Source organism: Lutjanus erythropterus, chromosome 16, assembly GCF_056507025.1.
Source record: "Lutjanus erythropterus isolate fLutEry1 chromosome 16, fLutEry1.hap2, whole genome shotgun sequence".
In the NCBI taxonomy this organism is placed as follows: domain Eukaryota; kingdom Metazoa; phylum Chordata; class Actinopteri; order Lutjaniformes; family Lutjanidae; genus Lutjanus; species Lutjanus erythropterus.
In genome coordinates this window covers 37015449-37081111 of record NC_139332.1, presented here as the reverse complement: position 1 = coordinate 37081111, position 65663 = coordinate 37015449, and the positions used below count along the sequence as shown (strand labels likewise).

General features: G+C 35.9%; 4 protein-coding genes across 8 annotated transcripts; 1 reads left to right on the top strand and 3 right to left on the bottom strand.

Annotated features, from left to right (window-relative positions):
• The first annotated feature begins 21238 nt into the window (after window positions 1-21238).
• LOC146313595 (uncharacterized) lies at window positions 21239-28313 on the top strand. Its single transcript, XM_084739601.1, has 2 exons — window positions 21239-21757; window positions 26239-28313. Exons 1-2 carry the CDS (start codon window positions 21586-21588, stop codon window positions 27714-27716), a joined length of 1650 nt encoding a protein of 549 aa, XP_084595727.1. The 5' UTR covers window positions 21239-21585; the 3' UTR covers window positions 27717-28313.
• A 2734-nt stretch (window positions 28314-31047) lies between these two features.
• On the bottom strand, window positions 31048-38174 carry LOC146313594 (uncharacterized). Of its 3 annotated transcripts, none has more exons than XM_084739627.1 (3): window positions 37490-38174; window positions 34256-34624; window positions 31048-31937 (listed from the first exon to the last, which is right to left on the bottom strand). In XM_084739627.1, the coding sequence occupies exons 1-3, from the start codon at window positions 37626-37628 to the stop codon at window positions 31840-31842; spliced, it is 606 nt and encodes a 201-aa protein (XP_084595753.1). In that variant the 5' UTR covers window positions 37629-38174; the 3' UTR covers window positions 31048-31839. The 3 variants fall into 3 exon arrangements, with proteins under 3 accessions (XP_084595753.1, XP_084595754.1, XP_084595752.1); XM_084739628.1 differs by having other exon boundaries at window positions 31049-31863; XM_084739626.1 differs by lacking the exon at window positions 31048-31937 and having other exon boundaries at window positions 33291-34624.
• A 2357-nt stretch (window positions 38175-40531) lies between these two features.
• On the bottom strand, window positions 40532-56861 carry LOC146313593 (uncharacterized). Of its 3 annotated transcripts, XM_084739574.1 has the most exons (4): window positions 56284-56861; window positions 54540-55025; window positions 47568-47699; window positions 45850-47445 (listed from the first exon to the last, which is right to left on the bottom strand). In XM_084739574.1, the coding sequence occupies exons 1-4, from the start codon at window positions 56363-56365 to the stop codon at window positions 45986-45988; spliced, it is 2160 nt and encodes a 719-aa protein (XP_084595700.1). In that variant the 5' UTR covers window positions 56366-56861; the 3' UTR covers window positions 45850-45985. The 3 variants fall into 3 exon arrangements, with proteins under 3 accessions (XP_084595699.1, XP_084595700.1, XP_084595701.1); XM_084739573.1 differs by lacking the exons at window positions 45850-47445; window positions 47568-47699 and adding an exon at window positions 40532-42725; XM_084739575.1 differs by lacking the exons at window positions 45850-47445; window positions 47568-47699 and adding an exon at window positions 50664-50894.
• Window positions 56862-59392: 2531 nt separating this feature from the next.
• LOC146313592 (uncharacterized) lies at window positions 59393-65080 on the bottom strand. The gene is made up of 3 exons (XM_084739674.1): window positions 64511-65080; window positions 62999-63460; window positions 59393-61973 (listed from the first exon to the last, which is right to left on the bottom strand). Exons 1-3 carry the CDS (start codon window positions 64590-64592, stop codon window positions 60334-60336), a joined length of 2184 nt encoding a protein of 727 aa, XP_084595800.1. The 5' UTR covers window positions 64593-65080; the 3' UTR covers window positions 59393-60333.
• Between the last annotated feature and the right edge of the window lie 583 nt (window positions 65081-65663).

The window sequence follows — 65663 nt, the reverse complement described above, 5'->3', positions numbered from 1 at the left end:
TTTGTGTCATTACATAATTAATATATTCTTGGATTATTATTGTACATATGCAGCCATTTGATCAGGGCAGGATTAACCCTCTTGGGGCTTTACTGGCAAAAATAAGGCATGCTTTGACCTCTCTGTTTCTCCTGCTCTGTCTACTGTGTATGTGATAGTTCGCAATTATGTTGTGATAAATTGAATAAATTTGGGTAAATTTTGTTGAAACCCTCCTAAAACCTGCCACAGGGCCTGTTCTCAACTCAGCAAAATATCTGTATAGTAAACCTGCTTTTTTGAATAGGCTCTTGTTATTCAGAGGAGGCTGTCTGTGGCAGCAGTTTCTGTAGCATCTACTTAGACACCACTTGGAAGTGTACAGTTTTTGCCACCAAGAGAATAGAACACTTTTCACCTGGACAGAAATATGACCTATTTGTGAAAGAAAGTGCCGCATAGCAGCGACACGAGTAACCTCTTCAAAAATTTAAAAATAACAGACCCTGAAAGTTGTAAGGAGACTTAACAAAAACAAGGTAATTACTTATTTTATTAGTACACTTAGTACATTTTATTATTGTAGTTCTGTAAAAATACACTATTTTTACACTTCTTAGAACAAACATTTTTTATGTAATTGTACCATGTTGACTTTTGTAATATTTTCTTTTTATTAGGTGTGTGTTGTGCCATTTTTCAATTTTCTTTCCCTTAAAAAATCACAATTATCCCTCTATGGTACACATGATGCCAGTGAGGGAAAAAATGTTTGCAGTGTGTTTATGTCTCAAAATAGACTAAATAAACATAATCTGAAGAAATTTTATTTTTATTTTTATTTTTGGAAGTTTTTGGGGTTCGTTGCCTGTAGGCAACATTGTACCATAATGATGCATAAGTGAAAAAGAATGTTCCTTTTCCAATTTGAACATATGCAAAAATATTCAATAACATCAAGAAGTCACAATTCATTTTAAATTTTGAATTAAAAAGAATTATGAAAAGAATTTAAATATATATGTATGTATGTATGTATGGTCATATGTATGTATGTATGTATGTATGGTCATATGTATGTATGTATGTATATATGCTCATACGTATGTATGCTCATATGTATGTATGTATGTATGTATGTATGTATGGTCACATGTATGTATATATGCATGGTCATGTGTATGTATGCATGTATGCTCATATGTATGTATGTATGTATGCATGGTCATGTGTATGACCATATGTATGTATGTATGGTTATATGAATGTATGCATGGTCATATGTATGTATGGTCATATGTATGTATTTATGTATGTATGTATGTATGTATATATTTATGGTCATATGTATGTATGCATGGACATATGTATGTATGGTCATATGTATGTATGTATGTATGTATGGTCATATGTATGTATATTTGTATGCATGGTCATATGTTTGGCCATATGTATGTATGCTCATATGTATGTACATATGTATGTATGTATGCTCATATGTATGTATGCATGGTCATATGTATGTATGTATGTATGTATGTATGTATGTATGCATGTATGCTCATATGTATGTATGTATGTATGTATGTATGTATGTATGTATGTATGTATGCATGGTCATATGTATGACCATATGTATGTATGTATGTGTGTATGTATGTATGGTTATATGAATGTATGCATGGTCATATGTATGTATGGTCATATGTATGTATGTATGTATGGTCATAAGTATGTATGTATGTATGTATGTATGTATGTATGTATATATGTATGGTCATATGTATGTATGTATGCATGGTCATATGTATGTATGGTCATATGTATGTATGTATGTATGTATGGTCATATGTATGTATGTTTGTATGCATGGTCATATGTTTGGCCATATGTATGAATGTATGCTCATATGTATGTATGCTCATATGTATGTATGTATGCTCATATGTATGTATGTATGCTCATATGTATGTATGCATGGTCATATGTATGTATGTATTCTCATATGTATGTATGTATGTATGTATGTATGTATGTATGTATGTATGGTCATATGTATGTATGTATATATGCTCATATGTATGTATGCTCAAAAAGAATGTTCCTTTTCCAATTTGAACATTGTTTATTTCATAAACATATGCAAAAATATTCAATAACATCAAGAAGTCACAATTCATTTTAAATTTTGAATTAAAAAGAATTATGAAAAGAATTTAAATATATATGTATGTATGTATGTATGTATGTATGTATGTATGCTCATATGTATGTATGTATGTATGTATGTATGGTCATATGTATGTATGTATGTATATATGCTCATACGTATGTATGCTCATATGTATGTATGTATGTATGTATGTATGTATGTATGTATGGTCACATGTATGTATATATGCATGTTCATATGTATGTATGCATGTATGCTCATATGTATGTATGTATGTATGTATGCATGGTCATATGTATGACCATATGTATGTATGTATGTGTGTATGTATGTATGGTTATATGAATGTATGCATGGTCATATGTATGTATGGTCATATGTATGTATTTATGTATGTATGTATGTATGTATATATTTATGGTCATATGTATGTATGTATGCATGATCATATTTATGTATGGTCATATGTATGTATGTATGTATGCATGGTCATATGTATGTATGTATGTATGTATGTATGTATGGTCATATGTATGTATGTATATATGCTCATATGTATGTATGAATGTATGTATGGTCACATGTATGTATGTATGTATGCATGTATGCTCATATGTATGTATGTATGTATGTATGTATGTATGTATGCATGGTCATATGTATGACCATATGTATGTATGTATGTGTGTATGTATGTATGGTTATATGAATGTATGCATGGTCATATGTATGTATGGTCATATGTATGTATGTATGTATGTATGTATGGTCATAAGTATGTATGTATGTATGTATGTATGTATATGTGTATGGTCATATGTATGTATGTATGCATGGTCATATGTATGTATGGTCATATGTATGTATGTATGTATGTATGGTCATATGTATGTATGTTTGTATGCATGGTCATATGTTTGGCCATATGTATGAATGTATGCTCATATGTATGTATGCTCATATGTATGTACATATGTATGTATGTATGCTCATATGTATGTATGTATGCTCATATGTATGTATGCATGGTCATATGTATGTATCTATTCTCATATGTATGTATGTATGTATGTATGTATGTATGTATGGTCATATGTATGTATGTATATATGCTCATATGTACGTATGCTCATATGTATGTATGTATGTATGTATGGTCACATGTATGTATGTATGCATGGTAATATGTATACATGTATGTATATATGCTCATACGTAAGTATGCTCATATGTATGTATGTATGTATGGTCATATGTATGTATGCATGTATGCTCATATGTATGTATGTATGTATGTATGCATGGTCATATGTATGACCATATGTATGTATGTATGTATGTATTTATGTATGTATATATTTATGGTAATATGTATGTATGTATGTATGCATGGTCATATGTATGTATGGTCATATGTATGTATGTCTGTATGTATGGTCATATGTATGTATATTTGTATGCATGGTCATATGTTTGGCCATATGTATGAATGTATGCTCATATGTATGTATGCTCATATGTATGTACGTATGTATGTATGTATGCTCATATGTATGTATGTATGCTCATATGTATGTATGCATGGTCATATGTATGTATGTATTCTCATATGTATGTATGTATGTATGTATGTATGGTCATATGTATGTATGTATATATGCTCATATGTATGTATGCTCAAAAAGAATGTTCCTTTTCCAATTTGAACATTGTTTATTTCATAAACATATGCAAAAATATTCAATAACATCAAGAAGTCACAATTCATTTTAAATTTTGAATTAAAAAGAATTATGAAAAGAATTTAAATATATATGTATGTATGTATGTATGTATGCTCATATGTATGTATGTATGTATGTATGTATGTATGTATGTATGCATGGTCATATGTATGTATGTATATATGCTCATATGTATGTATGTATGTATGTATGGTCACATGTATGTATGTATGTATGCATGTATGGTCATATGTATGACCATATGTATGTATGTATGTGTGTATGTATGTATGGTTATATGAATGTATGCATGGTCATATGTATGTATGGTCATATGTATGTATGTATGTATGTATGTATGTATGTATGGTCATAAGTATGTATGTATGTATGTATGTATGTATATATGTATGGTCATATGTATGTATGTATGCATGGTCATATGTATGTATGGTCATATGTATGTATGTATGTATGTATGGTCATATGTATGTATATTTGTATGCATGGTCATATGTTTGGCCATGTGTATGAATGTATGCTCATATGTATGTATGCTCATATGTATGTACGTATGTATGTATGTATGCTCATATGTATGTATGCATTCTCATATGTATGTATGTATGTATGTATGTATGTATGGTCATATGTATGTATGTATATATGCTCATATGTATGTATGCTCATATGTATGTATGTATGTATGTATGGTCACATGTATGTATGTATGCATGGTCATATGTATGTATGTATGTATGTATATATGCTCATACGTATGTATGCTCATATGTATGTATGTATGTATGTATGTATGTATGTATGTATGGTTACATGTATGTATATGTGCATGGTCATATGTATGTATGCATGTATGCTCACATGTATGTATGTATGTATGTATGCATGGTCATATGTATGACCATATGTATGTATGTATGTGTGTATGTATGTATGGTTATATGAATGTATGCATGGTCATATGTATGTATGGTCATATGTAGGTATGTATGCATGGTCATATGTATGTATGGTCATATGTATGTATGTATGTATGTATGGTCATATGTATGTATATTTGTATGCATGGTCATATGTTTGGCCATATGTATGAATGTATGCTCATATGTATGTATGCTCATATGTATGTACGTATGTATGTATGTATGCTCATATGTATGTATGTATGCTCATATGTATGTATGCATGGTCATATGTATGTATGTATGTATGTATGTATGTATGTATGCTCATATGTATGTATGTATATATGCTCATATGTATGTATGTATGTATGTATGTATGGTCACATGTATGTATGTATGCATGGTCATATGTATGTATGTATGTATGCATGTATGCTCATATGTATGTATGTATGTATGTATGTATGTATGTATGCATGGTCATATGTATGACCATATGTATGTATGTATGTGTGTATGTATGTATGGTTATATGAATGTATGCATGGTCATATGTATGTATGGTCATATGTATGTATGTATGTATGTATGTATGGTCATAAGTATGTATGTATGTATGTATGTATGTATGTATGTATGTATGTATGTATATATGTATGGTCATATGTACGTATGTATGCATGGTCATATGTATGTATGGTCATATGTATGTATGTATGTATGTATGGTCATATGTATGTATGTTTGTATGCATGGTCATATGTTTGGCCATATGTATGAATGTATGCTCATATGTATGTATGCTCATATGTATGTACGTATTTATGTATGTATGCTCATATGTATGTATGTATGCTCATATGTATGTATGCATGGTCATATGTATGTATGTATTCTCATATGTATGTATGTATGTATGTATGTATGTATGTATGTATGTATGTATGGTCATATGTATGTATGTATATATGCTCATATGTATGTATGCTCATATGTATGTATGTATGTATGTATGTATGTATGTATGGTCACATGTATGTATGTATGCATGGTCATATGTATGACCATATGTATGTATGTATGTGTGTATGTATGTATAGTCATATGAATGTATGCATGGTCATATGTATGTATGGTCATATGTATGTATGTATGTATGTATGTATGCATGCATGGTCATATGTATGACCATATGTATGTATGTATGTGTGTATGTATGTATAGTCATATGAATGTATGCATGGTCATATGTATGTATGGTCATATGTATGTATGTATGTATGTATGTATGTATGTATGGTCATATGTATGCATGTATGGTCATAAGTATGTATGTATGTATGTATGTATGCTCATATGTATGTATGTATGTATGTATATATGTATGTATGTATGCTCATATGTATGCATGTATGGTCATAAGTATGTATGTATGTATGTATGTATGCTCATATGTATGTATGTATGTATGTATATATGTATGTATGTATGCTCATATGTATGTATGTATGTATGTATGCTCATATGTATGTATGTATGCATGCATGGTCACATATATGTATTTATGTATGCATGTATGGTCATATGTATGTATTTATGTATGGTCATATGTATGTATGTATGCATGGTCATAAGTATATATGGTCATATGTATGTATGTATGTATGCTCATATGTATGTATGCTCATATGTATGTACGTATGTATGTATGTATGCTCATATGTATGTATGCATTCTCATATGTATGTATGTATGTATGGTCATATGTATGTATGTATATATGCTCATATGTATGTATGCTCATATGTATGTATGTATGTATGTATGTATGGTCACATGTATGTATGTATGCATGGTCATATGTATGTATGTATGTATGTATATATGCTCATACGTATGTATGCTCATATGTATGTATGTATGTATGTATGTATGTATGTATGTTTACTTGTATGTATATGTGCATGGTCATATGTATGTATGCATGTATGCTCACATGTATGTATGTATGTATGTATGCATGGTCATATGTATGACCATATGTATGTATGTATGTGTGTATGTATGTATGGTTATATGAATGTATGCATGGTCATATGTATGTATGGTCATATGTAGGTATGTATGCATGGTCATATGTATGTATGGTCATATGTATGTATGTATATATGTATCGTCATATGTATGTATATTTGTATGCATGGTCATATGTTTGGCCATATGTATGAATGTATGCTCATATGTATGTATGCTCATATGTATGTACGTATGTATGTATGTATGCTCATATGTATGTATGTATGCTCATATGTATGTATGCATGGTCATATGTATGTATGTATGTATGTATGTATGCTCATATGTATGTATGTATATATGCTCATATGTATGTATGTATGTATGTATGTATGTATGTATGTATGGTCACATGTATGTATGTATGCATGGTCATATGTATGTATGTATGTATGCATGTATGCTCATATGTATGTATGTATGTATGTATGGTCACATGTATGTATGTATGCATGGTCATATGTATGTATGTATGTATGCATGTATGCTCATATGTATGTATGTATGTATGTATGTATGTATGTATGCATGCATGGTCATATGTATGACCATATGTATGTATGTATGTGTGTATGTATGTATAGTCATATGAATGTATGCATGGTCATATGTATGTATGGTCATATGTATGTATGTATGTATGTATGTATGTATGTATGGTCATATGTATGCATGTATGGTCATAAGTATGTATGTATGTATGTATGTATGCTCATATGTATGTATTTATGTATGTATATATGTATGTATGTATGCTCATATGTATGTATGTATGTATGTATGCTCATATGTATGTATGTATGCATGCATGGTCACATGTATGTATTTATGTATGCATGTATGGTCATATGTATGTATGTATGTATGGTCATATGTATGTATGTATGCATGGTCATAAGTATATATGGTCATATGTATGTATGTATGTATGCTCATATGTATGTATGCTCATATGTATGTACGTATGTATGTATGTATGTATGCTCATATGTATGTATGTATGTATGTATGTATGCGCATATGTATGTATGTATGTATTTATGCTCATTTGTATGTATGTATGTATGCTCGTATGTATGTATGTATGTATGTATGCATGCATGGTCATATGTATGTATGTATGTATGTATGTATATATGTATGGTCATATGTATGTATATACGGTCATATGTATGTATGTATGTATGTATGTATGCTCATATGTATGTATGTATGTATGTATGTATGCATGTATGGTCATATGTATGTATGTATGGATGCTCATATGTATGTATGTATGTATGTGTATGTATGTATGTACAGTCATATGTATGTATGTATGTATGTATGTATGGTCATATCCCTCTATGGTACACATTATGATGCCAGTGAGGGAAATGTGTTTTTATGTCTCAAAATAGACTAAATAAACATAATCTGAAGAAATTTTATTTTTATTTTTATTTTTGGAAGTTTTTGGGGTTCCTTGCTTGTAGGCAACATTGTACCATAATGGTGCATAAGTGAAAAAGAACCTCCTTTTCCAATTTGAACATTGTTTATTTCATAAACATATGCAAAAATATTGAATAACATCAAGAAGTCACAATTCATTTTAAATTTTAAATTAAAAAGAATTATAAAAAGAATTTATATATATATGTATGTATGTATCTATGTATGGTCATATATATGTATGTATGTATGTATGTATGGTCATATGTATGTATGTATGCTCATATGTTTGTATGCATGGTCATATGTATGTATGTATGCTCATATGTATGTATGTATGTACGTATGGTCATATGTATGTATGTATATATGCTCATATGTATGTATGGTCATATGTATGTATGTATGTATGTATGTATGTATGGTCACATGTATGTATGTATGCATGGTCATATGTATGTATGTATGTATGTATGCATGTATGCTCATATGTATGTATGTATGTATGTATGCATGGTCATATATATGACTATATGTATGTATGTATGTATGTGTATATGTATGTATGGTCATATGAATGTATGCATGGTCATATGTATGTATGGTCATATGTATGTATGTATGTATGCATGGTCATATGTATATATGGTCATGTATGTATGTATGTATGTATGCTCATATGTATGTATGTATGTATGTATGTATGCTCATATGTATGTATGCATGGACATATGTATGTATGTATGCTCATATGTATGTATGTATTCTCATATGTATGTATGTATGTATGTATGTATGTATGTATGCTCATATGTATGTATGTATATATGCTCATATGTATGTATGTATGTATGGTCACATGTATGTATGTATGCATGGTCATATGTATGTATGTATGTATGCATGTATGCTCATATGTATGTATGTTTGTATGCATGGTCATATGTTTGGCCATATGTATGAATGTATGCTCATATGTATGTATGCTCATTTCAATCAGGAGAGACTAAGAGTAAAAGAGAAATGGTTTATTGGCACATGCATGATATATGAAACATGAACAGTCTTTGGCGGTTAGACCCCAATGAGGTGACACAATATGTATATATAAATGGGGCTGATGAAGCTGTAGTGAAGAGAACCCCCCCGGGGTCTAGACACTGGTGGTGGTGGTGATGATGAGGTGCAAAGCAGAGACTGGTGAGGTGAAGTGGCTCTGGACTCCTGCTGCCTGGACCTGAAGGCTGGAGGAGAGGGCGTCAGGGAGGATCGAGGTGAACATCTTCTGCTACCTGGGTCCAGTGACTGGAGGAGAGAGGGGTGGAGGAGGGTCGCGCGATTGACTGAATGACAACTGATGGAGCAAAGACAGAGGCGATTTAAAGATTTGGCAGCAGCAAACTGACTGGCTATCGCGACCGTGGCAAAATCTGAATGGATGGTAAAGACGAAGGTGAACGCCCACAAACAGCTGATTAGAGGGAATAGGAGGAGAGAGGCGGAATAAAGGAAAGTTGTGAATGAAGGCAGCGTAATATAAGGTATTCCTGATTGAACTTACGCTGAGCTACATATGTATGTACGTATGTATGTATGTATGTATGCTCATATGTATGTATGCTCATATGTATGTATGTATGTATGTATTTATGTATATATGTATGCATGTATGGTCATATCTATGTATGTATGTATGCTCATATGTATGTATGTATGTCTGTATGTATGTATGTATGTATGTATGTATGTATGGTCATATCCCTCTATGGTACACATTATGATGCCAGTGAGGGAAATGTGTTTTTATGTCTTAAAATAGACTAAATAAACATAATCTGAAGAAATTTTATTTTTATTTTTATTTTTGGAAGTTTTTGGGGTTCGTTGCCTGTAGGCAACATTGTACCATAGTGGTGCATAAGTGAAAAAGAACGTTCCTTTTCCAATTTGAACATTGTTTATTTCATAAACATGTGCAAAAATATTCAATAACATCAAGAAGTCACAATTCATTTTAAATTTTAAATTAAAAAGAATTATGAAAAGAATTTATATATATATATATATGTATGTATGTATGTATGTATGTATGTATGTATGATCATATGTATGTATGGATGTATGTATGGATGTATGTATGGATGTATGTATGCTCATATGTATGTATGCATGGTCATATGTATGTATGTATGCTCATATGTATGTATGTATTCTCATATGTATGTATGTATGTATGTATGTATGGACATATGTATGTATGTATATATGCTCATATGTATGTATGCTCATATGTATGTATGTATGTATAGTCACATGTATGTATGTATGCATGGTCATATGTATGTATGTATGTATGCATGTATGCTCATATGTATGTATGTATGTATGTATGTATGGTCATATGTATGACCATATGTATGTATGTATGTATGTGTATGTATGTATGTACGGTCATATGTATGTATGTATGTATGTATGGTCATATCCCTCTATGGTACACATTATGATACCAGTGAGGGAAATGTGTTTTTATGTCTCAAAATAGACTAAATAAACATAATCTGAAGAAATTTTATTTTTATTTTTATTTTTGGAATTTTTTGGGGTTCGTTGCCTGTAGGCAACATTGTACCATAATGGTGCATAAGTGAAAAAGAACGTTCCTTTTCCAATTTGAACATTGTTTATTTCATAAACATATGCAAAAATATTCAATAACATCAAGAAGTCACAATTCATTTTAAATTTTAAATTAAAAAGAATTATGAAAAGAATTTATATATATATATATGTATGTATGTATGTATGTATGTATGTATGTATGTATGCTCATATGTATGTATGGATGTATGTATGGATGTATGTATGCTCATATGTATGTATGTATTCTCATATGTATGTATGTATGTATGTATGTATGGACATATGTATGTATGTATATATGCTCATATGTATGTATGCTCATATGTATGTATGTATGTATGGTCACATGTATGTATGTATGCATGGTCATATGTATGTATGTATGTATGCATGTATGCTCATATGTATGTATGTATGTATGTATGGTCATATGTATGACCATATGTATGTATGTATGTGTGTATGTACGTATGGTCATATGAATGTATGCATGGTCATATGTATGTATGTATGTATGTATGTATGTATGTATGTATGTATGTATGTATGCTCATATGTATGTATGTATGCATGGTCATATATATGTATGGTCATATGTATGTATGTATGTATGTATGTATGGTCATATGTATGTATGTATGTATGTATGTATGTATATATGTATGTGTGTATGCATGGTCACATGTATGTATGTATGTATGTATGTATGTATGTATGCATGTGTGGTCATATGTATGTATGTATGTATGTATGTATGTATGTATGGTCATATCCCTCTATGGTACACATTATGATGCCAGTGAGGGAAATGTGTTTTTATGTCTCAAAATAGACTAAATAAACATAATCTGAAGAAATGTTATTTTTATTTTTATTTTTGGAAGTTTTTGGGGTTCGTTGCCTGTAGGCAACATTGTACCATAATGGTGCATAAGTGAAAAAGAACGTTCTTTTTCAATTTGAACATTGTTTATTTCATAAACATGTGCAAAAATATTCAATAACATCAACAAGTCACAATTCATTTTAAATTTTAAATCAAAAAGAATTATAAAAAAGAATTCATATATATATGTATGTATTTATGTATGTATGTATGTATGGTCATATGTATGTATGCATGGTCAAATGTATGTATGTATGGTCATATGTATGTATGCATGGTCATATGTATGTATGTATTCTCATATGTATGTATGTATGTATGTATGTATGTATGGTCATATGTATGTATGTATATATGCTCATATGTATGTATGGTCATATGTATGCATGTATGTATGTATGTATGGTCACATGTATGTATGTATGCATGGTCATATGTATGTATGTATGTATGTATGTATGTATGTATGTATGTATGTATGCATGTATGCTCATATGTATGTATGTATGTATGTATGTATGTATGTATGCATGGTCATATGTATGCATGTATGGTCATAAGTATGTATATATGTATGTATGTATGTATGCTCATATGTATGTATGTATGTATGTATGTATGTATGCATGGTCATATGTATGACCATATGTATGTATGTATGTATGTGTATGTATGTATGTACGGTCATATGTATGTATGTATGTATGTATGGTCATATCCCTCTATGGTACACATTATGATGCCAGTGAGGGAAATGTGTTTTTATGTCTCAAAATAGACTAAATAAACATAATCTGTAGAAATTTTATTTTTATTTTTATTTTTATTTTTGGAGGTTTTTGGGGTTCGTTGCCTGTAGGCAACATTGTACCATAATGGTGCATAACTGAAAAAGAACGTTCCTTTTCCAATTTGAACATTGTTTATTTCATAAACATATGCAAAAATATTCAATAACATCAAGAAGTCACAAATCATTTTAAATTTTAAATTAAAAAGAATTATAAAAAGAATTTATATATATATGTATATATGTATGTATGTATGTATGGTCATATATATGTATGTATGTATGTATGTATGTATGTATGGTCACATATATGTATGTATGCATGGTCATATGTATGTATGTATGTATGTATGCATGTATGCTCATATGTATGTATGTATGTATGTATGTATGCATGGTCATATGTATGACCATATGTATGGATGTATGTGTGTGTATGTATGTATGGTCATATGAATGTATACATGGTCATATGTATGTATGGTCATATGTATGTATGTATGTATGTATGTATGTATGGTCATATGTATGCATGTATGGTCATAAGTATGTATCTATGTATGTATGTATGGTCATATGTATGCATGTATGGTCATAAGTATGTATGTATGTATGTATGTATGTATGTATGTATGTATGTATGGTCATATATATGTTTGTATGCATGGTCATATGTTTGGCCATATGTATGAATGTATGCTCATATGTATGTATGCTCATATGTATGTATGCTCATATGTATGTATGTATGTATGCTCATATGTATGTATGTATGTATTTATGCTCATATGTATGTATGTATGTATGCTCATATGTATGTATGTATGTATGTATGCTCATATGTATGTATGTATGTATGTATGTATGTATGCATTTATGGTCATACGTATGTATGTATGTATGCTTATATGTATGTATGTGTATGTATGTATGTACGGTCATATGTATGTATGTATGTATGTATGTCTGTATGTATGGTCATATCCCTCTATGGTACACATTATGATACCAGTGAGGGAAATGTGTTTTTATGTCTCAAAATAGACTAAATAAACATAATCTGAAGAAATTTTATTTTTATTTTTATTTTTGGAATTTTTTGGGGTTCGTTGCCTGTAGGCAACATTGTACCATAATGGTGCATAAGTGAAAAAGAACGTTCCTTTTCCAATTTGAACATTGTTTATTTCATAAACATATGCAAAAATATTCAATAACATCAAGAAGTCACAATTCATTTTAAATTTTAAATTAAAAAGAATTTTAAAAAGAATTTAAAAAGTTTCTTGGCTGTACCATTTAGGAACAACCCATTGAAATAAATGTGTAAAGTATAAAACTTTAAACTACTTAAATCAACAAAGATAACCATTACCATAACCATTTGAAAAACAAAAACAACAAATTCCAGTGTTTGATCATCACTGCTTCATTTCAGTGCATGTTTTGTGTCAGTCCCCTGTGTCTTTCCTGACATGTGTTGCCATCACTTGTGGTGTTGCTGCTCAGTGCTTATGGAACTCCATGAAGCAGTTTTTTTCAGGAGTGAAGCACAGGCAGGTGACACATTTTGTGAACTGTGATTTCACTATACTCTTACATCCAGGGTATCTGCATCTGCCCTTTTTCTCCACCCAAATAGGCCAGTGGTCAGTGTTGTGTTTGCTATAGTGATTCCATAATTGTTCACTGTTGCAGGCAACATTGCAACTTTCCATGATGGCACGTTGTTGCCTCAGGGCAACAGCTGCATTTTAACACGTATCCACTATTAAATTAGTAAATAAGTTGCATGAAACTATCAAAACTTAAAGTTTACTCACCGATTAGTGTGAAGACATTTTTTTCCAGGTGGAAAAGGGACAAAAAATAACTTTTTGAGAGTCTTTTTTTGCAGCAAGATAGCAGAGCTGTCTCCTTAGAAAAAGCCCGCCAAGAAGGGTTTCAAAATCGCTTCCTGGAGGTCATGTGACAACTTAAAGCATTGTTAATGGTTCCCTATGGTTTTACCTCTTTTTTAAAGTATCGCATCATTTAAAGGGATGCATTGTGGAGATGTGACAGGGCAAAAATGGGTTTGTTGCCTGAGGGCAACATGGTACCATAGAGGGTTATGTTGAAAAATTACATGCCCATTTAAAAACCTATCAGTATCAGTAAAATTGTGACAAAAAAGTATCAATATCATATTGAATTTGAAAAGTTTGCTATCACCCATCTCTGCCAGCAAGGAATAGTTCTGTTCACCCTCCGTAAACTATCCCCTGCTATTCCTCCACTCCTACATTTTACTAATGTATTAGTTAAGTAAAAGTCTAGAAATGGCAGTAATGTTTGGCAGAGCCATTTGCTTACTGAGGAAACTTAAAATGACTAGGAAAAAAGGGAGGAAAAAAAAAAAAAAGAAAATGGGAGGAAAATTTTTTTTCTATCTTATGTATTACACATCTATACTTTCACTTATAACTGGGTAAATATTTTAACAGTACTTGTACTTGAGTGCAGTTTTTCAGAACTCTTTCCACCAGTGCCTGAAACACACCTTCACATCTAAATGCACTGAACAATGTCATACAGTAACACAATCAGATAATTTGGACTTTGTTTTCAAACAAATAATCAATCAGTTAATCCTGTCACAATCTTGTCATTTGAGAAAAGTTTAAAAAGTCTTTAATGATTATTTTCATTATTGATTGATTGATTGATTTTTTCCCATTAATCAATTAGTTTTTTAATCAGTGTTTCTCAAAGACCAAGATTTTATCCTTTCATCACACTGCTTATTGATCCAGTACTTTTGTCAGCACTTTTTCATTACTAAAAAAATCTTTTTTTTTTACTCCATTACTAATATACATATACATATACATACATATATATATATATATACATATATATATATATATATACATATATATATATATATGTATATATATATATATATATATATATATATATATATATATATACATATATATATATATAGAAGAGAGACACAGCAGCTTTTCTAAAAAATTGCGATGTGTGTTGCAAAGTTTTCAGGTGTTTTTTTTTTTTTTTTTTTTTGCATAGAAATTGCGAGAACAAGCAAAAATTGGGAAAAAAACTTAAGATTTTTGTAAGCTCATACACCATTCACAGGGATTGGCTGAATTTTCATTAATTATTGCGACTGCAAAATCACAGCTTCCTGGAGGAACTAATATATGATCACTAATGCACATATAATACACAGAAAAATCTATATTTGTTTATACTACTAGAAATGTATTTTTTCTCTGCACTGTGAGAAACATAAGTACTGTACACAATAAGTACTGTAGGAGTACCTCCATTATGACTGGCCTGATGTTTTCCCTGATGTCCACCGGATGGCAGCAGTGTCTCATTGAACTGCATTCAGAAATCCAACTTTTCCACCAGCATTTTTGTGTTGTGTATTGTGTGTGCTTTCTCTGTTAATATGGTAACTCTGAGGAAATTATTGTTTCAGTTGCCTACATTTACCATCAACACTGAGTAGACATCTACATTGAAAGTGATTATTTTTCCCCATAAGGTTTCATTACTTTTATTTTGAAAAGTTGTACCGGAAGTGGTTGAAATAAAAATAGACGGAGCTCGGTCTCACAGCACTGATTGGGCAGCTTCCGTACAGACTAAACTGTATTTTTCTCAGATAGAGCTGTCTGGGTAAACTCTGTGCTGTTCTATTTATTTGAAATTATTTAACATCGGATTTATCTGCTGGTGTCCTACGGAGCTAATGAAGCTAACTTGGCTTGCTGCAGGAAATAGACGGACCTTAATGGGATGTGATGTATGAACACAATCCACGTAAGACAAACTAGACTGTTTTTAACAGAGTTTGTCTGGAGGAAGAGTCAAAATGTCTCAGCAAAGAATGAAGGGGAACAACACAAACGACACAGAGCAGGTTTGTACAGTTTCATTATTGTCACTTGAAACTGCTGAGAAATCAGCTGCCATTGAGAGTTGAAGTTCTTTTTAATGTATAACTACTTACAATCAAGCAGTTAATGACAATGAAATTCGTGGTAAAATGAGAATCTAAGACATAGCCTATGGAATATATAATACTGTGGTATGCTGGTGTACAGTGGTGATAAAATGAATAAACTGCAATGTAGACAGGCTGTGCAGCAGAGGTGGAACCAATTCATTGTTTTGCAAATTACAGCAGAGCTCAAAAACAGGGATTGCTCGGTTGCCCGGGGAAAGAACAGTGCCATCTTGGGCCAGTAAATTTGGTAACTCTCTTACCCCACTGGACAACTGACTTGCATGCACAAGTGAAAAAGAATTAAACAATTGAACTATTTAGATTATTGATAAATCTTGAATTTTTCATTTATAAATTGGTTTTGTGGGTTTTGCATACTGTATTCATGTCTTGTTGACCACCTTCTATTTTTTGTGCATGAATAAAATTATCTTTGGCAGCATTTTTACCAGCTGAAGCTCAGAAACAAAATCTTTCTTCTTCATGATTTTCTCCTGCAACTTGACTGGATGCTGTTGGATCTGTTCAAAGAAATTTGTTATGAAGTTGTTATAAACACTGCTTTGTTGATAGATTTTTAACATTTTTGATCCATATCTCAGAACTGTCGTGTGGTGCAACTATCTCAAGCAGCTTTTGTAAATTAAAATGAAAAGCTGCTTCTAAAAATGCCAGTTACAATTTATCTGATTTACAAGTATCTCGTCTAGTAAATGGCAATCATTTTCTTCATTCACATATTTATAAAAAATATAGGAACTAGATTATTTTTCAAAAAACATGCCTTCCAGTGTGACACCATATCCTGATTGTCAATCTGGTAACTTCACAGACAGCCTTAAATAGTTGATAGACTCCATTCAATATCATGATACTGAATCCCCATGCGAAACCCATGAACTGTGCACTTGGTAAATATTTGATTGTTTGAAACCTCTATAACTTTTGTTGTCTTTTGGTGGGACACCCCTAAATTATGTCCAGTGGTGGTGTCACACCAAAGAACAAAGATATCACACAAGGTCTCTTAAATAAAAATTCTAAATAATTAAAGAAGATTTATTTAACTTTTTTTTTTGTTCTTTTTGTGTTTTTAAATGCAATAATTACATAAGTTTAAATATTGTCTGCAGTTTTTGCTGAAAAATTGTACTGTTATAAAGTGTCATAAAATTAAGTAGGCCTATAACGTGACAGAACGAAGTGAGGAAGAGAAATAAGTGGGACAGAGAGGACACAGAAATACAAAGAGAAAATTAATAGGGACCTATATGGAAATGTGGCCTCTTCACATTACTAAGCAGCAAAACATCTTTTTAGATTTTCAGCTGAGAGATTTATTTGAACTCAGAACTAGTGGGTTTACATGTGCACATAACATGAACATGGAATCACAGCTGCCTAAATCACAGTCATTTAATGACAAAATGCAAAGGGCATGATACACTTATAGTTTGTTCTAATTGAAATGTTATATAAAATGTGCAACATTTCCTTACACATTTAAAAAAGTAAAGGTATCAGTGATCTAAATGTTAACAGGAAATTACACTTTTCTAAAACACATGTATTTCATTATTCTCCACAGACCTTCAGCAGCTGTTGGTGAGTAAAGAAGAGGTTCTCTCTGAGCAGCAGGAGTGGAGCCCCAGTCTGGAACAGGAGGAACCACCAGAGCTGCCACACATTAAAGAGGAACAGGAGAAACTCTGGACCATTCAGGAGGGAGAGCAGCTTCCAAGGCCGGAGGAGGCTGATATCACCAAGTTCACATTCATTCCTGTCCCTGTGAAGAGTGAAGAAGATGATAAAGAGAAACCTCTGTTCTCACAGTGTCATCAAAGACAAACTGAAGAAAACAGGGACACAGGTGTTTTTTTTAAAATCGATTAGCAAAAATAAATGAAGCTGCTGAGAAGCTTGTTGAGCTAATTTCTTCCAGTGGGATTTAAGTACTGAGTGCAAGACTTGGCTCAGCACCTATGAGTTCAAAACTGTACATCACATCATGCTTCGACTCATCTTTTCAGCTACAATGAAGCCACAAGATTTATTTAGCTTTATTTGTGTCTACATTATTTCATAATTTTAAGATCTGTGCTTTTTTGTATTACCTGTAGCAGGTAGGACTTTCTGTTTGTGCTGTTGCTCAAGTATAGAGTTGTGATTTATTAATTTTTGTGCCTCTGAATTCTAACACTAGAGCAATGCTCTCCATAGATCTTGCCAGCATGGAGGTTTAACAGTTCATTTTCTTACAACTCATTTTTTCATTTTTTCATTAATTTTAGCTCTTTTTATATTAAGCACTTGAAGTTGCATTTGCTAATGCCCCATGTGAATAAAGCTTAATTGAGTTTACCTGTGTATACCTGTCCCTTATTTATTTGGCCTGGATACTTGAGAGCACTGGTAACCAAAATTAAATTGTACATGAAGTTAATCACTTATTTACTGAATATATGTTTATTTTACACGTTTATGCTTGCTCAAGATTAGGTAAGCAATTCTGTAAAAAAGAAAGTTAAGTGCTCCATTTGTATTTTTGTCACATACCACTGTGTTTTGGCCAACAGAATAATAGCTATGGGTAGTAATAAATGGCAATGTGGGCATGGGTGTTACAAGGTCACACGGAATGCATCCTGGTACACGTAGGCACTGCAAAACATCTTAATTGGTCAATAAAGCAGCACTGAGGAATTTATTACTTCAACTGACAACATTAACCATCAACATTGACTGGACATCAATGACAACAATTTTCCCTGTAACCTAACAATAACTGAAGTAGTGTAGTAAGTCTATAATGTTAGTATATTCATATAATTTCATATAATAGTATACTGTTTACTCCTAGCATAATATTAATTCCAGTTGGACAAGACAGCATCTTGAATTCTGTAGATTTGATTCTTTCATTAAATCCTCGTGCAAGAAAAATGGTCTATAGTAGTTGTTATTCTCTATTTGGGGCTGCACCTTTTTTGGATGATCTTGCACAAACATTCTTATTCTTACTTTACTTTTTACTTTTCTTTTCAAGCACAAAGGTAAAAGTAAAGATAGTAATGTCTGCAGAAACTACAAAGAGAAGATGGAACTGTGGTGGCAATTTCTGTTGAATAAAGCACGGAGTCAGAAACTTGTCTTTCTGTAAGGTTTCCTCAGGCATCTGCAGATGGACTCACAGCACAGTCAAAGAATGAGCTGGGTGGAATGAGCCCCGAACAGACAATGTGTCAATGTTTTATACGCAGATAAATGCAAGGTCAGGAAAGGGTGAGTTGTTCTATCTCATGTTGTCTTGTGCATCATACAAGTATATCAGGCCTTCCTCTCTGTCCTGTATTTAGATACTTACAATATGCAGATACAGGATTACATGACAAATGGGAATTTCTATCACAGAACTGACTCTTTTAACTGAAACAGTCACCTGAATGCTTTGTTAACATGTTAAATTCACAACATTTTTCTTCTGGAGCAGGATGCTCCCAGACCCCCAGAGGACAGAGGACTGGTTTACCAACATGCCACCTTTTTCTCCTCTTATGAGTTTGCAGGTCTGTGTTTAGTAATTAAAAAATAATAATAATAAGAATACCATTAAAGTACAACAAAAGCAATAAAAAATGTTGACTTTTCATAAAAGGAAAAATAACATGCAAGATTTTTAAGTAAAAACACTAATACCACAATGTAAAAATACGTAAGTAAAGAATGTGAGTATTTTTTCCATCACAGCAGGTCAGTGATCAGTGTTTCAGTCACTCTCTGTGGATCAGTGAATAGTGTTTTATTTATGGCGGCCAGCCACATTAAAAACATCGGCACCACGACATGATTGTCTTTTTTTGAGTTGCGAACCTTTTTCGGTCATGTCTAGAAGGTAACTCTTTATTTGTAAACCTCTTGTACAAAATAATCAAACTCGCGCGATCTTTCGCGGGTCTAGGGTTCCCTTCTAGACAGGACCCTCTCTGCCTCTCTGTCAAACTACAGACAGCAGACTGTCTGTAAACAGCACGATGTTACACTCTGCAGTGTTTCACACAAAGACTATTTGTGTGGACACACAGGTTTGGTTTGTCACCAATTTTGGCATTTTTATTTTTTAATCAGTCCGAGAGGACGACGGTATCAGTGATTGATTAGTGATCAGTCTGCTGTGAGAAGGTCTGTAAGTTTCTCACAGAGAAACACAGACTCTCCTGTTTTACGTATAGGCCTCCTTATACAGTTGTTTAATTTTATAAGTGCATCTGGTTGGTGTCGATGTCATTAACCATCACGTTAGTTTCTGTTGTAATAAACTCCGTCATTAACAACAGTCTCCTCCACACGCAGCTTCTCTGCAGTTGGTCTGTGTGTTTCCTGATCAGATAAACCAGCGCCGGAAAGACTAGAAAAGTTGCGTCAGTTAAAACAGTAACGCCCCGTCAAAATTTAAAATCTATTAATAATTTATTGGTTATAGGTCTGGGTCCGGACTCGCCTGTTGGAGACCTCTGATTTAAGGCAATAATTAAGATTTCGCTTTTATTTTGAAAATCAGCACATAATCGGAAGTAACTCACAAACAGGTGGTTACTCACTATGGGCTAATATTTCCTGTTATGTATGATGGTCGTAACCATCAGATCAAATGGAGTGAAGCAGCACAGCTTGTACGTGTGGATAAACATGCTGAAGTGGATTTTGTGTACAGTTTCAGCTCAGCTCTCCCGTTAGCCAAGAATGCTAAAGGAAGTTAGCTTAGCTGGCTGCAGGAAATAGACGGAGACGGAACTCGGCCTCACAGCGCCGATCAGAGCAGCTTCATTGAAGACCAAACTATTTTTCACAGACAGAGCTGTGTGAATAGACTCTCTAGACCGTTTTAAAGAGGTGTGTCTGGTGGAAAAGTTAGAGCAACTTTGTCAAAATGTCTAAAGTCCAAACTCTGAGAGCTTTTGTCAACCAACGACTGACTGCGGCTGCTGATGAGATATTTGAGCTCTTTGAGAGAACGGTAGCAGAGTACGAGGAGACACTTTGTCGACAGAACAAACTACTGGACGCTATATTCAACCCTGAAGTCCGGTTACACAGAGCAGGTTTGTACAGTTCAATGGCCAATACGTCAGTAAAATATTCAGTGGAATAAAAAAGAGGATGTTTCATGCGTTTGGACCATGGTAACTGTTGTACTGGAATGAAATAATGTGCAGGTGGAAAATAAATCTGTGTACTAAGTTCATCATATCAGAAAATCACAGTCAACCAAGCCACAGTTCTCTCCTTCCTCTCCAATCTTTAATAATAAATAGTACATTATAAATTTTACAGTGTTTCCTCTAGGATTTTTTTCAGCAGCGGGGGCAGGCGTTCCGATTCTCTTCTTAGATAAATATTTCAATAAACTCATCAGAAAAATCAGTCAGTTGTTACATAATGGTGTGTAGATATTAACGTTAGCCTAATACTATCAATTAGTTTACTCACGTTAGCGACACTGAGTTGGCACCGGGCCAAATTAACTTAAACTACCGATAAGTTACGTAACGTTAGCTGGTCATCAACATATTGTGAACGTCTGTTTAACTTGTAAAATCTATGTCGAGTTATCTCAAGCTAATAACTTACGTCTACCTCTTCTCCGGCCGGTAATTCGCTGCTTTATTGTTTATTTGTAATTTGGGAATTCGCTCCTCTGACGCTGCCCTGTCGCCTAGGTGCTTGACGACCGCGCCCCAAACAACGCTAGCATCATGCAAATGAGCACGCGCAAGTATATTTCCATACTGAGCAAGATAGTTATCTGCAGTTTACCTTAGTGCTCGCAAGTACCCGACAGGAGTCTGTTTTGAAAGTGAAGAGATGCGGCGGAGGTGTATTTGCGTCAACAAAAAAAAAAAAAAAAAGAAATTTGAAGGAGTGGCGGCTGGGATTTAGGAGTGGCGGCTGGGATTTAGGAGTGGCACTCCTAAATGAATGTAGAGGAAATACTGATTTTATAATCTTTATTTTTTTATTTATTGTTTCACACATAAAATAGAAGAATACCAACATGTGAAGGAATACAAAAGTACATGTGAGCTGTGGCTAGAGACCTATAAAGGCTTATATTAAAACCACACCCGAGATATGCTAATATGGGGTGCCGTTTGTAAAGTTGCTCATGCTGAAAATAACAGCAACATTTTGTCACATTTAGCTTCAAATCATGTGTAAAAAGTGGTGTGAATTTTTGAAAGTCACTTTTTAGCACATTTAACACAATATTTGTTAACTTTGAAAATTTATTAAATAATTAAATCTAAATCTAAATGTTAAATCTAAATGTTAAATCTAAATCTAAATCTAAATGTTAAATCTAAATCTAAAAGTTAAATCTAAATCTAAATGTTAAATCTAAATGTTAAATCTAAATCTAAAAGTTAAATCTAAATCTAAATGTTAAATCTAAATCTAAACGTTAAATCTAAATCTAAATGTTAAATCTAAATGGTAAATCTAAATGTTAAATCTAAATCTAAAAGTTAAATCTAAATCTAAATGTTAAATCTAAGTCTAAAAGTTAAATCTAAATGTTACGCCTAAATGTTAAATCTAAATGTTAAATCTAAATCTAAATGTTAAATCTAAATGTTAAATCTAAAAGTTAAATCTAAATCTAAATGTTAAATCTAAATCTAAAAGTTAAATCTAAATGTTACGCCTAAATGTTAAATCTAAATGTTGTGGGTGAAACTAAATATTTAGCTAATATGCAAATTTAAGATGCCGGCAACCGGAAGTACCAAATAAAAGCTCGAGGAATGTCAAAGTCTGTTTATAGTGTCAAATAACGAATAAACAACGATCTTTTCTGGAGAAATTGACTCTTGGACATAGATTACAGTGATAATAAGTACCCAAAATAACAAACCCGTTTGGAGAAACTATGTTTTACGAGTACCTTGAGTTTTTAGTGTCACTTTTTTGTGGGACTTATAATCTGTAGCCACTACAGTCAGTCACAAGGGGGCGCACTTTGACTGATCTATCCCCGCCTGCCTCCACCCGGTGCAGTCAGCTGTTGGTCATCCATACCCTGCTAGCATGGAGAAAACATCGGGAGAGCCGTTTTGGTGGCCATTCGCACATTTTCGGCAACCACCACAGGGCCGGTGCCACCACAGGCCGCCTCGGTAAGTGTGTTTTCCAAATCGTACTCGTTTTATTTACACTGCTGGCCCAGCAGCATAAATGGGCATAAACCTCACACCGTGTTGGCCAAGTGGTGCGAGTTAATGAGCTGAAAAACAAGATGTGTAAATGTGAGTTCAAGATTACGTGAAGAAATTCTGAGGAGCAAAGCAGATCATATAGAGCATTAGTTACAGCTAACGGAGGCTACTGTCTCCACTCAGGGCACCAAATTACACTGTAAATTGTTGGCCAGATGGAAATCTGACTCTGTCCCCCATCAGACATGTCACCTCGGCTTACCTGCTCTAACTGTTAGGCTATCGAGAGAGATATAGGAGAGAGAGTAATGCTGATGGTGGTGTGAGGTTTATGCCCATTTATGCTGCTGGGCCAGCAGTGTAAATAAAACAAGTACGCTAACGTTACACATGAAGCGCATTGGTGCACTTCTTACTAATAGAAAATCTGTAAAGTTAGCCTGGATAAGTAATGTTACCCGATGCTACGTGATTTGGAAAACACACTTACCGAGGCGGCCTGTGGTGGCACCGGCCCTGTGGTGGTTGCCGAAAATGTGCGAATGGCCACCAAAACGGCTCTCCCGATGTTTTCTCCATGCTAGCAGGGTATGGATGACCAACAGCTGACTGCACCGGGTGGAGGCAGGCGGGGATAGATCAGTCAAAGTGCGCCCCCTTGTGACTGACTGTAGTGGCTACAGATTATAAGTCCCGCAAAAAAGTGACACTAAAAACTCAAGGTACTCGTAAAATATAGTTTCTCCAAACGGGTTTGTTATTTTGGGTACTTATTATCACTGTAATCTATGTCCAAGAGTCAGTTTCTCCAGAAAAGATCGTTGTTTATTCGTTATTTGACACTATAAACAGACTTTGACATTCCTCGAGCTTTTATTTTGGTACTTCCGGTTGCCGGCATCTTAAATTTGCATATTAGCTAAATATTTAGTTTCACCCACAACATTTAGATTTAACATTTAGGCGTAACATTTAGATTTAACTTTTAGATTTAGATTTAACATTTAGATTTAGATTTAACTTTTAGATTTAACATTTAGATTTAACATTTAGGTGTAACATTTAGATTTAACTTTTAGATTTAGATTTAACATTTAGATTTAGATTTAACATTTAGATTTAACATTTAGATTTAACATTTAGATTTAGATTTAACGTTTAGATTTAGATTTAACATTTAGATTTAGATTTAACTTTTAGATTTAGATTTAACATTTAGATTTAACATTTAGATTTAGATTTAACTTTTAGATTTAGATTTAACATTTAGATTTAGATTTAACTTTTAGATTTAGATTTAACGTTTAGATTTAGATTTAACTTTTAGATTTAGATTTAACATTTAGATTTAACATTTAGATTTAGATTTAACTTTTAGATTTAGATTTAACATTTAGATTTAGATTTAACTTTTAGATTTAGCTTTAACATTTAGATTTACCATTTAGATTTAACATTTAGATTTAGATTTAATTATTTAATAAATTTTCAAAGTTAACAAATATTGTGTTAAATGTGCTAAAAAGTGACTTCCAAAAATTCACACCACTTTTTAATACATGATTTGAAGCTAAATGTGACAAAATGTTGCTGTTATTTTCAGCATGAGCAACTTTACAAACGGCACCCCATATGCTAATGTTAATATACAAACATTACAAAATCACTAATACACATTTAATGTGGAAGTTAAAAATTGCCTGCATAAAATAAATAGAATCACAGTTTGAAAATAGAATTGAGTAGTTATAAATACAAAGAAGCTGGAGTATTTACCATGTTTAAAGTACAGTTTCTAAGAGTGGTGTATGTTCTGTACAGTGGGAGTATTAAGCATGACTGTATTACCTGCCACTGCTGAAATGTACCTGCATTTCACCAGTGGCCTGTAGAGCCAGTGCTTAAAAATATTAGTTATCCCTGTAAAAGAAGGATCTAACTATAAAGAAGGGCATCTTTTCACATATCTCAAGAACTGCTCACCTGATCTTTTTCACACTTGCTGTATTGCTGAGGACCTGAGGGAGTGCCCTGTCGAGTGTGGAGTTGATTGGATGAGCAGTCCTTGAGAATGCTGCAGGCAGCACTTCTGAGGGCCAAACACATTAAAGTCTGATCTGATATGAATAGGGTTTACATGTGTACATAACATGAGCATTGAATCACAGCTGCCTTGATTGCAGTCTTTTCTTTTTTTTGCATTTCTGCTCTGACAAAATTCAAAGTCAACGATATGCTTGTACTATGAATCAGTTTGACTTTTATACATCGTGCAGCATTTATCTACATATTTAAGAATGTAGTGGTGTCAGTGGTTTAATTACAGTTTTCCAAAACATCTTTATGCATGTCATTATTCTCCACAGATATCCAGCTGCTGTTGGTGAGTAAAGAAGAGGTTCTCCCTGAGCAGCAGGAGTGGAACCCCAGTCTAGACCAGGAGGACCCACCAGAGCTGCCACACATTAAAGAGGAACAGGAGGAACTCTGGACCAATCAGGAGGGCGAGCAGCTTCGAGGCTTGAAAGAGGCTGATACCACCAAGTTCACACTCACTCCTGTCCCTGTGAAGAGTGAAGAAGATGAAGAAGAGAAACATCAATCATCACAGTTTCATCAAACACAAACAGAAGAGAACACAGATGCAGAACATTTCAAAACAGAAGCTGATGGAGAGGACTGTGGAGTATCAGAGCTAGCCCGGAATTTCAATCCAGGTAGTAATTTGCAACCAGTTACTGATGATGAGATGTCAGACTCCTCTGAACCTGAGACTAATGACAGTAGTTGTGATTGGGAACCTCCGTCAGGTTTAAACCCACTGCAAATCAATGAAGTACCTGTAAGTGATATGGAATGTAATACTGGAAAAGCACAAATCAGCTCTTCTGAATGTTCTACAAGCTTTGGCCACAAGGGACATCCGCAACAACATGATGGATTCCAAACAGGACTGAAACCATTTAGTTGCTCAGTTTGTGGTAAAAGCTACCATGGGAAGCACTCTTTAAGGGCTCATATGAGACTTCATTCAGGAGCAAAATGTTTCAGCTGCTCAGTTTGTAAAAGAACTTTTCAATGGAAGGCAAATCTTGTGACACACATGAGAATCCACACAGGGGAAAAACCCTTCAGTTGCTCTTTCTGTGGCACAAGATTCACACAAAGCTCCCATTTGACCTCACACTTAAGAGCCCATACGGGAGAAAAACCTTTCACCTGCTCGGTTTGTAAAAAAAGTTTCAGTGACAACAAAACTTGGTCCAAACACAGGAGAATGCATAACCGTTGTTCTTTTTGTGGTAAAACATTTGCACGACATGCACGTCTGAAACAGCATTTGACTGTCCACACAGGGGAGAAACCATTCAGTTGGGGGGAGACTCAGTCAAATTTATGTAATTATGAAAAAACATCAGTTAGCTCCTCTGAATCCACTGCAATGTTTGACAACAAGGGACATCTGCATAACCACAATAAAATCCAAACAGGAGTGAAACCATTTAGTTGCTCAGTTTGTGGTAAAAGATTTGGAGATAATCGAACTTTGAGGCGACACTTGATTGTCCATACAGGGGAAAAACCATTTAGTTGTTCAGTTTGTGGTAAAAGATTCACACAGTGTGGAACTCTGAATCGACACTTGACTGTCCACACAGGGGAGAAACCATTCAGTTGTGGTGTTTGTGAAAAAAGATTTGCACAAAAGGTACATTTGAGACAACACGCAACTGTCCACAGAGGGGAGAAACAATTTAGTTGCAGTGTTTGTAATAAAAGATTCACTCGGCGTGCTCAAATCAAAAAACACAAGTGTGCTGGTGAGAGCAACAGACATAAATGAGGCTGCAGAGATGCTTGTTGAGCCACTTTTTCCCTACAGGAATGAATGAGGGCAAGACTTATCAACCATGTTCAGTTCTAAACTGTGATACACATTTGATAAGTCATGTGTCATTTTATCTTTTCAACCAAGAGTGACGTTAGTTACATTATTAGTTTAATTCCATTTGTGTTTACATTAGTACACATATTCATTGATTTAACACACACAGCCTTTCAGTAACTATTATATTGTGATCTCAGCTGATCTACACACTTTATGGCTGACTGAAGTAAAGTTATTGCTTCTCAGCAAAGAAGAGTGGAAACAATCAAAACTCAAATATGATGATATTGTTATCTGTTAAATCTTACACTAGTTCATACTTCAATATAATCAATGTATCGCCCAACCCTAATGAAGATTTTTTAACTACATTTTTTGGGAGTATAGATGTCATTCTTCAGTGTCACCTGGATACAAACAATACATCATCAATATATCTACACAATTTCAATTTTGTGCAAATATTTATTTTTCTCAGGGTTCAAAACAAATAAATTGGTGCAATTAGGCATACAGATAGAACCCATGCTCAAACTTATTCCAAAGACTTGAACATGTGCAAGCAATGTTGAGAAGGTCTCTGCACACCTGAAATGTCTGACAGGTGCGTCGGAAGAAAAAGTTCAATTTGAAAAAAAGTTAGCAGACTCCCGCACACTGTCTCGCTTTCTAGTGATTTATTGAATATCCGACGTTTCGGTCCAAACGACCTTCATCAGGTATACCTGCTAACTTTTTTTCAAAGACTTGAACATGGAAATCAACATTAAACTTGAAATTGTTATGTTTCATGACAGGAGTGGCTAAATTAATGATAAATTTATCAATCATAACCAAGTACCTAACTCATAGTATGTCTCCCTCTAGCCCTATGCTCTCCAAATATGGGAACTTCTGCTTCCAAAAAAACCCCCCAAGATAGTAACATGTTTAGATGACTCAAGACTTCAAAATGACTTCAAACCCACCATCACAGTGGGTTTACACTTGCTTGCACAGCACTATGGTCAACATTTGATGTTTGTAAATGTGAATTATAAATTAAATGAATGACAAACCTCCTAATAAAACAACTGATTCCTAATTTAATTTGAGTTCTGGTTTTGATTTTGAGCTTGCATTATGTGTAAAACATCAACAGCTGATTCTTAAATTCCTTAAACTGTATTTGTGTTATTTGGGTCAAATCATAAGTCTTCACAGTTCAACAGGTGGCGTGTTGGATTAACCCAGTTGCCTTTAAAGCATACGTTCAGATATTTCAAGTCTGTCTCCATACAGTTCTAAGATGCCATATGTATGTTGAGAGAGTGGTTGATTGCCAGAATCATTCTTCAAGTGCATATCTTCATCCTAGAAGATATTATTACAATTGTTTTGTTGTAGCAACCCTCTAAAGTGATTCTTAAGATGTATCTCTCCACCCAGGCTCGTAAAACATAAAGAAAGAGTTTTATACAAAACAGACTGTAATTTTGGAAGATCCTGACTTGATTTGTCTAACTCAGACTGCTGAGGCTGGACTTCATAACAGTTTTTTTGTGTACTGTTAATTTTGACTCTGTCTCTTCCACTCTTCTTGCTGTCATTTTTGTCTTATGTGATTTTTGTCTTATGTCTTTTTAAGTGGTTTACTTCTTTTTTATAGTTTTATGCTTTTTTCGTCTAGTTATAGCTTTTATGTCATTTTCATCTTGTTTTGTCCTCTTAAGTTGTTTTCATCTTGCAGTAAAACTAAAGTAACAAGCCTGTTTTGAAAATGGAAGAAAAAGTAGTTTTGTTAGTTTTGTTAAAATTTAGCAAGTAAAAGTAAAATGTTGAAAGAAAAATAAATACTCAAGTAAAGTACAGATACCTGACAAATCTACCTAATCTAAGTACAGTAACAAAGTATTTCCCACCTCTGCTTATATTCATCATTCACAACACAAAATTTCTCATTTAAGGGAAATGGCCTCAAATAGTTGAAAAATGAAAGTAATAAAAATGCTTATGAATTAATAATGGAAGTGATGATGGATGGATGTGAATTGAAAAATTGATATGATTAACTTTACTGACATTTATAATCAGCTGCATTGTGTTGCTGTCTACCATTCCTCATATACAACACCTGCTGACGATTAACTATCGATTACAACAAGAAATCTTTGTTACTTCTGTTCAAAAAGTCAATCAAAAACCACAGCCACTGGCATGTTCAGATAAAAAAAATGCAGTGGCTGTGGTTCTTGGCTGACATGTTGGGTGGAAAAAATCATTTTGATGGCTGGATTTGCAGGGCAGCATAATGGTGAGCACGGTCACCCCACTGCAAGGAGGTTCTGAGTTCAAATCCCCCAGCTGGCCTAGGAGGCTCGGGAGTTGGTGGCAAGGCCAGGACCTTTCTGTGCAGAGTTAGCATGGTTTGTGTGGGGGGTTCTTTCTGGCAGTGGGGGACAGTAAGAAAGTACATTTACTTGAGTATTTGTTGTTTTTGGAAACGTATGACTTTCACACCACTACATTTCAAAGACAAATATTTTACTTTTGACTCCACTAGATTTCTAGGAAGGTTGTCATTACTTGTTATTTTTAGGTTAAGCATAGCTTTGAAGTAATTTGTTCCTATTTTCTCTTTTCTAAAATGCAATTGGTTACACACTGTGTACCTCACAGAAAGAAACCAATCATAATACCCACTCTCAACTAGGACTGATGTAAAAGTGGAAATGCATCATCCAGGTGTGCTCTGTAACAGGCACAAGGAAGCTCTTCCTCTTTCATTCAAACAAAACTCAGTAATGGCGACAGCAGGAGAAAGACAAAATTAAATCTCAAGATGTTATTATAATTAGAAAAAGAGAAATAATTCCAATTAGGCTTTTAATGTTTGATTGTTTTTAACAAAGTGAAAAATACTTCATAATTAATGTATATACTGCCCCTGAAGCCTTGGAGAACTCCTTACAGTTGGCTTCAATCTAATTTTATGCAGTGATTTTAATTCAATTACATCAGAAAATGACAATAGCTGACCTTCTTATTTTTGATTGCATTTTTATGCTGAAGTTTTTATAGGTGTTTATACAGGCTTTGTGTAGCAGAGTGGCTCTACAAGCAAGTCCGTGCATCATTAGGTGGTTTCAGAGTTACAAGGTTCTGTAAATGCACTGTGCAAACAACACAGCACTGTAGTGATATTAGAAAATGTACTTTGTAATTTGTACTTTTGAATAATTTTTAAAAGCAAGTACTCTAGTACTTTAACTTAAGTAAAATTTTGCCTGAGCAACTTTCACTTGTAGTTGAGTAATATTTGACCAGGAGTATCCATACTTTGACTCAAGTACCACAGCTTTCCAGGTACTCCAGCTTCCACTCAAAAATAAGCAGGTTAATTTATAATGCAATTGTTCGTAGGTGTGAATGTGAGCATGGCTGGTTGTTTGTCTCTATGTGTCAGCCCTACAATAAACTGGCAATTTATCCAGGGTGTACCCAGCCTCTCACCCACTATCAGTTAGGATATGCTCCCCCATGACCTGTCAGGATGAGTGGTTACGGACAATGGATCTATCTAACATGTTTTTGGGAAGGAAAGAGAAAAAATTTACCCAAGTTCCTGTGACAACATGATGCATATAGTCTGTGCAGCTGTAATTATATTACATGGCTTCATGACGTCTTCCCTCAGCTGAGAATCTATATTGCTCATAAAGAACATCAACAGGAAAATAATTAGTTAAAGAGCAGTACTTTTTACAGCTGATTTAAACTGAAATTCAGAATCTGCTCAAGATCAGGTTATTGTTCAGCATAAATTATCATGGCCATCTGGCCAGGATAAAAGAGAACCACCGTCATGACACTATGACTATGCTAACGCACTAATCTTACTTCACAAAACACCCCTCTGGCCTTTCCCAGACCCAAAATTGCAATCCTGCCTGAATTTGTTTGTACCCTCTTAATTTGATGCCGTATCACACCATCCATCCCCACAAATCCCAGGCAGCCTCTTCTCACCCTGGGAGTTGACTACCATCCATCCTCAGGGGAGGTAGGTTTCCTGGGTCTTGGATGATTTTGAATCCCCTCACCAGCTGGATGTAGATTCAACCTGTGCAGAAGGCAGATTGACCAAAGTGTCAGTAAGGCATCCCATCCTCGTTACCAAATTGTTGTGGAAATTACCTGCAATAAAGTGAATTCAAAGACATTAGTTCTTTCAGAGCTTTATTGCAGCTGTTTGTATGCATGTAGGGCTCATGCCTTCCAAAGACAAAAGACCAAATAATAAAATTACACTCCACTTTTACAGATAGATCCATCTCTCGTTCCCTCAAGAAAACAAGCACTTCTAGCAAGCCTCATCTTTCTTCATTTCCAATTCACCTGTTTGAGAGTGAAAAGTCACATGGATAGGAGGCTGTTTTGATTTTATGATCTCTGCACACAGACGGTCACACAGACTGACCTGTATGCAGAGGAGATGAGACACGGATCCCATTTTAACATATTATTGACATAATATAAAATATATGAAGTAAACTTAGGAATAATGTAAGCAGTAATATGGAATTTCCACCACATACACTGTCTGTCACATCGTATTTTTACCATGTATAAACATGATTTCAATTGAATTAAGAAAACTTTATAACTGTTCGTATCAGGCAAAAACACTGCCCACAATATTATTCCTGAAATCTACTGCTAATTAAAATGATAAATACCTTTTTAAGAATATGTTGGTCCCTTTCTAACACAAATACAATGTAAGAGATGGGAGTCAAGATCCACAGTACTAAAAAAAATGCTTTAGGGGGAAGTTATTCTGAAACTTTAACAGTCTGAGTTAAACAAATCAAATGGGGATATTCCAATGTTACAGTTGTTTTTGAACAAAACTATCTCTTTATGTTTTTACAAACTGTTTTCTTGCTGAGCCGGGGTGGGGGTGAGGGGATATATCTTGGTTGTTGCTTTACGGCTTGTTGCCACAACAAAACAACTGCAATAAATTTACACACAAGTGTCAGGATGAAGATATCCAAGGTTCGACATTAGCCATGGTTCAAGGGCCCATGACACAAAATTATTCTGTTAGCCACTAAATATTCCATGTTGATGGCTCCCTGTCCCCAGACTATGAGTCTTCAACAACACAATGATACAGTTCCACAAACATTCCAATTCTTTCACTTATTTTAGTTCAACATTCTATGAAAACAGTGCATACCACCACCTACTGTATTTGTTGCTGGTTAGCTTTTTCTGGACTGTTTTTCAATAAGTTTACATGTGAGCCACAAACAAGTAATTTGGCCACCAAATGTAGGGGCTTGGTGCCCTGTGCTTGAAAATATTAGCAGCTATCCCGGATACCTAATCTGAATCCATCCTTTAAAGACAACTGCTTAATGCAACTCATCAGCTGTGTAAAAACAAACGTGAAAACAAAGTTTGTCTAAAGACTAGTGATTTGACTGAAATAAAATCTTCAAATCTTCATCTTCATGATCAATTTAAGACCAGGAGAGCCCATTAAATTAAAAATATGTGTTATATTGGGGTAAGTCATGTCATTTCCTTTGTAATTCTCATTTTAAAACAAAAATATTGCCCATAGTGCTGTGTCGGCGGCATAAAACACATTAAATAAGACAATATAAATTAATTTGAAAAATGAATACATGTAATACCAAAAAGCAAAAACACAAATAAAAGCTGTTAAAATTATCACGTGGCTTCATCTTAGCTGAAAAGATGTATCACAGTCTTGAACTGATCAGTGTTGAGCCCTCAGTATTACAATCCTAAGGGGAAAAAAATGGCTCAATTATTATCTCTGTCGCTTCATTTACTTCCGCTGCTCTCACCAACACACTTGTGTTTTTTGAAAATGTCAAGCCGACTGAACCTTTTATCACAAATGCTACAACTGAATGGTTTCTCCCCTGTGTGGACAGTCAAGTGTCGTCTAAGAGTTACATGTTGTGCGAATCTTTTACCACAAACTGAACAACTGAATGGTTTCTCCCCGGTGTGGATAAGCAAGTGTTGTGTCAAATTTGTCTTTTGTGTAAATCTTGTACCACAGAAAGAACAGCTGAAGGGTTTCTCCCCAGTGTGGATTCTCATGTGGTCCACAACCTGTCCTCTCCATTGAAAAGTTTTTTCACAAACAGAGCAGCTGAAACGTTTTCCCTCTGAATGAAGTCTCATATGAGTCGTTAAGGACTTCTTCCGGTGGTATATTTTACTACAAAATGAGCAACTGAATGATTTAACTCCTGTTTGGTTTCCATCGTGTTTGTGTAGATCTTCCTTATGGCCACAGCTTGAAGCACATTCAGAGGAGCTGATTAATGTTTTCCCATAATTACAATCCATATCACTTGCAGGTACTTCACTGTTTTGTAGAGGTTTTAAACCTGACTGGGGCTGCCAATCACAACTACTATCATCAGTCTCAGATTCAGAGGAGGAGTGTGATGTCTCATGAGTACCTGCTTGTAAATGGCTATCTGGATTTAAGGTCCTGGCTGGTTCTGATGCTCCACAGTCCTCTCCATCAGCTTCTGTTTTCAAATGCTCTGCATGTCTGTTCTCCTCAGTGTGTCTTTGATGAAGCTGCGAAGACTGAGGTTTCTCTTCTTCATCATCTTCACTCTTCACATGGACAGGAGTGAATGTGAGCTTAGTAATATCAGCCTCTTCCAGCACTCGAAGCCGCTCTCCCTCCTGACTGGTCAAGAGTTCCTCCTGTTCCTCTTTAATGTGTGGCAGCTCTAGTGGGTCCTCCTGGTCCAGACTGGGGCTCCACTCCTGCTGCTCAGGGGGAACCTCTTCTTTGCTCACCGACAGCTGCTGGACGTCTATAGAGAATAGTGAAATACATACACAATTTTAATTTCCACTTATCATGTAATCCACCGACACCACCACCAAATTGAGGACAAATGTTGCACAGTTTGTGTAATACATTTACCAAAACTTAGAACACAACACTTTTGTTTCACTCCCATTTTCATATGTTGAAGTAAAGCATTTAAGATCATTTATTACAGAGCACTTCCCCCTTTGCCAAGACAATCCATCCACCTGACATGTGTGGCATATTATGATACAAATTAAACAGCAGGACTGTTTCACAGGTGGACCCACAGAGGTCACTCTAAAATGTGCATTTTTTTTCTTGAAAAAAGACAAGAAAAAACACAGACCTATGGCCATTTCACACAGAACTACAGATTAGGCCTGGGTGATAAAACAAAACTATATATCAGCAAAAGACATCATAAATAGCAAAAAGAAAATAGTTCCATAAAATGTTTGATAGTTTCACTTAAATGTAGAGATGGACGGATGATATCGAAGTTTCAAAGCTTGTCTCACTCCTGCGAAGTGCACTGTTGAATTAAGAATATCACGACTGATGACATCTGAGTTTCAAACATCACTGAGCTGCTTTTTCTCTTCTCTCAGTGTTTACTGATTGTTACTCTTAATGTTTAAGTAATGAGATAGTTCTGTGGGCAGGTCATTGAGTGAGACTCTGTTATATGTATTATAGTATACTATAACTGTATAGTGTAGCAAACACTATTACATAGTGCATTATTGTTGTTAGTATTAGTATTATTATTATTACTACGGTGGTGACTACTGACAGAGAGATGCGGCTACATCAGAGCCCAAGTGCATTTTAGGATTAATTTAACAATAATCACCTTTAACACTAAACTACCTTTGCCAGTTCCACCTCTGGAGTAATTTCATCACCTGTGTTAAAAGTGTGCACCACTGCTGTTAACTTTACATAATAAATCATTTAACAGAGTTATTCTGCTGTTTTGTACATTCTGTACACTTCATCAGTCATGTCTGAGACAGAAATGGCGTTACAAACTGTCTGTAATTCGTTTTACGAAGTGAAATAATGAAATAACTAAATGTCATAACCAGTTTAAGTTTTAAATCAAAATACTGTCAAGTTCAGTGTAAGGTTGACAGCAATTAGTTATTGAAATTTAATGTGTGTTTATTTGTTTCTAATTGTAAATCTGCTCATTGTTTATTGATTGTTTCTATTTTAGTTTTTTTTCTGTTTGTTTAGCTTTTTCTACCTATATACCAGGGGTCCCCAAATGGCGGACCGCGGTCCGAGTCCAGACCCACACGCCGTCCTATACGGACCCGGACCTATAACCAATAAATTATTAATAGATTTTAAATTTTGACGGGACGCTTCTATTTTAACTGGCGCAACTTTTCTAGTCTTTCCGGCGCTGGTTTAGCTGATCAGGAAACACACAGACCAACTGCAGAGAAGCTGCGTGTGGAGGAGACTGTTGTTAATGACGAGTTTATTACAACAGAAACTAACGTGATGGTTAATGACATCGACATCAACCAGATGCTCTTATAAAATGAAACAACCGTATAAGGAGGCCTATACGTAAAACAGGAGAGTCTGTGTTTCTCTGTGAGAAACTTTCAGATCTTCTCACAGCAGAGTGAACAGGTGAGGGAGGAGAGGAGGGCAGACTGATCACTAATCAATCACTGATACCGTCGTCCTCTCAGACTGATTAAAAAATAAAAATGCCAAAATTGGTGACAAACCAAACCTGGATGTCCACACAAATAAAGTCTTTGTGTGAAACACTGCAGAGTGTAACATCATGCTGTTTAAAGACAGTCTGCTGTCATTAGTTTGACAGAGAGAGAGAGAGAGAGAGAGAGAGACAGAGAGGGTCATGTCTAGAAGGGAACCCTAGACCCGCGAAAGATCGCCCGAGTTTGATTATTTTAGTAGAAATAACGAACACAAATCTCGCGAGAGTGCAAATAAAGAGTTACCTTCTAGACACGACCGAAAAAGATGCGCAGCTCTAAAAATAGAAAATCATGTCATGGTGCCGATGTTTTTAATGTGGCGGGCCGCCATGAATAAAACACTATTCACTGATCCACAGAGAGTCACTGAAACACTGATCACTGACCTGCTGTGATGGAAAAAATACTCACATTCTTTATTTAGGTATTTTTACATTGTGGTATTAGTGTTTTTACCTAATTACAATTTTAAAATTGTGCATGTTATTGTTTCCTTTTTTGAAAAATCAACATTTTTATTGCTGTTGTTGTACTTTAATGGTATTCTTATCGCTATTTGTATTTATTTTTTTATTTTTTTTATTACTAAATACAGACCTGCAAACTCATAAGAGGAGAAAAAGGTGGCATATTAGTAAACCAGTTCCCGGCAGAATAATCAATAGATTATACTTAAATTTTACTGGTTCAGCCCACTTGAGAAAGTTAGACATTATGATGTTCCGGACCTTTGCTTTAGGAAATTTTCTCTAACTGGACCTCTTTGAATTTTAATTGAATACCCCTGCTATATACATATCCAAATAAATAAATAAAATCATATATGCATCAGAGGTCCAGTATTTTCCTTAAAAGGCATCTGACAAGGTGTCTAATAAACAGAGTAGAAATTACTAACTTTAAATTTTGAATATATTTTAAGGAAAATTTGGGCACAGCAGTCACTGAATTTAAAAAAAAAAAAAATGGTTGGATCAATCAACAAATTAACCATTTAAAAAAAAATTGTTCAGTGCAGCCATAATTGACTGTTTTGCATATGACAAGAGAGATTTTGGACTCTTTTAGGGGAAGCTGGTTTCTCTGCAGTTTAAAGTGAGATGAAATGAAACTGTACAAACCTGTTATGTGTAGACTATGTTGTCGACAAAATGTCTCCTCGTACTCTGCTATCGTTCTTTCAAACAGCTCAAATATCTCTTCAGCAGCCGCAGTCAGTCGCTGGTTGACAAAAGCTCTCAGAGTTTGGACTTTGGACATGTTGACAAACTCACAGCAACTTTTCCTCCAGAGACACTCAGTTTGGTCAGTTGAACAGTTCGGTCACTTTGATGTGCGCTGTTCTGATGAAGAAGTTCACCTTCAACCCCGTCTGCTTCCAGCTAGCCAGCTAGGTTAGCTTCATTAACTTCGTAGGACACCAGGAGTTGATGCAGATGTTAAACGTTTACAAAAAACGGGAACCGCACAGTCTATTCAGACAGCTCTACGTGGTCATTGCGGCTCCGTGAAAAGTACTTTTTAGTCTCTATTGAAGCTGCTCCAAACAGCGCTGTGAGGCCGAGCTCCGTCTCCGTCTATTTCCTGCAGCAGGCTAAGCTAACTTTCTTTAGCATTCCTGACCAACAGAAGAACAGTTTGAGCTGAAACGTCACACAGTTTATACAACGTCCACCTCAACAAGTTTATCCACACATACAGACTCTGCTGCCTCACTCCCACTGAATCATATGGTAACGATCGTAATACGTAACGGAAAAGTTAACGTTAGCATGTTAGCCACGGTCAGTTCCATTACCACTTCCTCTTTTTCTTGTTTTGGATTCATGACGGTTTGCAGCCGTTACTTACAAGGAGCATACCGCCACCTACTGTATGGAGTCATAGGAGTGCCAGAAAAAGAATAAATATGTTAAAGAATAAGAAAATAAATGTTTAACTATAAAGATAAATAAAGAATACATAAATGTAGAAATATTAAGATATAGCATGTAAGACTAATTATAAGCATTTCATTTATGTGTTCAATAACTTTCAATAATTTCTGTATGTATGTGTGTGTGTTACTTCAGAAAAAATTCAACAGTTACATGAACATGAATGTATATATATGTATGTATATATATATACATATGTGTGTGTATGTGTGTATATATATATATGTATGTATGTATGTATGTATATATATATATATATATATATGTATGTATATGTATATATATATACATTGCTCTCTCCATAACAATGTTAGCACCACAATTTCTGAGCCATGTTTTCCTTTCTTTGTTGGTGGCTCTGACCCATGACAATGAATTTCTATTTCTTTGTTGTCCTAGGCTAAATATGTTACGGTAAACAGGGAGGGGGCGTCTATTTGTGCTTAAAACATAACAAGTGTGAAACCATCTGGAAACAAGGTGTTATTTCTCTTATTCACTGATCCATCTTTCTCACTGACAGTGGTCTCTTCCCCCATTCATTCTCTACCAAGCACAATCTGCACTTTCTCTCCCTTTCTCTATCTCTCAAACACTTGGACACAAACCAAAGGAAGCTACTTGGTATCACTCTTTTGCAGCATGAACTGCACAAAGATACAGGCATCAAAGCTGAGAACATGAAACAAACCATGTGAGGTTGACAGTTGGGAGAGGCCAGGTTGCGTTTCTTTTTGGTAAAAGACCCCTGTGATCAGTGCAGTGACAGGAACTGAAAAGATGAAGATGCTTTGTTTTCAGTAGATCAAGATGATCGACTTAGTTTTTATTCAGAAAAGGAAGTGAAAGTGTCTTATAAAACATATATATATATATATATATATATATATGTATATATATATATATATATATATATATATATATATATATATATATATGTATATATATATGTGTGTGTGTGTGTGTATATATATATATATATATATATATATATATATGTATATATATATATATATATATATATGTATATATATATATATATATATAAAAAAAACAAACAAAAAAACAATTGTACAATTGAATTGAAAATATAAGAAAACATTTAACATAAAAGTTAAAGATAAATTGCAACACTTTTTATATGGCTCTGGCAAAAGGAGGAGATTACTTTTTCTAGCCTCAACCATCTCTTAATTGGTTAGAACTATGTCAAACAAAGCACAGTGAACAAACAGGAAAATGACCAAATAAGGAAGCTATATCCTGTGCTTTTAGAGGTCTTGCATAACACCTAAGCGTCTATTTGGGACCTTTGTGGAAAACAGTATTGTTCACAACTGACAGGTTTGAGCTCGCATTGTCCAATGACTAGTGAATTGATTGGCTTGATTTCTTGCTGCCCTTTGTTGCCAGTCCACATGTGCATCCACAGCATTGTATGTTCATGCTCCACTGTATTTGTGGAAATTGCTTTGACCTACAGTTATCATTGCATCTGCAACAATCACGCAAGTGATCTATTTAGGATTCACACAAGGAATTTCACTGACAGGGAACTAGTTTGCAGTTACTCATTCTTCCTTTTTTTTTTTTTTACTATATGACTCAAAATTTTCCCTGATCTCGACAAAGCCTCATCATCCACAAATAATGATCTTCCCATGTATGTAATGTATGTCATGCTTTTCCAAAAATGTCCTATATCATAACTGAGATTAGTACAGGACTCATTACACTCATGTGCTGTTTACAGTACCACTGTTTTCTGATCTCCAAAATTAAAGTACTTACAGTAATTTTATTTACAGGCCCATATCTCTTTGTTAAGAGTTAACAGTGGTACAAATATCTAGGTACTTCACATAAGTAAATATAAAGGTAAGTGAAAGTAACCTGTATAACACCATAATGTCAGCAAATACACTCAAGTCATTACAAGAACAAAATTAGTCTCAAACCAACTGTTAAGTTATTCAAGAGGCATGCTAGTCTTTTGAAAACAAGGAGAGACAGATTGTAATTATGTACAGAGCACTGCAGACAACAGTTACAAGTTATTTTGTAAAGTAAAAATAACAATAGTGGCCAGAACCACTCTAATACAAAGTATAAGTATCTAATAACTTATAGTCAAATGGATATGAATGCAGTGAATTAAAGCAACAGTAAATCCTTGACAATACAGTGGGCTCTTGGTGGCAAACATTTCCTGCAGTGACGTAAAAGTCCATTTTGAAGCAGCTGTTGGGGAAACTGCAGCTATAGAAAGTACTTAGTGAGTGTTATTTAACCAACCAGAGGGGAGCAGAAACACACTGGCTCCATTGATAACAGTGGTCTGTATATGTACAGTATCAAGAATAAGTGATCAGTATTGAGCTCTCTATACTTAGATTCTGCTGAAAGAAATTGTCTCAACAAGCATGTCTGTAGCATCATTCATGTTCACTGCTCTTACCAACACACTTGTGTTTTTTTATATGAATGTGCTGAGTGAATTTCTTATTACAAACACTGCAAGTGAATGGTTTCTCCCCTGTGTGGATTCTCATGTGTCGTCTTAGATTTGCCTTCCGTGAAAATCTTCCATCACATACACTGCAACTAAATGGGTACTCTGCTGTGTGGACAATCAAATGTTGTCTCAGATGTCCCCTTTCTACAAATCTTTCACCACAAACTGAACAACTAAATAATTTCTCCCCCGTGTGGACAGTGGCGTGTTGCCTCAGATGTCCCTTTTGTATGAATCTTTTGCCACAAACTGAACAACCAAATGGTTTCTCCCCTGTGTGGACAGTCAAGTGTAGTTTCAGAGTTCCATGATGTGCAAATTTTTTACCACAAACTGAACAACTGAATGGTTTCTCCCCTGTGTGGACAGTCATATGCCGTCTCAAGTTTGACTTTCGTGCAAATTTTACATCACAAACAGAGCAACTAAATAGTTTCCCCCCTGCATGGGCAGTCAAATGTTGTTTCAGATGTTCTTTTTGTGTGAATTTTTCATCACACACACTGCAACTAAATTGTTTCACTTCTGTGTGGACAGTCAAGTGTCGTCTCAGATTTCCCCTTGATCCAAATTTTTTGCCACAAATTGAACAACTAAATGGTTTCTCCCCTGTGTGGACGATCAAATGTATTTTCAGACTTGTATGGTGCGCAAATTCTTTACCACAAACTGAACAACTGAAAGGTTTCTCCCCTGTGTGGATAGTCAAGTGTTTTTTCAGATTTCCCTTTTCAACAAATCCTTTTCCACAAAATGAACAAGTGAATGGTTTCTCCCCTGTATGCCCAGTCATATGTCGATTCAGAGTTCCACGTTGTGTGAAACTTTCACCACAAATTGAACAACAAAATGGTTTCTTCCCTGTATGGACAATCATGTGTAGTTTCAGATTACCATGCTTTGCGAACTTCATACCACAAACTGTACAGCTGAATGGTTTTTCCTGTGTATGGACAGTTAGGTGTTGTTTAAGAGTCCCATGTTGTGCAAAATTCTTACCACAAACTGAACAACCAAATGGTTTCTCTCCTGTGTGGACAGTCACGTGTAGTTTCAGGTTTCCAATTTTTGCGAATTTCATACCACAAACTGAACAAGTAACTGGTTTCTCCCGTGTGTGGACAGTCAAATGGTGTTTGAGAGTCCCATGTTGTGCAAATTTCTTACCACAAACTGAACAACTGAATGGTTTCTCCCCTGTGTGGACAGTCATGTGCTTTCTCAGATTTCCCTTTTCTACAAATCCTTTACCACAACATGAACAACTAAATGGTTTCTCCCCTGTGTGCCCTGTCAAATGTCGATTCAGTGTTCCGCGTTGTGTAAACCTTTTACCACAAACTGAACAACTAAATGGCTTCTCTCCTGTTTGGATTACTTTATGTTTCTGCAGATGTCCCTTCTGGCCAAAACTTGTCGCACATTGAGAGGACCTAACTGATGTTCCTTTAGTACTACACAAATCTGACTGAAGTTCCCTCGTTTCCCAATTACAACTACCGTCAGTAGTTTCAGGCTCAGCGCAGTGTGAAGTCTTGTCATGATTAGCTGGTTGTAAATGACTATCTGTATTTAAGTTCCTGGCTGGTTCTGATCCTTCACAGTCATCTCCACCAGACTCTGTTTTAAAATGTTCTGCATCATTTTCCTCATTTTGGCTTTGATGAAACTGAGGTTTCTCTTCATGATCTTCTTCACTCTTCACAGTTACAGGAGTGAATGTGAACTTAATGATATCAGCCTTCTCCAGCCCTCGAAGCTGCTCTCCCTCCTGACTGGTCCAGAGTTCCTCCTGTTCCTCCTTAATGTGTAGCACCTCTGGTGGGTCCTCCTGGTCCAGACTGGAACTCCACTCCTGCTGCTCAGGGGTATCCTCTTCTTTACTCACCAATAGCTTCTGGGCATCTGTGGTAATAATGAAATACAAACATGTTTCAGAAAACTGTAATTTCCTGTTAAGCTTAAACCACTGAAACCACTACTTTCCTCAGTTCCTGTTTTCAAGGAGTGCTGTTCTTATTGTAATGCTTTATCATTTAGAATGTCATTGCTGTGGTTGTGTGTGGGTGGGCGGGGGTGGGCAAATTGTTCTTTGTTTTATTGTGTGAACCACTTTGCATTGCATTTTGTTTGTATGAAAAAAGCTATATACATAAAATTTGATTGACTGATTCTTAAACGTGTGGAGAAATGTTCAACATTTTGTATGGCATAGTCAGATGTCATTTGAACAAACAAACTACATGCAATTTGCATTTCATCGGAGCAGAGATGCCCTAAAAGGCAGCTGTGATTTTATGCTTGTTTTAGTCTAGTCCTGAGTTCAAACAACAAGGTACAAAGTTTGTTCATTTATCATATTACAACTCAGGGTTGTAAAACAAAATGCTAACTGTAACCCCTGTTCAACGATCCAATATGACTGATGAAAATTTAAAATATTGATCTGTATTGCCTTTAAAATATGCATTTATTTTGAGATTCCCATTTTGAAACTACTGAATCATAATTTAGTGGCCTTTTGTGAGGTGACGTAAATGCAACTGAATGTGTAAAATGGATATACTGTATCATCTGATATTGATTGTTCCTGAATTGAATCAAATTCAAATAGCATCATGCTAGACTGTGATATCAGAAAATAAAGTATTGTTGTCCAAAGAATCGATATATCGCATTGTGAAGAAAGTTGTGATTTATACCCCTACTTGAGATGTGCATGTCCTTTTCGTAACAGTCCTGTTGTCTGTCCCATGGTGGTATTCAGTTTCAGTTAATGTAGTATTTTGTATTGTATTTGCAGTCAGATGTAGGTGACGCCTCTTATGAAGGGGTGTGCATAAAACTGTCATAATCATGCCATGACAAGGGATGGGTATTAAGACCGGTGCTAAATTGGTCATATTTCTTGATTGATCAGTACTTAAGTATTGATGAGCTCCTGGACAAATGGTGCTGCTACTGGTATTTATACAACATTAATTCACTCTCAAGGCCACATTCTGAGAGAATCAGGCATTGTGGCATTTAGCCATAGGGCTGTGGAGTGGTGTGGGGGATATGTGGGGGCATTCCCTCCAGCTAACATAGCTGTGTGAGTCTGTAGTCGAGATACAGAGGAACAGTGAACATAGCGGAGTGCAAGCTCTGTACAGTTAAGGCTATCTGTTGGTGAATAATTACTGCAACTCTTCAAGATCGATGTTACATCAACTCAACATTAACCAAGACAAAAATATCTTTGTTATGACAACTCCTTAAACTGTTTAGCTGTATATGAGGTTGCTTTATCATCATGATAATCTTGTTTGGTTATTTATGTTCTTGTCTTCACTTGTTCTGTAATTGCTTCACCGCAAAAATGAAAGAAAAAAAAAGAACTTATGCGAAATGCATATTTTAACTGCCTACACCTGCAGTGCCCATATAGTGTAAGGCAAAAGACTATGCGGTCTTGTTTTGGGATTGTGTGGATTATTTCTTCACTTTAATGACCCAGCACAGAATTGTAAACAGAAATTTTTCAGTTTGTTTCCCAGTTTGATATTAAAAAAAAAAAAAAAAAAAAAAAAAAAAACAGAAAAAAAATCTAAGTAAATTAATCAAAACAAGGATATCTCTTTGTGCAAATATGAAACCTTAATTTAGAAGTTCTCTACAAATGCTTAGCTATCTCTGGGGCAACATCTACTGGCATTCTAATAACATTCCACATTCTAACAATCTACTTCCTAATTACATTCCATCCAACCAATTATTTTGATTAAAATGTATTCTTTCTATGCATATAGGATCTATATACATGAAATATGTAATTTATAAAATGTTTTGGGTTTATTTCATTTTTTCTCATTTTTGAACTTGCCAGAGATCACCCATATCCCAGATAAAAATTCACAACTTCAATCAGAAAATGTGTTGAAAGCACTGAAAATACAAAATAAATAATAACTATGGATAAAATAACTGTAAAAATGTTCTATTATAATCATTTATATTTTAAAATATATTTTTTATGACAGTGTTGGCACTTTAAAGTTGAGTCCCAGATTTCCGTCAACTCCATCAGATCTTTACAAAGGAGTTAATCAGGCATAAAAAGTTTTTTTTTTTTTTTTTTTTTAAAAAAAAGCTCTCACATAAAATGTCAGCCTTTGTAAATCAACACTCACCTGAGGGTCTAACTGCTGATGAAATCTGTCTTCACCATGCATCTTTTCTTAGGTTGTCTTCAAAGTTTGTGTCACTTGGGTCACATAACTCTTATAATTTTTCTACTTCAATAGTGAAGTGTTAGTAATGTATTTGCTCTTCCCTACTACTGTTGTTACTGTTGTAACTGGCAGGTTTATCTTGGTAATCAATTAACTTCGGAATTTGGCTTTTGTCCAACCCAGCCACAGCTCTGTCACTGGTCATCTCCATGGCAATGTCTATCAAAGTCACCAGGGAGAAAACTTAAGGTCAATAAGCTATGATTATGCATCTTTTATTCATTGACTTTATTCTTTCCTTGTTGTTACATCTGCTACTTCAGTTTCTATTGTCAGCTGTTATCTAAGAATGCAGGGAAAACCAAATAACAATTTTAACCCCTGCTGCAGCAGTGGCAGCAATCCCAAAGATCTAATTTCTTGAAGCAGTAATGTTGTTCATTTTCAGCCGTTTTACAATAATAAGAAAACTTGACATAACTATTTTTTCAAGTTCAGTTTATGGGGTTTGTTACTTTAACAATGGCTTTGGGCTGGGAATAAAGAAACGGAGTGCTCATGGCTTATTAATTTTATAGTTACTTTATTTCATCAAAGGTCAAATAGATTTTAAAATTAAAAATAAAAAAAATAAAAAAAATAAAAAAAACTGTAGGCTACAACAAACAAAAAAGTAATCAACAAATTCAATCACTTAATTACTGGAGAACAAGACAATGAATTTTGGATAAGGTATTTAGAAAGGAACAGAGCACTATCTCTCTCACGCACACAAGCATTCATACATAAAAACACACACACACACACACACACACACACACTAACAACAAGTCCACAGTCTTTTATATTTTTGTTCTAATTTTTTTCTTGTAGCACTGAATGAGGTATAGAAAATCTAGGAAATTCACTAGCACGGGTACCAACTACTGAATTTCTGGTATTGTGACATCCCTACTCACAGTCACGACACACACTGTAAACTTTTACAGTGCATTGTCCACACACTGGACGTCGGCACATCACACACACCTTGGTTGTCTTATTTTTTTTGCACTGGCGTTTTACAGTGCAGTTCTTCCTCTTGCCCTCAGGCATAGGAGAAAGCAAGAAGGGCTTTAGTGGTTCTGTTGTCACAGTGATGTACTCACTGCGCAACTCCTTGCAGAGCTCCAGGATGAACATGCGTCGGCTCATGTTTGTATCCATGCAGTTCTGGTGCAGGACCCAGGCATTCAGTGCAGCTATATCCAGCATGTTGTAAAAAAACGTGACTGGCCATCTTCTGCTTGCGGCTTGGGCGGAGTACTGCCTCAGCATCTTGTCCAGGACACCCACCTCTGTCCTGCTGTAATAGCAGACTGTCTCTGGCTTCTTTTTCAGGTCATCCCCCGTCTCCACCGATGTGTGCATAGTGTTGAGGATGCATGCATTATTTTCTTCCTTTCCCTGGTAGATGGTGAGGGTGGCTCTGTCACTCTGCATCACCTTAGTTTCATGCAGTCCGGCTCTGTGGTGCACAGATGGAGGCAGTGAGCACTTGTTTCTGTTGGTGGTGGCCACTGGGCTGGTGTTTTTCACCAGGAGTTCGTGGACAAGAGGGAGTGATGTGAAAAAGTTGTCAGTTATTTCATTCCCCAGAAGAGGCTCCATGAGTTTGAAGATGACACTTTCCTCCGGGCTCTCTGTAGTGGGATGGCACAGATCCTTTCCCAAATAAGGATACCCATTCAACATGTAGTTTGTTTCCACATCAGCGACAAGCCAGAACTTGATGCCAAATTTATCGGGCTTATTTGGAATGTACTGGGTGAAGGGGCAGCGTGTCTTTACAGTTAATAATTGTTCATCAACTGTAATTTCTGGACCTGGTTTATAACATGCAATACTATTCTGGAAAAGCCTGTCCCACACTTCACTTATCAGCGCAAACCTGTCACTCGCCATTCGGGTGCGCCGATCAATTGTTGGAGGTGATGTTTCTTTTCTGTCAAACCTCAGGTAGCGCATTATTTCCCTATATCGGTTTCTTGACATGGTGGTGTTGAAGAAGGGAAGACCCCATTCTTTAGACCACAGATCCTCAACAAAAGTGTTCCTACCCTTATGCACTCCCCTGGCGAGGAGGAGTGCAATGAAGGCCTTCAGCTCAGCCAGGCTCAGCTCCCAGCCTTCAGCTCCACTCTGGTGTGCCTCCATCACTGTACACTCACAGATGTGCTGCAGCATCACAGGATCCATGAGACACATAAACGCACTCACAGGGCTGTCAATGTTGCGTCGTGCGTGTGGTGTTGGGCCAGCTCCTTCAATCAGGATATTTTGGGACTGCAACCTCCATGTTTGTGGTCCCAGCTGTATCACACTCCAAACAGCTCCACCCTTGCCAGCTTCATTCAGCCCACTCTGATTTGCTTGAGTTGACATTAAAGAATATAAATACCAATCAGTTTTGTCACATGTAATATAGGGTACAATCATAGTGAAATGAAGTTAATTTGTAAATAAGAAAAATGCGTGTCACTAGACTGTATACCTGTATATGCTCTCGCACCATCTGAAGGCTGCTGTGATGACAGGAGCATGGAGCGGGGTCCCTCTAATGTCACCATACACCTGGGCCTCTTTCTGGAAGCTGGCTCCTCGTCTTCAGATGCTGATTCATCATCTGGTGAAAATGACGGGTCACTGATCTCTTCCACATCTTCTCCCTCCCTCATCTCCGCTGATATCTCTCCCTCATCCCTCTGCCTCACTCATGTCCTGTAGCTACCTAGCTATTTATCAGGCTGTAAAATCTATCAAATCTGTCAAATCTGTCTAGCTCTAGCTCATGATATGACAGGATAACTTGCTCATCAAATGTATCAAATCTACACAACAGAAAATGACTGGTTTTGGACTTTGTGCAAGAAGAATGAAGGCACTATGATGGAGAAATGTAGAACCACATCACTTAAAATGTGGAAAGGGGAGTTACTGACATGTCTTGGGCTGGGGAGGTTGACTTATATTGTTAAAGGTAAACAGAAAATGTTTGTTTGTCTTCGGAACTCATTTATGTCCTTGGAAAAAAACAGATAGATAGTTAAACAGAAAATGTTATATGGATAACATGAAAGTACACATCCTGCCACGCAGCAAATAGGCCGCAGGCGGGAACCGAACCGGCAGCCGCTGCAGAGGACTGACAATACATGGTGCGCACGCCCCACCAACTGAGCCACAGGGGTGCCCCTTACTATTCTAATCTGTTATTTTATTTTATTATATATTTATATTTTAGTTACTGATGTAATTCAATTTATTTACAACCATTTATTTTTAATTTATTAATAGTATTTTATTCTTCTTCCTTTCTCTGTGAGAATTTGTGACTGTATGAGGGGGCATATATTTGTTTGAATATTGATATGTTGTTTTGATATTATTCAAATCTCAATAAAAATATTATTTAAAAATTTAACGTGTAAAAAGAGAAAAAATGCAGGATCAGCACACCCAAAGAGCACGTATGAAAATGTATTAGCGTAACGTTTCATTTAAAAAATCTAAACAATTTATCCCAAACCCCTCAAAATCCATTGCATGATTTAAAAAAAAAAACAATTTTCATTAAAGTTACAGTGGTTCTGGTGTTAATATTTATGTACACATTTATGGATTTGTCTACTGGAGCTAACACCTAACACAACAGTCAATTTAACCCTTTGACTTCCACACTAAGAAATACATTTGCAAAAAAATGTGTTGCTGCCTCTTCATTTAGCAACATTTCAGGTTTTATTTGTTAGATTACCCAATCAGGAAGCACATATACAACCAGCCGGTCGACCTGCAAATTTAGGGTAATTTTGGGCATTATGTGCAAGTCAACCTGCTCTGTTAGCGTTATCCTGGGCATGAATTGAATTCTATCATTTCTGCAACAATTTTTTTTTCATATAAAAACCATCACAGAGAGTAGAATTTCTTAAAATAGTCTTTCATTTATTTAACAAATATTTTTCATAACTTATCTGTGAATAATTTAAAAACCAACAATGAAATATATTATCATAATATCAACCAACACTGCTCAAAATTAAATAAAAATTGAACATCTTAAAATATCATTAAAGTAAAATAGAAATGAACTGTAAACAGACATTCTTCAAACATTCGTGAACTATGATGAAAACAGGCTTTATATTTCCACATCACACTTGTCTAAGCTGCTTACTAGACCACAAAGTGTGACATTATGACCCTATCGAACACCTGCACTGTGGTATGTAACAAAGCACTGCTTTTTGTTGTTCAAACAAAGGAACAACTTGCAATTTTTTGAAACCTTTTGTTGCTTCTGTAAGAATCTTTTCACTGAAGACAGCGATTCTACCCCACATGCATTACTCAGCAAGTTGACACACTTGCTGTCGTACCACTTCACTGCAATGACTCCCTTGGGTGAACAGAAATTGACAGCACCTCTCTCTTGCCTCACCAACTCCTTGTCACTCAGCAATATTGCACACCCTGAAAGAAGTGGAAATACAGTGTAAGCTTATTTGTTTGTGTATGTCTCCAGTTAGCACTACACACAGTACATTAAAACTGTTTAAAAAAAACACAATAATGTGGAATATATCTGCATCAAAAGAGAAAATTTACAATATTTACAAGGTGTGTATGTGTGTGTGTGAGCACACCTGCATGGTGCATGCCAGTGTGCATGCATATTGAGTGTGTGTGTGTGTGTGTGTGTGTGTGTGTGTGTGTGGTGCATGGTGTGTGTATGGCATGTGCATATGAAAGTGCATTACCTGTGCAGTTTGCTCTGATGGTACCAACACTTTGGACTCCCAGGTCGGTGTGCAGCATCTTCACCAAGTTGAAGCTGGTAAAGAAATTATCGTAGAACACCACAGTTGCCTCTTTGTTGGTGACAGTGTTGCAGAGTATCGAGACGATCTTGCCGCCTAGGAGGAGGTCTTCCAAGCCTAGATGTGCAACTTCTTTCTCTTGAATGCTGCAGAAAGTTGTGGCCCCTTGATAGAGTATGAAGTTGTGGATGATTCCAGACGAGCTGGACCGACAGAAGATGTTGAACCCCCACTAATCAGGCTTTCTCTGGATGTACTGACAGAGGTTGCCAGCTTAGGTACCTTTGTACACCACCATCACTTCATCAATACTATGCCTGTTGGTGGTGGGAATCAGGAGGCTTTGTTCAACATGCCAAAGAGAGAACGGATCTTGACGTAGCGGTCGGTGCTGTCCTCTGTCTGGAAGTTGTCGTTGAAGTGGGCATGTCTTCTGAGAACCTGGAAACGCTTCACTGACATGGTGTCTGCCACTGGAGGGAAGTGTGACTCAGTGGCCCAGTAATCTTCGATAGCGGGGAACTGGAACACACCCATATACAGCAACACTGACAAGAAATCTTCGATTTGCAGCTGTGGTTTTGATAGATGAACTGAGTACAGGTTAGTATGCTCAGCTATGTACTCAATCATCTGGTCAGTGAAGAGCCTCATGAAATACTCAAAAAGCTCCTGGGCTGACTCTGGAACCGTGAAGACAGGCTCAGGCACAGTGAATGTAGGAATGTCCCTCTTGGCCCGCTTTCTTTGATTCGGCTTTGCAGACATTTTGAATTTTCAATGCTGTCTGAAGGGAGCTCTATGAGCCTGGTTTTGGTTCTCTTGTTTCTTTGGTGGTTTCAGAACATTTTCGTTGCATGGAGGGACCCAAACAGCATCATCACCCTCCTCAGGATCACTGATATCCTCACCCTCAGACTCACTTGGGTCTGCAGGCACGAGGGCAACAGTTGTGTGCCTGCTACTACACCCATAAAATGTGCAACAGTCCATTATTCCTGAAAGATAACAAGAAACAAACATTACGGTTACTTTTACATTACTGCAGCAAATACAACAATAATACATCTCTTTACAGATGTTCATATGAGTTACTTTAAGTTACCTATCTTGCTAGCTTTGAGTAGTTGTGTGTGTCTGTGAGTCAAACTGCATATTGTGAACTGAGTATTTTGACATATCATTATCAAAATGTTCACACAATTATGGAATATTGAAGCTGAATTATGTATATTTTTTGAGCAATGACCACTGTTCAACAACAGTGCTCACCAATCACATGAAAGGTGCTAATCTGCCATCCAGATGGGTGGATTCAGACTCCATCTCCATCTCAGAAAGTATAAAAGCCACAGCTCAGATATTTACACATATGAATCCTGATTCAGTTAGAAAACGGGTACAAAATGAGAAATTAGCAACTTGAGCTAGGCTGTTTACACTAACTGCTTACACTGGCAACTCAACCGAGTGGTCAACCACACTTTATGAGGAATCATAAATATACATTTTATTGTCTGATTTGTGCCCTTCAACTAAAATATTATTGTTAGGGTGTCTAGAAATTACATCTGAAAAGATTTTTTTCTTACCTCAACTTTCACACGTACTCCTTGTCATTTCTGAGGAGCTGCGCAGCACCAAGTCGCTTCTGGTTTTTTCAACAGCTTTCAGACAATAATATTTCTGTACAGCAGCACCACCCAGTGGATATAATTGGTGCTACATAGACTACTCAATGAGGTGAATGAGGATAAACAGCCAAGGATAAGTTTTCAGAGTTTTTACTACAGCAGTATGGCAGCGAAAAAAAGATCAACTGCGCAGTTACGATGTAAGTGTTTATCGGCCACCCAAACAATGCTCCTCTTTTATCTCAGACTTTTCAGAAATGCTCTCAATCATCCACACTATTTACAACAAAGTTATTATTTTAGGTGATTTTAATTTGCAAATAGACATAAAATCTGACTCTTCTGCATTAGAATTTTTAAATTTACTTAACTGTATGAATTTTATCCAACATGTGAACCAGCCAACACACAACAGAGGCCCCACCTTAGACCTGGTTTTAATCTATGACCTTTCTGCACGTTTTTTCATTTGTGGATGAAGGCATCTTTTATCTTTTCTGTGTCTTTTTTAAAGTAAATGGTTTTATACAAGAGGATACTCCAGAATGCACCGTCAGGAAACATCATTTAACTACTGAAGTGGCTGCAAATTTTATTGAGCTTTTAAGTGACATTCCTGCAGACTTTTTAGCCTCATCTTGTGATTTTATTGTAGTTTTAACCGTAAACTCAGATCGACTCTCGATAAAGTGGCTCCCCTTAAACTGAAAAAGACTGCTACCAATCCGACACCCCGCTGGAGAAAGGAGAAAATTAAACAATTAAAGAGAAACTGTTGGATAGCAGAAAGAAAATGGAGAAAGAACAAGTTAATGATCAACTACCAAATTTTCCGAGAGCATCCCACTATCTACAATACAGCAGTTAAACATGCAAGACTGACACATTTCTCTAAATTGATCATCCTGTTCTTATGAAGTCTAGCAGTATGTCTACCAACTCAAAATGTGAAGAATTCACAGTTCACTTTATTAGTAAAATATAAAATATTAGATCTAATTTCTATCAAACCCCATTCCCACATCCTTTTTTAAAACAGTTTATAGCTTTTTAGTTGAGGACGTTCTTAACACTGTAAATTATTCGCTTCAGATGGGTATTTCCCCTGCTGCTTTTAAGACTGCCATGGTTAAGTCTCTTCTGAAGAGAAATAATTTAGATGCCTCAGTACTTAGCAACTACGGACCAGTGTCCAATCTGCCACTTTTAAGTAAAATTTTAGAGAAGCTTGTTTTTAAACAGTTAAATGATTGTATGGTCTCCCACAATATTTTTGAAAAATACCAGTCTGGCTTTCGAGTCAATCACAGCACAAATAAGGCACTGGTCAGGGTTGTTAATGACTTGAGATCAAATACGGGCATGAAAAAAACTCTCTGTTTTAGTAGTACTCCATCTTACTGCAGCCTTTGATACAGTCGACCATTCAACTCTTTGAGCTAGACTTCACAATCTGGTTGGCCTCTCTGGTACTGTTTTTAACTTGTCTAAATCTTATCTCTTCGACAAAGAATTTTATGTTACAACGGATGAATGTTCATCAAAAAGTTATAAAATGGACCGTGGTGTCCCCCAAGGTTCAATTTTAGGTCCAACACTTTTTAATCTTTACATGCTGCCATTTGGAAACATCATCAGGAGGCTCAGCATCAGTTTCCATGGTGATGCTGATGATACACAGTTGTACATCGCCGTGTCTCCTGATGACTCAGGACCAGCTGATGCCCTTTTGAACTGTATTTTAGACTTTCTTCTACTCAACCAGGACAAAACGGAAGTCTTAATTATTGGTCCTGAAGCTCAGAGAGAGAAACTTAACATAAAAATGCAAGAACTGGCACTAAAACCCTGTCAACAAGTAAAAAACCTTAGCTTTGATTCTAATCTTAGTTTTGAATCACATATTAGAAGTATAACAAAAAGTGGATTTTAGCATCTTAAGAGCATCACCAGAGTGTGAGTGTTTCTCTCTGAAGCTGACACAGAGACACTGATGCTTTTATTGAGTTGACTACTGTAGTGCTCTACTTTCTTATAAAGCTCTTAATGGTCATAGTCTTACCTATTAATCAGATTTGCTTTTATGGTATGAACCCTCTAGAACCCTCAGGTCTTCAGTTAGGGCATTTTGATCATCTCCAAAGTTAGAACAAAAACCCACAGTGAGGCATCATTTCATTGATCTGGTCCATGTCTGTGGAACAACCTGAAGAGCTGAGGGCTGCAGAGAGTGTTGATGTTTTTAAAAGCAAACTCAAGACCGACCTTTTTAGCCTGGCTTTTAATTGAACTTTATCTCTTTATTTATTTTTATTTATTCTAATTATTGTGTATTTATCTATTGATTTACTTTTATTAAACTGTTTACTAGCTGGTATATTCTTCTATTTTGTTACTTAATTATTTGACTTTGTTTTAACTTATTTAATGATTGATTTAAAATTGTTTTCTAATTTGAGTTGTTATTCTGCCTCTGGTATTGACTTATGATAACATTTACTCTTTTTCTTAAATGAGTGCTGTTCTTATTTTAGTCTTTACCATCACAAAACCTTTGTTTTGTGTGTGTGTGTGTGTGTGTGTGTGTTTTATTGTTTTTATTGTGTAAAGCATGTTGTGTCGCATATTTGCATGAAAAGTGCTTTATAAATAAAGTCTGATTGATTGATTGAAGTCAAAGGGTTAAATCTTAGTCGGTGACAAGAGTCTTCATTGACAGTTTTCATTAGGACGTTAGATGCTGGAATTAAAAACACTCAAACTTCTGCGACTGTGCCTTGCTTTTAGGCCCGGGACATAAGTGTTGGGTTTGTTGCTAGATGGACCTTTTCTCTTGTAACACTCAAGTAATTTACAACACACTGTTACTAACTGCTGCAGTCATGAAAGGTCCCATTAATCTCCTCTACCAAATTTACCTGTTTGCCAGCTGTTTAAACATGCATGTATATTGGTTGTGAGGCAGAGAATAGCAATTTAAAGTGTAGATAACAATGAAACTGTACAAACCTGCTCTGTGTAATCGGACTCCCTGTTGAAAACAGCGTCTAGTAGTCTGTGTTTCTTCCCAATCACAACTGTCATCAGTCTCAGGTTCAGAGGAGTCTAACATCTCATCATGAGTATCTGGATGTAAACGATTGTCTGGATAAAAATTCCTGTCTGGCTCTGATCCTCCACAGTCCTTTCCATCAGCTTCTGTTTTCAGATGTTCTGCATCTCTGTTCTTTTCTGTTTGACTCTGATGAAGCTGTGAGGGGTAAGATTTCTCTTCATAATCATCTTCACTCTTTACAGTGACAGGAGTGAAGGTGAACTTGTAGATATCAGCCTCCTCCAGCCTTCGAAGCTGCTCTCCCCCCTGACTGGTCCAGAGTTCCTCCTGTTCCTCTTTAATGTGTGGCAGCTCTGGTGGGTCCTTCTGGTCCAGACTGGGGCTCCACTCCTGCTGCTCAGGGGGAACCTCTTCTTTACTCACCGACAGCTGCTGGATGTCTGTGGAGAATAATGAAAAACATACATGTTTTAGAAAAGTGCCATTTCCTATCAACATTTCAACCTCTGACACTGCTACTTCCTTCAATGTGTCAAGAAATATTGCACATTTTATGCCTTGTTTAGATGGTCAGACCAAATCTGTTTACTGGCAAGTAAAGATTTTATCCTGATTGATTTTATAAAGTCTGAACAGCAAAAAACAAACACACAAACAAACACACACAATGCAATTTTTCAGTCCCTCCAGTCAGTTACAACAACAAAAAAATATCAACAAATCTGTGCATTCTGCATGACCTTAGAGTTTTGTCAAATCACCGCAAATTCAATTGTAACCAATCACAGTCCCCCATGCAAATGTCATTTAATGTCAATGACGGAACATGTTGCTTTTGTTCTTTAATGAAATATACATTGAAAAAAATCTAATTAAAAAATTTGTTCAAACAACTGCATTGCAAAATGCCTAAACATGCATTGCGGTTTTTGAGAACAGCAAAATCAGCCCATGAAATCCTGGAGGGACTGATTTCTGGTAAATCTGATCCAAGCCACAGTTGGAGGTGGTTTGAAAAGGACACCCAGGGATGTATATGAATTCAAAAATCACAACTAGGATTTGCCCAACCAAATGGTACCAACATGTTACATTTGGGGTCTGATCCTATGTCTGGAAACACAAATCAGATCTGCATCACTGGAAGTGGAACAGTCTGTCTTGAAGATCTAACTTCACAAACAAATCCTATTTGCTGGCAGTCTGAAAGAAGCCTGACATATTAGGAAATCAACAACAACAACAACAACAACAACAACAACAACAAAAACTACAAGCATATCATGTGCTTTCTATTTTGTCTGAGGAGAAATGCCATAAACAGATTCCATGCTCATGTTCCATGCACATGTAAAACCATTATTCTTACATTCCTATGAAGATACAAGAGTTCATAAAAGGGATAATGCACAGCAAGCAGGTCATCAGGGTGCTTCATGTCCTGTCCTGCACCACGCTGTCAGGACATATTTTGCAATAAGAAGATAAATTATCCAGCTTATTACATGGCTACTTGCGTAAAAAAATAATAATTTGGCATCAAATATTATTTTTAAAATTTATTTTTATAACTCATCCAAAGTCTACGATCAGAACTGCGTCCATAGCAACGGTCTGTCCTGTTATAGAGACCTTACAGTGCTATAACTGACCAGTCAGAATCCAGCCATGTAATAATACTTGAGAAGCTACACAAACCTGCGCTGTGTGACTGGACATCAGGGTTGTAAACAGCAGTCAGTAGTTTGTGTTGTTCCTCCTCGTTCTCTGCTTTGGACATTTTGACTTTATCCTCCAGAAACAATCCGTTAAAATCAGTTTGGCCTCTCTGGTGTGCGCTGTGGTCATAAATTAGACCCCATTCGGCTCCATCTATTTCCAAGCTAAATTAGCTTCCTTAGCTTCGCCGGACACCCGGAGATCATTCAGATAGACACATTTCAAATACGGGGAACAGCACAGAGTCCATTCAGAGAGCTTTATCTGTGAAAAACACAGTTTGGTCTCTGTTAAAGCTGCTCCAACCAGCCCTACGAGGCCGAGCTCCGTCTCCGTCTAGTTCATGCAGCAGGCTAAGCTAAGTTCCTTTAGCATTCTTTCCTAACAGGAGAAGAGTCCTGAAAGTTTACACAAAGTCCTCCTCAACAAGTTTATCCACTCATACAGACTCTGCTGCTCCACTTTCATCTGGTCTGATAATAACTCACGCGATATTTAACGGAAAAAGTTAATACGTTAGCCCACAGATACGTTGTTAGCCGCTGTATGAGCGACCGCCTCCGTTACCAGGTAACGCTTCCTTCTTGATTTTCAGAATAAAAGTGGCCATCCCTCTGATTATAATTATTTTGTTAAAATAAATCAAAACATTAATTATAAATATAAATCAATAAATTAAATATAGCTTTAGTGATAATCAGCTGTGCTGCATCGGTATGAATTTGTTCCGTATTTAGATGTAACAAACTAAAACCAAATGTGTTTTAGTCTTTGGGATAACTGTGTAAAACAGTGATACTCAGCTCTGGTGCCAAATCCTGTCCTCAGTAGGGTTCTGAGTGGCCCATTTTCTAATTTACGATGAAAATAAATGGATGCACACTGTTTGACAGATATGTCAGCTTTGTAGCTTTGTATATTTGAAACAGAACAGAAAAGGCTGATCTTTCTGCAACAGCCTTTAAGGCTGTGCAAAGTAGGATCAGACAATGGGCCCTGCAGGAAAGGACAACTATTACATGAAGAGGAGCAAAAATTAACCAGAAATTTGTCCAATTCTGAGCATATAAATGTGTATTTCATACAAATATGCAATTTACGTGGTAGGAGCAGTTTATGTTTATGAATCATTCCAACATTTCTGTGATTGCATGATTGAAAGGGTTCCAGCTGTTTAATGTGGCATAAATGATTTTAAATTTTACCAAAGCATTTTCAACTAAAATGCAGTTGCAGTTATTAAATGCACATTTTGCCAAAGTCTCCACAGAGGGTTAATCCTGCCCCCTCAAAATACAATGCGTGTGTGAATGTATCATAATGACAACCCAAGAATATTATTCATTTAATAACAAAAAAGTTATTAAGTCCTGAATTTTGAGCTGGTCCTTGAACACAAATTAATAAATGACACAAAAATCAGCAGAAATGTTCAGAAGAAAAAGTGAAAAAGTTGTATTTACTTGTTTCTGAGTGTAGCACAATGAGACACTGCTGCCATCCAGTGGACAACAGGGATCAAAAGATCATCATACCTGTCATTAAGGAGATATTCCTGCAGTACTTGAGAATTATGCTAAATTATGTCTCTCACACTGTAGAGAATAATTACATTTTAAAGTATTGATTTCTACATGTATTCTATTTGTGCAAGTGTCCTGCAAAAGAAACAGCAGAGTCCAGCCAGCAAAGCCATTTCATTGTAATTTTGTGAATTTATATCGTCATACAAAAGAGACAGATTAAAACATTAAAGAAAAAAAAATAGTGAAATAAATCACAAAATTACCACAACATTCATCAGAAATTAAGTAAACAGGCTCACTTCAAATACTGGCTCCTCTAACAATGCTACAGCCACAGTGTCCTTTGAAATTTCTATTCTGAGCCTTAATAAGAATTAACAGAATAATTTGTTTGCCTGTGTCACATTAATTAGAGTTCAAGTTAATGCTGAATGTTAAATGAGTAAGTGTCTGCTTATAAGTTGTATAAGTAAACATAAATAATCTTTTAGCAGTAGACTGACAGAATTATAAACAGTTGATCAACTTACAGTGGAGGACTTGTTTGTTGTTGTCAAATTACTGCAGCTATCTTACAGCCAGCTGGAGCAATAAATAAAGCAATAAAGCAATAAATATTGGGATTTCATCAGAAGAATGGCAAATGCATAAATACATGACCTGCATTAAAAAAAAACCTGCATATACAAGCTACTTTTGGTGTAGAAACGGTATAAGTACAGTCTGACCTGTCATGGTTACTAAATCAGTCACTGTCTCACTTTACTCTTTGTCACTTCAGTTCTAACTTTATTTTACAATAGGAGATTCCAGACTCTGAGTATTTCCAACAACACAGTTTGGATGTACATGGCTTGAGCAGCCAGCTGGTGGGCAAAAGTAGCCAGCTAGGTGGGTCCAGGAACACGCCCACCCATGACAAATATTTTGTCCATAAAAGCTGAAATTTGAGGTCTCTGGCCCATTCAAATGGTGCTATGAGCTTGTCTACCCAATCATAAACATGCAATTAATTTTTGGACAGTCACACAGTCTGTAAATATCTATTATGGGCAGAGAGACAGTATGAAAGTTTCATTTCATGCATGTGCCTATGAATGCATGTTCACAAGCTTTATGGTGAACATTGTCTCACGTTGGCATTTATCAAACATAATAAATAGTTGTATTTCAGTCTCACTTTTGTTGGCCACAAAGTCATAGAACACAGAGAAAGGCACAGACAGACTGAGAGGTGGCTGTCCAGTTAACCATAGTTCAGCAAGACAGACAAAAGTTACCGACTCCATTAACACATTAACTTGACATTATTGATATTTAGAGAGTAACACAACAGAAAGTGTTTTTCTTTTTTTTTTCTGTGACCAGTCAGTCCCATGTTGTTCCACTGAACCACACATTAAGATGAGTGCTGTCAAACACAACAAGTATGGAACACAGCCCCTGATTGGTGGACAGAGTCAACCCAAGGCATCTTGGGATTGGCAGAGGATGGCTAACAACATGCTAATAACAACAGCTTTCAACACAGAAGGATAAGTAACCACAGAGGACATTCAGTGTTGGACTTACCAAAATTGTTTTAATTTATCACATCTCCATCAAAAGACACTGCAGTTCAAGGCTTGATTACAAAGCTTCTGAAAGGAACACAAGTGCATCGTAACTAACGTTGCATGTACAAAGGTAACATTATTGTTGATCTTCCCTGCTCAGTTTGTTTTGGGGCCAAGTCCCTTCACTTTTCCAGCAGTTTGGAAATAAAAGACATGCTCTACTAACAGCACTGTCACTCTCGGTCTTCCGATCACCCTCCCTTACTATCCCAATCACACAATCAATGCACCTACATTATGTTCTGCCCTAAAGGAGCTACACCACTCTTATAACAGTATCCTTCAAGGAAGTCCAGTAGTATTTGAATATTCGAGCAGTCATCGTAAACCACCATCAAGTAGAACACATTGCCTTTCTGTTGGGATAAGATAATATCCATACTGTCACAGACCTAGTATCAATGTGTTATTCAATGTATCTTTTTAACTCTTGTGTATTATTCTGTTTTAAGTTAATGCATTATTTGTTATGTTAACAAACCACATTCGAAATTTAACCAATGAACCTTGTATTTTTTTCATGCTTCAGTCATTATCTGAATAATAATCAAACTTCCAGTATTATTAAACTATATATTGTGATAAATATTGCTACTGATAAATATTGGAAAAACCATCAAGATCATATTTTTGCCATAATTACTCCTATTACTCAAATAAAAAGCTAGGGAAACAAACATGCATACAAAAATAAAAACAAAATTTAACTGATCATGTGGCTTCACATTTTGCTGACAAGCTTCAGTACGACTTATTTTGTACAATTTTCGAAGTCAAGCCAACTCTTGCCATCGGAATGTTAATCCTGCTGGAAGAAATTGGCTCAACAATCATCTCTGCTGGTTCATTTATTTCTGGAGCTCTCATCAGTCCAAGTGAAACTTTTATCATGAGTGCTGTATCTTAGGTTTCTCCCTTGTGTGGATTCTCATGTGTCGTCTTAGACATCCCTTTTCTCCAAAATCTTTGCCACAAACAGAACAACTGAATGGTTTCTCCCCTGAGTGAACAGACAAGTGTCGATTCAGAGCTCCACGTTGTGTAAACCATTTACCACACACTGAACAACTAAATGGTTTCTCACCTGTATGGATTCTCATGTGTCGTCTCAGATATCCCCTTTCTGCAAATACTTTATCACAAACTGAACAACTGAATGGTTTTTCCCCTGTGTGAAGAGGCACATGTCGATTCAAAGCTCCACGTTGTGGAAACCATTTACCACAAACTGAACAGCTAAATGGTTTCTCACCTGTGTGGATTAATAAGTGTATTTTCATACTTGCATGGTGTGCAAACTTTTTACCACAAACTGAACAACTGAATGGTTTCTCCCCTGTGTGGATGGTCATATGTTTTTTCAGATTTCCTTTGTCAATAAATCCTTTATGACAAAATGAACAACTGAATGGTTTCTCCTCTGAGTGACCAATCATATGTCGATTAAGAGTTCCACGATGTGTAAACATTTTGCCACAAACTGAACAACTTAATGGTTTCTCCCCTGTGTGGACAGTCAAGTGTTGTCTCATATGTTCCTTTTGTGCAAATCTTTCTTCACAAACATCACAACTAAATGGTTTCTCTCCTGTGTGTATGATAAGGTGCCGCCTCAGATGCCCCTTTTCTCCAAATCTCTTACCACAAACTGAACAACTAAATGGTTTTTCTCCTGTGTGACTTGTCAAGTGGCGTTTCAGCGTTCCCTGTTGTGCGAATGTCTTACTACAAACTGAACAACTAAATGGTTTCTCCCCTGTGTGACCAGTCAAGTGTCGATTCAGTGTTCCGCGTTGTGTAAACTTTTTACCACAAACTGAACAACTGAATGGTTTCTCCCCTGTGTGAACAGTCAAGTGTCTATCCAGACTTCCACGTTGTGTGAACCTTTTACCACAAACCGAGCAACTAAATGATTTGCTTCTTGTTTTGATTCCTTTCTGTTTCTGTAGATGTCCCTTTTCACCAGAGGCTGCAGTGCATTCAGATGAGCGAACTGATGTTTTTCTGGTATTACACAACACTGACTGAGTCTCCCTGTTCTCCTCCCAATTACAACTGTCATCAGTCTCAGGTTCAGAGGAGTCTGATGTCTCATCATAAGAAGCTGGTTGTAAATGTGAATTACAGTTCCTGGCTGGTTTTGATCCTCTACAGCCCTCTTCATTGGCTTCTGTTTTTATGTGTTCTGCATCCCTGTTCTTTTCACTGTGTCTTTGATGAAGCTGTGAAGATTGAGGTTTCTCTTCATCATCTTCACTCTTCACAGGGACGGGTCTGAATGAGGACTGAGAATTCTCTTCATCATCATCTTCTTCACTCTTTACAGGGACAGGAATGAATTTGAACTTGGAGATATCAGCCTCCTCCAGCCTTTGAAGCTGCTCTCCCTCCTGACTGGTCCAGAGTTCCTCTTGTTCCTCTTTAATGTGTGGCAGCTTTGATTGGTCCTTCTGGTTCAGATGTGGACTTCTCTCCTGCTTCTCAAGGGGAAACTCTTCTTTACTCATCAACAGATCCTGGATGTCTGTGGAGAAAAATGAAATGCATATACATTTTAGAAAACTGTAATTTAAATTACTGACATCACTACTTCCTTGATTGTGTGGGTAAATGTTGCATTTTGCATAACATATTTTAACAAATTACATGCACTTTGCATTTCATCAGAGCAGTAATACCATAAAATGACTGTGATCAAGGCAGCTGAGATTCCATGCTCATTTTAGTCTATTTCTGAGTTCAAATAACAAGGTTTGTTTCTTTATTCAATCTACAACATTACAGCGGCTCCCACAGGATTCTCACACTGGGGACAATCAAAACAGGTGGGGACAGGAGGCATGAAGCTGTTCAGGAGCAAGTTGGTAACTTGGCGAGTCAGTTTGCAAGGATACATCATCCATCATTTTGATAAGTCTGCAAGTATTTGTTGAGCATTCTTCTTAAGTTGGAAGTTATTTATTGAAGAACAAGGTTACACTCAGTTGAAATAAATTAATAATATGTTCAGTCTGCTTGCTGATTGGACCAACAGAGTTATCACCCTTTTTCCGGTAGCTTTTAACAGGTGGCGTGCTTTGTGCCCTGAAAACATACATTTTAATAATTAACAAAATATCAAAATGTGCAGTGACTAGTCAACTGTTGGCTTGAAATCAGTTTGTTGTATTGACCCCTTTTACTGTGTTCATGTCAGTAACAAGTGGTAAAAAAAAGACTCCACACACATCTGGAAATTCCCACATGCATTTTCAGATATCTGCTATGTCTTATAAGCAGTCTGAGGAAGAGCATGGAGCTCAAAACATCACTTTTGGTGTGTGGATCTCTCCTTCTTTCTATTTATGTCTTAGATTCTCATTTTTACTTATGTTTTTGTCTTTATGCACAATTTGTATAAGCATTATTGGAGGGAGCTGAAAACTAAGAATTTTGTTGCAATGGGTCATTGTAATTGCTGTGCATATAATAATTAAGAACTTTAACTATTTTAGTGACAGCTGGTTTCTCAGCAGTTTAAAGTGAGAATAACAATGAAACTGTACAAACCTGCTCTGTGTAATTGGTCTTCTGGCTGAGAAAAGTGTCCAATAGTTTGTGTTTTAGATTCAGAGGAGTGTGATGTCTTGTCACGAATAGCCATTTGTAAACAACTATCTGGATTAATGTTCATGGCTGCTTCAGATCCCCCACAGTCCTCTCCATCAGACTCTGATTTCACATGTTCTGGATCTCCAATATCTTCAGTTTGTCTTTGATGAAGCTGTAAGAACTGAGGTTTCTCTTCATCATCATCCTCTTCACTCTTCACAGTTACAGCAGTGATTGTGAACTTGGTGATGTCAGCATCTTCCAACCCTCGAAGCTGCTGTCCCTCCTGACTGGTCCAGAGTTCCTCCTCTTCTTCTTTAATGTGTGGCAGCTCTGGTGGGTCCTCCTGGTCCAGACTGGGGCTCCAATCCTGCTGCACAGGGCAAACCTCTTCTTTATTCACCAACAGCTGCTGGACATCTGTGGAGAATAATATACATCATAGAAAACTTTAATTTCCTATACTTATTCAAATTTAATATTTACATGGTGGATGTCAAATGAAGAACTCTACTGGTATCTGTATGACATTAAGGTAATTGGTATGGATACAGGTGTCATAATTTTATAAACAATACCCAGCCCTAACTGGCACGTCATCTCCAGACAGCAAGTACCATTCAAAAGTTAGGCCATTATCAGATTGTCACCCCAATGCGCATACAAATTAATTTCCTATATGATAGGCAGTGTATCCAAAGCTAATACTGGAGCTTGTCGTTAGCCTAGCCACCGCACACACAATATTAAAACACATTAAACTCATTAACAAAGCATATGCATAGCGTATTATTTATCATTTTCCAAAATACACTGAATGTGTAACTGGTTGTCAACCTGCTGTTAGGAAATGACTTGTGTTAGTGGAACATGAGTGGCAGACCACCACTGTAGACACCAGGAGTGAAAGTAATTATTTACAAATACTCAAATTACTGTAATTAAGTCTTTTTTTTTTAGGTATTTATACTTTCATGAGTAAACTTTCAGGTCTGTACTTTTACTTGTACTTAAGTATTCATTACAAGATGTAATCTACTAAGTTACTTCTAAACTCATAGTTGAGAACTGAGCACAGTTTTAATTAATATCCAATATTATAGCCTTTCGTCTGCATTGTAGTAGAAAGTACAGTGAGCAGGTCATCAGTGTGCTTCAAGACCTGTCCTGCACCACCCTGTTGGGGTATATTTAGCAATAATGACCCACCCAGTGTACTTTCCCCCGTTTATTAAATTATTAATTATAAATTATTAAAAATCCATAATTTGGTACAAAATTTTAATCAGAATTGCGTCCATAGCAACAGGCTGTTATTCATAACAAGTTTGTTATACCTCGTATATTGTTGTTGTGTAATAATAATAATAATAATAATAATAATAATAATAATAATAATGATAATAATTGATCAATTAGCATTGAGTATGTAAAAAAGCAGTGTATTAATGCTTTACAAATTGTGCAAACCTGCTCTGTGTAACTGGACTTGAGAGTTGAAAACAGCGTCCAGTATTTTGTGTTGTTCCTCCTTGTTCTCTGCTTTAGGCATATTTAGTTTTCTGTAGACTCACTCCGTTAAAACATTCTGGTCTCTCTGATGTGTGCTGCGTTCATAAATTAGATCCCATTCAGCTCCGTCTATAGCCAGCTGCAAACTAGCTTCGTAGGGCACCAGGAGATAATTCAGATGTTAAACATGTTCAAATAAAGTGAACAACACAAAGTCTGTTCAGACAGCTGTACGTGTTAAAAATACAGTTCGGTCTGCGATGAAGCTGCTCCGCTGTGCGCTGCGCTGTGAGGCTGAGCTCCGTCTATTTCCTGCAGTAGGCTAGGCTAACTTCCTTTACCACTCTTGGCTAACAGGAGTCTGAGCTGCAACATAGCGAACGTTTTCACAAAGTCCACTTCAACACGTTCAACCACACACAGGGGCTCCGCTGCTTCACTCCCATGGGATCTTATGGTAACACATAAAGATAAAGGTGAGCATGTTCGCCCCTATAGACGTTATTAGCCGCGGTATGCAATCGCCACCGTTACTATGTCCTACTTCCGTGTTGATTTTCAAAATAAAAGCAAAACGGTTGTTTACAATCATTGAATTACATTAAATCTGAAGCGTTACTCGACTGTGCAGCAGTAGTATGAATTTGTACAATACATTTCGATATGAAATACTAGCAGTAAAGTGAGATATACTTTAGTCTTTGGGATAAGTGTGTGAGAGTGGAGCCCCTCCAACAGTACCTGGTGCAGACCTCCAACCTCCACGTTTGACAGGAAACACGTGACCTCCACAGCAGAAGATGTTCTTGTCGTGTTTTTTCTCGCGTGAAGGCCACATTATGTGTTTTCACGGTTTGGTTCTTAAAATTTGCAATTTGCACACGAATAAAAAAAAAAAGCACATATCCACAAAAATCATTTATTATCTATTTTAAAAGGCTAAATGCTTCACACAATATTTTAAATTGCACCTTTGCCCCATCCCACTTCCATCATTAGGTACGTTCGAGATGAACTGCGCCTCGCCTGGAGAGTAGACGAGATCAGGCGGCCGCAGCAGGAGGTGGAGACAAAAAGTTGCAGTCAAGTCGGACAGTTTTCAACAGACTTA

Bases quoted from the DNA above. Each gene is read 5' to 3' on its own strand.
- LOC146313595 (XM_084739601.1), top strand. From the start codon at position 21,586: ATGTCTAAAGTCCAAACTCTGAGAGCTTTTGTCAACCAACGACTGACT. The intron at 21,758-26,238 runs GTTTGTACAGTT...TATTCTCCACAG, and splicing joins AGTCCGGTTACACAGAGCAG to ATATCCAGCTGCTGTTGGTG.
- LOC146313594 (XM_084739626.1), bottom strand. From the start codon at position 37,628: ATGTCCAAAGTCCAAACTCTGAGAGCTTTTGTCAACCAGCGACTGACT. The intron at 34,625-37,489 runs GTTTGTACAGTT...TATTCTCTATAG, and splicing joins ACATAGTCTACACATAACAG to ACGTCCAGCAGCTGTCGGTG.
- LOC146313593 (XM_084739573.1), bottom strand. From the start codon at position 56,365: ATGTCCAAAGCAGAGAACGAGGAGGAACAACACAAACTACTGACTGCT. The intron at 55,026-56,283 runs GTTTGTGTAGCT...TATTCTCCACAG, and splicing joins TGTCCAGTCACACAGCGCAG to ACATCCAGCAGCTGTCGGTG. The intron at 42,726-54,539 runs GTTTGTACAGTT...TTATTACCACAG, and splicing joins AGTCCGATTACACAGAGCAG to ATGCCCAGAAGCTATTGGTG.
- LOC146313592 (XM_084739674.1), bottom strand. From the start codon at position 64,592: ATGCCTAAAGCAGAGAACAAGGAGGAACAACACAAAATACTGGACGCT. The intron at 63,461-64,510 runs GTTTGCACAATT...TATTCTCCACAG, and splicing joins AGTCCAGTTACACAGAGCAG to ATGTCCAGCAGCTGTTGGTG. The intron at 61,974-62,998 runs GTTTGTACAGTT...TTTTCTCCACAG, and splicing joins AGACCAATTACACAGAGCAG to ACATCCAGGATCTGTTGATG.